Raw genomic sequence first — 51,587 nt, 5'->3', positions numbered from 1 at the left:
GATGCCTAAAACATCATATTAGAAAGACGACAAATGTTGAAAGGGCAAAACTCTAATTTCAGAGGATTTGACACACATCAATTGATATGAGTCAGAGAAATGCCACTGCTCCTCACACTGACGAGCCAGTCCGCCTCAGTGCCTGATGCGTTGGCCTTCCCCTCACTGCTGCCAGATAAAGGCTGGCACTTGAACAAGGTTATTCCTCCCACTCAAGAAATGATTACAAGTATTTTCCAGTCAACTGGAAAGGGAACCAGGACTGCAGACACAGGCCCACGAGTACGCAACAGGAACGTGTGATGGGTTTTTTTTTTTTTCCTGCATGGTAGAAAAGGGGCAAGATTGAACCAGCCCAGCTTGAAAATCTGTCTTCAGGTTCTCAAAGAAAAGTATTCAGGGCAATTAATTCCAGCTGCTCAGGAACAGTGTCAGCTATCAAAATATCAGACACCGAGAACAACCGCACTGTATGAAACTCCTCCACCTGCTATGCGATTCTACAGGAAACGGCTGCATTAAAGCGTGCTTTTCATTTAGATCCAAGTCAAAACATCTTTAGGCATCAATTGCACCTAAATTTCTCATACTTGCAAACCCACCTAATTAAATCAGAAGTCATTCCATAAAGGCATCCTCCCTTCTTGCATTTCCACAACTATCATTTTAAGCTCAGCACCCCAACATTACCCATGAATTGGGATTTTTTTACAGGGAAAGCCACCCGGACAGGTAAGTTTTAATGCAGTTAAACAGACACACTGATTGGTACCTGTATGAGAACCAGCCAGTCACTTTGCAATGTAAAACCACCAGATGGCCTTTTCCTCAATCAATCATTTAGCTTAGTCAAAGGCCCAAAAAAAAAGATTCCTGAAGCTATTCCTAGAAGTCCTAAGTACTCTTCCAGTTACACCCTTTCTTATTTCCACAGCAGCACTAGATAAAGCAGCCTCTACAATTCATTCCCATTCACCACGTCTGCCCCCTCAATTTTGCTGTTGTAATCTCTCTTGCTAGATTTCCCTACGCAGTCCATCACTGGAGGGCAGCAAGATGAACAAGATTAGGACAGAAACAGGAACGACTGGGGCTGTTTAAGCATATTGCTCACAGCTCAGTGTTGTGCGATTATGCCCTGTGAATATGAGCTTTAACTTTACTGTTTGATTCACTGAGGTATTTCCTATGCAGCAGCTGGAAGAGGAGAGTGGTACGCAGCCATCTACCCTGAAGTTTTCTAGTGGTTACGCATACACTGTCAGCAACAAACAGTCTTCAAGAACAATCTTCAGTTTAGCAGGCTGGAAAATCCTTCTTACCTTCTCTACACGATCTGCGGAAGGTCAGAGTGGAGTCCAACTCATTTTTAATCTTGATCAGAGCGTCAAGCACCATAGGCCCACATCTATAACAGAAAACAAAGTCGGTGAACCTGTATAATTCCCCCCCAGCCTCAGTGCTTGATCTCTGGCACCCCAACTAAGCAGCACCTAAAAGGACTTTGATCAACTGCAATTAAGAAAACACTTTTTTTTGCCAATCCCAGGCAACAAGATAGAGATCTCTCAGTGAGCAGCATGACCCATTTGCCTCAGCACACCCCAGGGTCAGGGTGGGAGAGAAGCCCTTTCTTTTGCTGATGCCCAGAAGATCTGGCTCAGCTGGAGAGGGTTCAGACAGCACAGCTGAAAACCGAGTGCCTTGCTACTGGTTCTCTCCTTTTGGGTCAGGTTTTAACAAGTCTGCCTGTCCTCATTAGTCACAAGAGGCAGTGCTGCACACAAAAACAAACAGTCTTGGACAACTTATGTAATTTTATATACAGCAGACAAGGCAACACCCAGAAATTAACTGGTGCAAGTCACACAAAAATTTGAGTTCTCCATCATGTGCTTCTTAAGTTGGGAGCTGCACGGCTATGTATCTGAAGCTTTCAGAAAGGGCTTGAGGTGAATTCCTCTGGCAAGAGCACAGCAGCAACTGGAGCTCAGGGAAATCAAGGCACACATGCCCATGCGAGGGTTTCCGCACCACAGGGAAGACTGCACCCCTTCGCAGAATCACAGAGAAGTAAGAGCTTTCTTGGTGATAGCTACACCAAAGCATGCAGGTGGTTACTACAAGTCTAACATGACCTGCAAATAAGAAGTAACTAAGTGTGAAGAAAGCTATGAGAAGAGTTGATAAAGCTTCCACCTTATCTCCCAGGTCTGGGACTGCGAGCTATACATAAAACAGTTTCCTTTTGGAACGTGCCCCCAAATTTACCATATAAATAAAGCTTATTAAAGCCACAAACACCTTCAAGTCTTCAACACAACTCAGGGACACAGGTAAAACCTCACAGAAGTCACAAAACAAAGTGACCATTTTACTGTTGACAGCTATTGAGACACAGGCATTCAGGGTACCGTTTTATTTGTCACACTTAGCACCAACAGGTGAGGGAGGGGAAAATTATCCCACATAATCATAGTAAGATTTGCTTTATCAGGAAACAACATTGAGCTCACCCGTGCTGAGAACAAGGTGCTCTGTAACACAGCTGAGACACCACCTCCCTGACCACTCCAACAAGGTTTTAACAGTCCCTGAAGCTTAATGAGACTGCTGACACCTTTAGCTGTCAGCTCAAGTGCTCCCCAACCACCCTCCATTATCACTTGTCAGATAACCTCTGTGCACACGCAGCCCCAATGCACCTGCCTGGCAGCAAAGCCTCTCCCTAATGGGGCATACTCACTTATTCAAATCCACTTCATAAGTCTGCATGCGGGGCTTGTCCCCAGGCTTATCAGGATCCCATCTGTAGATGGCAAACTTCTTGATACGGGGCGCCGCCGCAGCTGCCGTCTGCGCTCCCCGACACATCTGTATTCAAACAACAGCAAAACCGCCCTTAGGTCCCTTCGGGTGGCTTTTAGCCAGGCAACAAAATGACCTGAGGCTGCATGCCTCAGGGCAAGAACTGCAGGATCTATCATTGGCATCACGTCTGGGCACTCGCACAGTTTTTGGAAAATCCTCCCAAGGATTTGCTGGAGCAGAATACCTGGGCCCAGGCAACCGCCTCTGTCCTGCCGCTCCCTCCTCCACAAGGCAGGGGAGATAATCCTAAAACTAAGGGGCAACCCACGGGTACTCCTGCAGTGCCTGCAGACAGTCTTTCCTCCACAGCCCTGAAGACTCTCCCTGCCCCATAACTGTCCTCAGAAGCTCCCAGGCACATCTCTACCCCACCCCAGTATTCCCCTCCTCCCAGTATTCCCCCAGGAGCTTCTTCCCCCTCCACACCACCTACTCACCTCTCCCCAAATTACTCCACATCTCTTCCCAACCCCCTTCTAGACCTCCTGCACCCCCCCCCAATTTACTGTTAATCTCCCTCTAAACCCTTCCCAGACCCCTTCCCGCTTCTTTTTGCCCCCTAACCCTCCCCAGCATCCCCCTCACACATCCACTTTCCCCAAGCCCACCCGCCCCTTCTCCTACCCACTCCAAACCCTCTTTCCCATCCTGTGCTGCATCCTGGACCCCCTCCTGTCCCCCAGCTCCCACCCCTCCTGCCCATCCCCAAATCTCACATAGGCCTTCCCGCCCACCAGACACCCCCCCCCCATCTCAGCCCCCCTCACACCCCCCCAACTCCCTTCACACCCCCTCCAGCCCCCCCATCTCCCCCCAAGCCCTCGGCCCCTCACACCACACCTCCCCCGAGGGCCCCGCACCCGGCTGCCCGGGGCAGGGCGGCTCCAGACCCCTCACCGGCCGAGGGGCGGCCCGCAGGAGCCGCGCGGGGACGCCGCGCCTCAAGGAGACTGCCACTACGGTCGCCGCCATTTTGGCGCTGCGCAGTTCCGACCCAGTTCCCGCCCCGGAAGCAGAAGGAACCTCCAGCTCAGCCATAGAGCGCAGCTTTAAGGGGAAGGAGGGGCGGGGCTCTGCGGGCAGCCATCTTGGGTGTGGCGACGGCTGCAGGGGAGGCGCCATGTTGAGTGTGGTGCGCCCTGTGGCACAAGGCGGGATGGCGGGGCCAGGACGCCTGGATCGCCCCTTTTTGGGGAGAGGGGAGACTGGTGCGGCCCCCCATTAATTACCAGCCGAATTCTTTCTGCAGGGGAGGTGCTCAGACCGTCCCACCTGCCCCAACACTGGTCAGGGCAAAAAGGTAGGCGCCGAGGGCCAAAATGGCATCCCCCCTGCCTCACCCTCCCTGAGGGCTTCCCTCCCTTTCTCTCACGATTATCGTCCCTTATTATTTAATTTCCCACCTCATTCTTCACAGCAAATTTATTTATTAACTGAATCGCAAGCAACACACACCGAAAAAGCCGCCGGGGGTGAGGGTGGAGGGAGGAGGAGGCCTCGCTATGGCGTTACGTGCCACCATTTGAAGGCGAAGGGCCGCCGCTGGACGTTGGTGCCACAGCGGACCTCCCCGAGCCTGCCATGGTAGGAGGCCACCTCCTCGAGGAAGCGGCAGCATAGGCCCAGCGGCTCCAGGAGGGAGCGGGTCCGCCGCTCCAGGCAGCATTCGCCCCCCATCACGGGGCCGAAGGGTTTGGGGATGCCCAGGTCCTTGGCCAGGACGATCATGGTGACCTGTGGGGTGACACAAGGGGACCCAGCGGCGTCAGGATTGATGAAGCTGAAGGAAAGACGCTGGCCACCCTCCTCCATCCGCCTCACCCCAGAATGGGGCAGCGACGCCACTTTTTGCAGCCACCCTCCCCCAGGCCTCCAAATCCAGCATCGTTTTCCCCTTTTTAATCCTTAAAATGCACCCTATGCCTTGCAATTTCACCGCTTCGGAAGGTTTTCGCCTCAAAACTTCGCAGGTTAACCCCACTGCAAGCAACACAAGGCCACAAAGTTACGGTGGACCTGGGCTTATCCAAGCCCGGCTGGAGATGTTTCCTTTTTCTAGGCAGCTTTAAATATTGTGCTTTTTTGGGACAACTTTGGGGACTCATCCTGGCTGAATAACTGATTTTCGGAGAGGACCTGAGGAACAGGGACCCCCCTCACCATGTTGGGGAAGTACGGCATGGCTTTGCCCTGCTTGTCAAGCTTGAAGAGGGCCGGCAAGTCGATGATGTCCACCTCTGTCAAGCCTAGCTCCTTCTTGAGGACATCCCTGTTCCAGTCGATGCAGCGCTGGAGGGGATGAAGAGCAGGTCGAGGTGGGGGACACAGGTGGGCACGGTCCCCAAAACCATCTCATGCAGGAGGAGAGCCAAAACGCAACACCTCCCTTAAGGGTTTGCACCACCCTGGGGCAGTTATTGCAAGAAATATCAATTATTACCACAAATATCGGTTATTACCTGGACATACTGGTTCTGCTGCGCCAGGATGTCGTTGGAAAGGACCTTGTTAATGGTGACCCGTTTCGTGTCTGTCCCCAAGTACCCTACAAATGCAAACCCCCGTCAAAATGAAGCGGCGCTAGCAGAAGCCTGGCTTAAGACGGGGTTACAGAGATGGAAAAAGTCCCCAAAATCCTGATTTCCTGAGCTTGCGGTTAATTCCTAGTTTACTGGGAAACTGGGTGAGAAGAAAACCTCCGCCCATTGGAAAGGTCCTGTCATCTATCCTCCTGCCCACAGGAATCATTATCTGCTAAATTTCTCCACTCAGCTCCATAAAACCAGAGGCCACCCCTTGTTTGGGGACAGCCGGGTCCCAGGCAGGTGGCAGCGACCCAGAGGGACCCACAGAGGTATGGAGACCTTCCCCCAACCCCATCGCGGATGGATGATGTTCAAAACCACAATTAAAGGGTGCCCGAAGTGGCAACCAAAACGTCGTTGCTGCAGGGAGGGAAGGGCAAGCGAGAATAAGCGGTGCTAATTTGGGGTGACGTGAGAGCCCCCAGTTGTCCCACTCCGTGCTGGAGCTCTGCTGGCATTTACAGAGATGCTCCATCCCACCAAGCAAGCATCCCCTCCGTGCAGAGGGCTTTATCCCTCCCGTCCCACTCGCTTTCCCAAAATAGGGCTTGAGGAGGCTGGGTATGGTGGGCAGGCATCCCGCTTGCCAGCCGTGAAGGGCAACCGGGTGGGAAAAGGTCCCCACGTCCCCCCAATACCCGCACGTCGGTCAGGCGCTGCCGCCCTCGGGCCGGCTGCTCTGTGGGGCGGCTCCGGCTGTCTCAGCTGACATGAAAGCTTGGCCGAAGGTGCCCGCTGTCCCTTGCCTTTGAACATGGTGGCTTCGCCTTGGCCCTCCTTCTGCTTCTCCCGAAAGAGCTTGTAGCACGCCGCGGGGCTGGCCATCAGCATCCGAAATCGCTGGGGCAAGACGGGAGGGAGAGCGGTCACCAAAAGTGCCTTATCAAAAGCCTTGGGGGACCTCAGGGGCTTATTTTGGCAAGGAACCTGAGCTTAAACTCTTAAAATTAGGCATTTTTGCTGTTATTTAGTGCCTTTTTTTAATGCGGTGCTGAGGGGATGTATCCAGATGAGGTGCGGTGATTTACACTGTTGGCAAATACCCACCAAACTGCCCCCGAGGGGTTAAACTGCTGCTGGGAGAGGGAGAAAAACTGCAGCTTGGCTGCAGCTGGGTCCAATCCTGCCCACCCCAGATGGGGTATATAAACCCCCGGGAGGGGGATTGCTGGAGGTTTGGGTGAGCTGAGATGGTGAGTGAGGTGTGTGGCTGCTGTCTAGGTTGGTTTTTTTTTTGTTTCTGGACTGTGCGTTGCAATGTAGGGAGGAGGATGGAGCAAGTGAATAATTGTGCTCTGACTTTCCTAGGAGAGGCCAAAAATCAGCGTTAAGCTAATCTGATGGAAAACTGGGAATTTGTAGGGGTCTGAGCCCCGTGTGTGTCCTGGCTTGCTTCCCACCAGCAGAAATGGTCTCCTCGGTGGAGTGCAGGAGGCTGCTTGCTGCAGTCTTGATGGTGTCTCTTATGGGGGCTTAGTGCAGCCCTGGGGAGGGCAAAAGCACTGAATGGAGGGTTTGGGGTGGGGTGTGTGTATAAATACTCCTTTTCTGAACAAGTCAAGACATGGTTTCCCTAGGGGGAAAGGTCTTGTGTCAGAAGCCGTAAAAACCAGGCTAGAGGAAAGAGCTAGTTTCTGAAAACATCTGGGAGATGCTGAGCAGCTATGAGCCCTGGCCAGCCCATGTGAATACTGAGGTTTAAATTTCTTGGACAACCTTTTCAGGCATCTTTTTTTTCTTCTATCTGTGTTGATTATTAGCAAAGAAAGTCCCTTTTTGTGTTCAGAGCTCTCATTTTGGGGACAGGGATGAGAACTCAGGCAAATAACTAGCTGGGACTTGTAAGGAAAGGAGCTTTTGGGTTTTCCCTAGAGGTACCCTAATGGGATTAGCTGCTCAGAAGGGAAACCACAGAGCAGCACGGGGTTTTGGGGTACCTTTGTGTCGGAGGTGGGCACAAAAGTGACGAACTCATCGACGTGGCCCACAGACAGCCAGTCAGAGTAGAGCTCCACGGGAGCCTGTACTTGCTGGGCGTAGAGGAAATCCCGTACCACTCTGGTCATTCTCCTCCCTGCGGATCTGGGGGCAGAATACCCCCGAGAGAGGGAATAAGGGGAATAAATATTTATGCAGCAATAGGTACATACACATAAATTGCTATCAAGGTGGAGGAAAGAAAGGAGGGTGCAAATGTGAAGGCAGAGATTGGGTGCACCCACTCCATAGGGTACCAGATTTGCAGCTGGTCAGGGAATGGCTAATTAAGGCCCTTAATATGATTTTTTTTTTATGATATTTAGGGGCAATCATGGTTCCTTTGCTCCCAAACACATGGGTTTCCCATCTTCCCATCTCTTACGTGGGGAAGCTGCTGCCGATGAGGATCCTTCCCAGGGGATACTCTTTCCCTGCCACGGTCACAGGTGGGCTGACCTCCAGGTTGCCGAAGGAGTCGAGACTGGTGATGGCTTCGAAGAGGGGCTCTCTGATCACGTAGCCAAAGTCGGGGCCCTGGGGAAAGAGAAATCGCTGTGGGCTTTGCCCTGAGTCCCTCCTGCCTCTGTGCCTTTGCTTTTATCCCTCCTGCTGGGCTCAGACCTGCTCCAGTGGGTAAAAATATCAAGAGTGAGGCCTGTCCATGGATGGGGAGAGGCTAAAGGAAAGGCAAGAGGATAAAGGTCTCTGGGTCTTCTGAGCTCAGTAATAAATGGCAAATGCCAGGGGCAGAGCTGGGATGTTGAGCTGGGGAGAGATCTCCTCTGCTATCTCGCCGCCAATGTTTAAGTGTCCACATTAAGCTAATTAGGTGCTGGGGTAGCCCTGAAGCTGAGTTTCTGGATGGCTCTTGTCGAGCTAGATGAACTTCAGTCCCTGAGGGTAAATTCACCGCAGGCATAAGAGCCACCCGAAGGGCTGTACTTCACTTAAATCCTATTTAAGCCATGATTTTCAGGACTTAATATATCTGGGATTTAAAGCGTTGTGCATGCAGGGGTCGTTTACCCTTGGTTGTGATATGCCAGGGTCAAATGCCTGAGGGAGAGATTGCAATGCTAAGAACGGGGCAAAAATGGCAGCGCTGGGACAAAAATCCTGCCTTGAACCTGTCCTTGCTCTCCAGTTTAAGTCAACATGGGCTTGGAGCTCACGGCAGCCCCTGGGACAAGATCAGGTATCTGTTGGGTTTGCATTAAATCCCAATCACTTATTAGTGTTGGGTTTCCGTAGGGGTAAACCAAATATACAGGTTGGTAAAAATGAGCGGGGAGACCTGAGGGTGCGTGGTTATGATCTAGAAGTTGGGGTTTTTTTTAATTGAAGATGTTTGGAGAAGCAGGGAGCTGCTGCTGCTGCCTTTCCCCGAGGCTTCCCGTGCATTTTTGGGGTGCATATCTGGAGAACAGCTAGGGGTCAGATCCTTCACCCGGGTGCTGCGGGAAGGACTGAGCATGAAACACCTGCTCTCAGCTTATTTCAGTTTAATAAACCACAGAGCCGGTGTGGTTTCAACTGTCAAGGCACTGGTTCATCCCAGGTTTGCGGGTCGCATCCAAGTCCTATCAGTTCCAGATTGATTTTGAGGGGCTAATTCCCTCTCGTCTCCTTTTTCCCTGGCGTGGGGTCCCAGGGGCTTAGGGCTTGGCCGGGGCGAGAGGAGGACCCGTGCGTGTTGCGTTTGGCTAAATATTCCTAGCTGGAAAATGAGATTGGAAAGATAGGAGTGGGGATTAGGGGAGGCTTCAAAGCAGAAATTGGAGTGTAATGTGTTAGCAGCTCCGAAGGCTGAAATTTCTTCTCTGAATATGAAGCAAAGCAATTCCTAAAGAGGGCAGATAGGAGCGGTTGCCCGGCTTATTTGTGAAGGAGCGGATCAGCGTGCTATTCCCATCCTGCCTGATGAATCTGGGACTGCATGTACTCATTTCAGGCATGAGAAATGATGTATTTCAATGCTTTTGAAAGTGCTTAACCTTCCCCAAAGTGACATGCAGCAAAAAAGTGAGCTGTCCTCTTCTCCCATTACTGTTGGAGAGAAGACCAGGGCTGAGGCTGCTGCCAGGGCCTGGCTGGGTGTGTGGGGCAGAGATTTAGTGGCTACTTGGGGATGTCCTGCCCTTTCTGCATGGTGATATCTCAAAGGGATTGTTCAGTCCATCTTTTTCCCATGCTTGTCTTTGGGCTCTCTCTAAATGCCCTGGCCAGGGTCACTGCTCTCCCAGGCAGCTTTCTTTGCATGCCCTGCCTGCGGCTGGCCCTTTGCCTCGGCAAAGAAGCCCCACAGGGATGTTTTTGGCAGCTGGCTGCATCTTGTTCTCTTCCGAGGAAGCAAATTGACCCCCTTATGCTTTCCTTTCCTCTCCTGCTTGGGAGCTGCTGCATACTCACAGGCATAGAGAAGGAAAGGAAAAACCAGCCCATTGCTGGGATACTCCGGGTGGAGAAATCCACTCCTGTCCCAGAGCTTGTCAGGAGTCTTTTGCTCCCAGAGGCGTGAGCTCCTCCTTTCCCCTCTCATCCAGCACCTTCTGGATGAAAGGTTTTCCAGATGGCTGGGATGTGGCTTAGGTTCTGATCCTTGGTTTGAGGCAGGGTGAGGCTGTTGGTGTCCTCCCAGCTGGAAGTGGATGGGGTAGTAGCTCCATGCAGTTGCATGCAGAGGTGTTAAACTCTTATTTTTCAGGCAATTCATTGTAGGACCTCCAAGGAGCCAAGTGCAAGTGGGATTTTAGGAAAGGTTAAACAGCTTAAGCATAAAAACCTTCAAGCTGCTCCTTGGGTAATACAAGCGACTGTCCTGCTCTTACCAGCAGCTCCTTGACGGGGAATTGCTCCAGCCCTCCATCTCGAGGGGAGTCCAGCACCACTGGGAAGCTTTTGTGGGGAGCATGGGTGTAGCCAAACTCCATCTCCTCCTGAAGAAGGGAGGAAAACCTGCATGGGGCACATCAGCAGGGAGGAAAAGCTTTGCCCCCTCTCAGGTGCCCACCTACCTGCATCCAGCGGTCCCCGCGGTTGATGTAGCCGAAGCAAGCCTTCAGCTCACAGCCGGCCTTGTTCACCAGGTTTTTTATCTCCTTGATGAAGAGGTAGTTGTCCTTCATGCTAGGAAAGTGGATGGGAGGAGGGAAGGGGATGAAGGGCTGCTGGAGGATGGATATCCCCTGCAGGCAGCTGCCTTTCCCTCTGCCCATCACCTCCCTGGCCTGTCTTGGTGACCTCCAGGGAGACTGTGGGGCTGATGCTGATTTGGCTGGGAAGGCATCATCCCTTGGCCTTTACCTGCAGACGAAGACGTTCACCGGTGCCAAAGTGTTGGGGGTCATGATCCACGGTGCTACCCTGAACACTACTGTGTCTGTGAAGACTGGTGTATGGGGGATACCCTGGGGGAGGCAAGCAGAAATCGGGGACTTTCCACACCCTATTTACCACTATTCCCCCCAAAATAACCCTACCCTGAGGTCATTTTTGGAGTAAATTAACGGGGACTGCTCTCCATTCAATCCCCATCCCTTTCTCCATGCCCCTCGGACTGTTGCAGCCTCCCATCTGCACCCCTTCCCTGGAGCCCCCAGACCTCAGCCAGCGTCTCCAGGAGGCTGACATGGATGGAAACCAGCCCAGAGAAGGTGTCGTCAGGAAAGCGGAGCCCCTCGACGAAGAAGTCTAGCTCAGCGGCCCCACCGGTGTACTGCACGGTGTGGTACAGCTTCCTCTGGCCCAGCACGTGGATGTAGCGCTGCCCAAAGAAGGGGTCTACAAGAAGAGAAAGGGGAAGGTGGGCAATTTCCAAAGTTTCAGGGGTGGTTTCAAGCCTATTTTGCTTGTGTGCAAGGAGGTACCACAATCCCTCTGTGCTGGAGCTTTTCTGCTTCTGTGGGTGGATACGACTTCATCTGGCCAGAAGTACCTTAAAACAGGAGTTGAGGGGCTTGCAGTTTTGCAGTTGTGCACAAGAAGGGTGAGGAAAAGATGTCTGAGCCTTTCCTTGGATGGAGCGGTCATTGGGAAGAGGTTTTCATGGGGTTTCTGCCCTTGCAGCCCCCTCTGACCTGCTGTGGGATGACAATGCCAGCAGCCCTCCTGCTGACAAACTGCCTCTGCCTGGAGGGACAAGACCAAGCTGCTTCATGGCATGTTTCTAGGCTGGATGAGGGCTTTTGGTCCCAGGGAATAAACTGCTGTGCCCACAACAAGGAAGAGGGAGGGGAAAATGTGTTGTAGAGCATGTTGCCATCGTGGAGAAAGCATCTGGGTGTCAGGACACATGGCTGCTTTTTGCTACCCCTTTGCTGAATGACCTTGGATAAATGCCTTTATGGCCCTGTGCTTCTGCTTGTTAATCTCCAAAGTTTTCCTATTGATTGAGAAGAGAGAATGTTCAACGCCGGAAAAATTTGGAGAAGGGATGCTGAGGGCATGATTTGCTTCAGAAGTGCCATTTGAAGAGCATGGAGAGGACAAGGTCAGAGATGGAAAGAAAAGAGCTTGCAGGGATCTCAAAAGCACCACAAATGAGGAGGAAGGGGCAGAGGTGAGGAGGGACTTACTCTGCATGTGAAAGACCCCAACTTTGTCTGCATCAGAGACAGGAATATAGAGAACGATTTCATAACCCCGGGGCAGGCGCTGTGGCCCTTCAGTCCTCAAGACCATCTGAGACATGTCCAGCAAATCTGGGGTGCAAACAAAAAAAAAAATTATGGATGATAGGTGATTGCACCGTGCAGCTCTGGCTGGCTTGCATGTTCCCTCCTGGGGTTTGCATCTCCCATGCCAAGAAATCTGCTCTTCCCTTGCTACCAGCCTTTGCAAGCTGGAAAAACAACCTGCGGTCCTTCTAGCAAAGCTTGTGGCTTGTGCTTTGAAACAAATGCCCTTTTTTTTTTTTTTTTTCCAGCCCCCCCCAGCCCTGGCACAGCCGGTCCCTGGCCTCAAAAAGCTGATGGGCACCAGCTCCATGTGGTTTTAGTTTTCCAGGAACAGGTGGGTGTATTCCTGGCTGCTGGCTGCATGCCTTGCCCTGAGCTCCTTTCACCTGCGCGAAGCATCCCTGGGCCAAGCTCTGCTGTCAGTGGCACCTCTGCTATTTTTCTGGCCGTGCTTTGTGCCCCTGCTTGACCGCAATTAGTTTGCATGGCATTAAAAAAAAATTCCCATGTGGGAAGCTTACTCAGCAGCCTGGTGGAGAGCAGCTCACGGGCAGTAAGTTCCCAAGCAAAATTTCATCTCCAGAAAGGTTAAAGACGGGGAATAATGGAGCATTTTTTGCTTTATATGATTTTTTTTTTGAAGCTGCGTTACCTTCTTTGCTGAATACCCTTTCATCGTCGCAGTCTGATGTCGGAGTGAAGGGGCTCTCCTTGTCGCAGCTGACGAGCAGGATGGCCCCGTGTCCCTCGGGACCCCAGGTCCAGCTTGCCTAAAACACCCCACTGGGGCTTAGCAAGCTCAGGCTCTTGCAGGCCCGTGAACTTTCTGTGTAGCAGAGGAGGCTGAATTACCTTGTTGGGGTTGTTCTTTTCCACCACACCATCCCGATCTGCATCAACGTCCAGAGAGATCCCTGGATGGACAGACCCCACCATCATCCCAGGGTACGGCAAGGTTAGGTGGGTGCAGTAAGTCCCCTGGACCCGGCAAACTTGGGTCTGTCTCTGCCCCCACATCACAGCACCCTAATCCAAGGGACCGAGGGGGTGAAGATGGATTGCTGCATTGCAGAAGCCTTCGTACTCACCAATGCCGGTGAGGAAGACCCCGGCTTGGTTGATGGGCTGTCCTCCCTCTGCGTAAAAGCTGACAGTTACCTGCAAACCCCCAAACCCCTGGTTGGGGAAGGATGCTTTCCCTCTGTGGAGGTCCCACACCCCAGCACCCCACTTCTTACCTTGTTATCGTTGACCTCTGTGCTGGCCCGGCTCATGCTGAACCTCAGGACTGTCCCCTCGTCCAGCGGCCACTGCATCCTGCTGCTGGGGGCTGACTCAACCTCCTCTTGGCCCTGGTGTGCCACCTCCACGCTCACCCCCTCCGTGTGCTTCACGCTGAAGGAGACAGCCCCGGCCGGGGCCGCCCTGCCAAAAACACTCCGTATTTTTAGAGATTTGCACCAAAACCACCCGGTTCTCACTGCAATTAATTTGACTGCCCAAACACAGCCAAGACTGGGCACACTGGCGTCTCCACGCTCACCGCTGGCACCTTTCTGCCCTTTCCTCCCTGCCTGGGAATGCTTGAAGTGTCTTTTTTTTTTTTTTTTTAGGGCAGAACATGCTATTTTAGCAAAATGAGTCTATTTTGTAGCCATCGGTGCAGATTACAATCTATAATAATCACAGCCAAAGCACTCAGCACTGCTGGAACTGAACTCGGATTAGCACTTCAATGGAGAAAACCATGTTTATTTTCCAACTGAGGCAAACCTGGTATTTAACAGCTCATTGTAATGGCGTGGCGACCCAGCTGAGAGACTTTACCATGGGAAACTCTAATTTTCGGGGTGATTTTTTCCAACCCCGAAGCAGCTGGTGTTGCACCGCTCCCAGTCCGATGTGCCCTTGCTCTTCCCCAGCTGTTCCATGCATCGCCTTCCCCTCTCCTGGCTCCTTTTCCCTAATTTCCCTGTCTTTCCAGGGTTATTATTTTTGGGCTGCTTGCAGTTCCTGAGGTGCAGGTTCCCTTTGAGCATGCGTGCTGCCGACACCCGAGAGCTCACGCCGTATCACCGTTACAGCATCATTTATTGGGTTTCTGGATGCCGACAGCCCCGCCAAACCTGTGCTCATGAGGAGGGGGGAGAGGAAATCTGAGCGTTTGTTTGCTGCTGCTGCCCGGGTGTTTCTTAAACTGTTAAATTACATTTAATTATGCATGGAAAAACTGGTTTGGTTTCCTTGTTTCTGGGTTTTGGGAATCCCACCGGGAGGAGATTTGACCTGCAGATGAGTTGTAACTGTGCTGCTTGGCTTGAATATCTAGGGTGAGATTTGCAAAAGCAGCAAAGACCAGAATTAAGCATGAAATGAGCTTTTAAACTTTTTCCTTTGGGGGAATAATTAGCTTGAAGTACAGTGTTCAGTTTGTTTTAGGGGAGCAGGGTTGGTGTTGTGGGGGTTTGCATGCTTTCCCAAGACACTGCTTGGTCACTAGATCTCGTTTTCCTCCCCTCTCCCAGCTGCATCCCCTCCTTTGCAGTCCATCCCCGCGGCTCCTGCTCATCCCTCTGCTCTCCAGCGGCTTTCCGAGGTGACGCTGGATCTGTTGACCGCAAACGGATCAAACCCATCGCAGACCTGGGGTAAATACCATAGCATGCAAATGTGGATGCTCGAAGCTTTCCTGGGACTTGTGCAGATTTGCAAAGCCCAGGGAGGGTTTTGCTCATGAATTGCATTAAATCAGTGTCAGGGCTGTGGGTTTTGGGGGAGAAGAAGGAAAAACGAGGAGGGGGGGATTTGCAGAAGGACAAACAGGGGGTAAAGGTGAGGAGAAAGATGGAGGTGCAGAGATGGAGGAGGAGAGGGAGTGTTAGTACGTCCCACTCACCCGTAGACATCAGCGGAGATGTGGGTGCCCAGCACGCACAGGGCCTCGATGCGGTTCCCATGCTGCAGCCGGAGCGTGCGATCCCCTGGCATCTCCCCACGCAGCAGCCCGGATGCCCTGACGATGGGCACACGCACCCTTCCCCACCCGCTCCGGGTGGCACTGAGTCCCCCTGGCAGCACCCAGCTGCTTCTCCTTCTTCCCCAGCACGCCTCCTCCTCCTCCTTGACTGGCCTGGGAGCAAATCAATCGGCTTTTGGAGCTTGCAAAGTTTGGGATGACAAATTTGCAGCCCCCACCCCAGTCCGAAGGGAGGAGGCGGTTGGATTGGACCCTCTAAAGCCCTGTGAAAATGATCTCCGAGGGGAGGGAAGGGATGGAGAGGGAGGGCAGCTGGCCCGAAGCCCGGCCGGCTCCCAGCCCTATGCAAGGAGCTCCCCCAGCTGTCCCAAACTCCGTGTCCCTCCAGCATCTCCCCGACCCCAAACGGAGATGAGCAACCCAACATAGAGGCGATTTTGCAGCACTTTGGGTTTCGGCTGGCATTTGCATCTGTGGGGTATCCGCTCTTTTTTGCTCTCTAGGGAAAAGCTCTGGCTGCTCTGGGGAGGAAGAAATACAATTTCCCAGCCCTTAGGCTAGAGCAGGACTTTTTTTTTTCTTTTTCTTTTCCCCTGCTTATTTTCAAAGGGAAGCTGGGGAGCCAGTTGCTGATGAGGGGAAATCGGAGGTGGTTTTGCACGACGAACCCGTTGCTTGCCACCCCGCACCGCAGCAGAGCACATTGGGAGCAATTGCTGCCTACGCAGGCATTTGCATTATTTATTAACATCAAGCTAAATATTAATTTTAAAAACCAAACTTCTGCCCCAGATTTTGGAAGCCACAAGCAATTAGCAAGGAACAGAAACATTCAGGTTGATGTTCCCTATTTATATCCCTTTCGGGCTTTTCTTTTTTAGTGCTCTCTTCCCTCTGTGGCTGGGGCGTAGGAAATAAGCTCAAATCCAGTTTCCCATCTGAAGTAGATCCTGGTTGGTTTGGTTTTTTTTTTTTTTTTTGCCATGACCTGAGCACATGTGAGCGAGGACTTTGTGTTGCTGAGCAAATACTTGGGAACATACACAAAAAAAAGAGGCAGTTTTGCTGTTTTTCTGTACATGCAAAAATGAGATTTGTGGCAATGGGGAGATTTTGTTAAAAGCCATAGATGTTCTGCCTGCAGAATATAAGAAAATATAAACCACTTTGCTCCCAGACTGTGCCTTTCGTAGAGCATCGTGGTCAGGGTGGCACTGCTGCTGTGCAAAACGTGCCGGGGGCTTGGGTTAAATGACCCCCGGTTTAGATACCCTGACCCAGAGTTGACCTGCTGGCAGCTGGAAAACGTTCTTTCTTCTAAGAAGCATCATGATTTATCTGGTTAACTCTTGTCTGTTTAAATCACCAGTAGCAAGAAACACTGGTGAAAGAGGAACCAGAAAGAGAAATAATTTAAAAAGAGGAAAAAAAAAAACCCCAAAACTGCATCATGTTTGCACAAGTGGGCTCTGTTCTCCAGCACTGTACGAGACTTATTTTCCTTCTTTTTACCCCAAAGCAGAGCCAGCAGCTGGCATCGCATGGGCTGGGGTGGCCTCACCTCCCTGCGCTTTCCTGGGACCTGTGGGCTGGGGAAACAGAGGTGCAAACCTATCAGTTTGGAAGAAAACAAGCAAAAAGCAGCTTCTGTTTCACCTTTTCACTTCCCAATTCCTGCGCCCGAGGATTTAGTATGTCAGTTGTCAGTGAGGAAAACACATGCTATTTAAATCCTTCTTTTCTTCAAAAAGACCCCCAAATCCCTCCCATCTCACAGAAAGACCCCGAGGTCACCACATCACTTGTGATTTTTAAAATCAGCTGGAGCGTTTCTAGCTCGTCACGGGGTTTGTTTTATACATCTATATATATATATATATCTCTCCATCCCCTATGGTCCAGCTGGTGTGATGGTGCTGGCATGGGTAAAAGGCCCTGGCACTTGCCAGGCAGAAGGAAACCTGTGGACCCTTAGGAGCAGATGTTACCTACTAGCAAATATGGGATTGAAAGCCTGGTGGCTCTGGGGATTTTTGGGTGGTCCTGGCATTTTTTAGGTGGCCCTGGCCACCTGAGGGGCTGGCAGACCCAGTTCCCTGCCACTACAGAGGTCCCCTGTCTTTGAGGGATTGGTGTGGAAGGAGGATGGGGTCTTTGCAAGTTTCCTGGCGTATTTGGAAACCAGGTTTGGTCTTTGTAAGCCTTTGGGGGTCTTTCAAAGCTTCTTGGGGTCTTTGCAAGCTTCCCGGAGACTTTGCAAACCTTTGAGGTTCTTTGCCAGCCATCCAGGGTCTTTGTAAGCTTTCTGGGCTCTTTGCAAACCTTGGGGTTTTTTCAAAGCTTCTTGGGGTCTTTGCAAGTCTCTGGAGGTCTTCGTGGAGCCGTGCAGCTATGCCGGCAGCGGGGAAGATACTAAATCCTTCTTTCAGAGGCTTTGGCAAAGCACCCACCCATTGCAGTGTCTCATTTGGGGAGGAAGGAGAGGTGGCTGAGGCATCATCTCCGTATCTGCATCCAGTGCTCTGGGGACAAGTGCGAGGACCTGCCTGTCCCCATCACAGCGAAAGCCTGGGCGACTCCCCCCATGAGTTGCTAAATAAACCTTGGCTTATGCTGCAAGAACGGGATTTTTCAGGAGGCAAAAGTGCTATTTGCGATGCAGGCTCTGCTCTGTACTATCAGGTGGGAGATCAGGCATGGTAAACCATCACAGGACGTATATATAGATAAATATATACACATGTAGATGTCTGAAGGCTCATGGTTTCGTGGCTATAGTCAATCTGGTCAGAGGAGTTCTCTGGCTTTTTTTTAAAAATCAGATGTGCCAGATTAGGAGATGCTCTGAATAAACTTCCCTGCCGCTGATGGATCTCTGCCTGCCCTAATTTCGAGGACCTGGGAACAGATCCCAGCGCTGGAGCTTGCAAACAACCCCGGCGAGCTGATTCCTGAGGGTTTTCATGTGCGCGTCGCCCAGCATCTCCTCCCCAAAGAGGACTGAGCCGGTGGGTGCAAGAGGGTTTTAAGCTCTGTGGGTGCTTGCTGAGGGGTTTTGGGGTTGTTTTGTGGCTCCCTTCCTGCAGGCACGTGCCTTATTGCAAAGAGTAGGAGGGAAATGTTTCCCCCACGGAGTCCTTTCAAGCTGACCTTTCACGTTTAGGAGGTGCAAACAGGTGCCCATCCCAATCGAGCCACGAGGCGCTGCCCGTTCCTGCCCATTCCTGCCCGCGCTGGCTTTATTTTGGAAGAGGCAGGCAGCTTCGAGGAGGCGAAACCAACCCACTGGCGAGGATGAAGGAGCCTGGGTGAAGCTGAGCCCACCCGTGACTTTATTGTTCTCCCTGGGGGAGGCATCCAGCACGCCCCAGCGAGGGAGATATTTATAGGGCGGCAAACTTAAAGCAAAGCTGGGGGAGAGCGTGGGCAGGGCGAGTGCAGGGGTACGTGGATGGCTCCAGCCCTGGGGGAAAAAGCAGTTTTGTGGGGTGCTTTGCTCTTGAATTGCCAGGTATGTAGTCTCCCAGCAGGCAGACGCCTTTATTTTGGGGAGAACAAAAGATGGAGGGGGATTTTTGGTGCTTTCTCACCTTGGGAGAACGCAGTTGCAAAGCCAGCTCTGACGAGTCCTAGCCGTGGATGTTTTACCAGAATGGGGACCAACCTCTTTTGGGTTTTACTGGCTTTAAAAGCATTTTTTGCTGGTCCAAACCAGCCTCCTGCCCTTCTTCCCAGGCTTCCAAGCAGGATGGGGAAGGCAGACCCCAGGAGGGGACTTGATGCCTGCCTGAGATGCTCCTGCCGTGCTGTTACAGCTATGCGCCTAAAGAAAATAAACCCTCATGCAAACCTGAGCGGGACTTGATAACTGGTTCGATGCCTTGCCCTGTTGCAAGTAATTAGGCTGACATGGCTCTTAAAAGTTCCTACCTGCAATTACGCATGCAGAGTAATAAATAAGGTGTAATTATTGGCTTAGGGAGGTTATCAGACTTTCCTTGACAGAGTGACGGTGCAGGATGGGGGAGAAGAAACACCCTGAGGGGGTCTGAGCTATTAGTGGGGTTCCTGGGGGAGCACTGGGGGGGTCAGGTCTTGCTCCATCATGGCTAGAAATTGGGAAAAAGATGAAGTGAGCCCCAAAAAACAAGGCTGACCAAGCTCACTCAATCTGATGGAGAGGCGGGATCCCATCCATCGTGTACCAGGGATCTTAATAGCAATTTCTCAGGACAAGGTGTTATTAGGAAGAAACACTCAGCTCTGAATGGGCCAAATGACTTAAAATTGTCATTCTCCCTGTGCACGGGCATGTCAGTGCTAATAGCAGGTGGAGGAGGAAGAAGAGGTGAGTGTAGGTACCACCCAACGAAGACGAGGTGTTTTGGGCTTGAGCGAGCATCCGCAGTGACCGTGGCGGCTCAAAATGTGCCGTGACTAAACTTGCCGAAAGAAAAACCAAACCCCAAACCCAAAATGAAGATGAGGTTTCGGCACTGTGTCTCCATCCTTTCTGGATGGGTGTGATCCGGGGTGAGTTTGGAGAAGCACATGTTTCCAAACCCTCTGCTGAAGCCCTCGTGCTTGCTGGGAGCCCGAAACCACCATCCTCCGCCTCCCTCCAGATTACAGACCGTACCAGCCTGACCCCGTGGGGATTAAGGTGTGTTCCCTGTCCAGCACAGGGCTCAAACCAGCTGAGCAGGATACGATGCTAAAATCACAGCAGGCGGCAAGCTCAGCACCGAGCCCAGTCCAAACCAGTGCAACCAGCAGCCACGAGTGGGAAATCCAACTTTGGTAGAGATGCTGCTGTGGCCGGACTCTTCCTTGGAAGATGCAGCAGGCTCCTCGCCCACTGTGCTGGCTCTGCTTTGCCCCAGCTCAAAGGGTTTTAGGGGTGCGTGAAGGTTTGTGCTCCCCCAGGAGGGCTCGAGAACCGACAAAATTCACAAGTCTATGAACATCAGGAGTTTGGCTTGTGCTGGGTTTCGAGTAACAGGGTTTTATCTAAAATCTCAAGCAAGGTGAGGTCCTGGAGAGCCTGGAAATGCTGCTAGCATTCTCCACTCGAGCATCCTGGCTGTCCCGGCAGGCTCCCACGATCTTATTAAAGCTGTGCTCGCGTACGAGACACGGTGCTGTTGGTTTTTTTTTTTTCCTGCTGCAATTAAAGTCGGAAGGAACCCTTTAATGTAGACTGACTGGGAGATGTTTAAAGCAGCTGGTTTGATCTTGCAGGGGAAGGTGCGCGCAGGTTGCTGCTCCTCCAGCTGAGGACGTGCCGCTTGATGCAGTGATGGGGACCGGTCCTTCTAGCTCTGCCGAGCCTGCTTTGACCTTTTCAGCTTGCAAGAGGTCCCGCTGCTCACAAAACTGGGTTTCTCCTGGCTCCAGCCCTCTCCTGCCCATTGCATCGCTAACGTGACCACATCGCCCCGTATCCCCCTTGCTATGAGGATGAACCTTGCGGCAACGGGGCTGTCGGCGCGCTCTCCGTCCCCTTGCTGCCTTTTTTCCTCCATCTTAGCTGCTGCCTCCATCCCTGAGTGTGGCGGCGATCTCCTTCCCAGCTTCAGCAAGATTAATCTCGCTCGGTTTCCCTCCTTGCAGGCAGACGAAGCCTCCTGGGATGGCCCAGAGAGATGGCTATCTCCGGTAGATGACATCTTCCAGCGATGGGGATGTTTCCCGTGGGAGCTTTGCTGCCTGCCCAAAAAACCCCAATTCCCCTGAAACGCAAGGTCCAAGCAAAACACTGAGAACTTTTAATTTCCACTGAAAGCCTCTTGTTGTTTTGTTGTTGTTTGTTTTTTCTTTCTTTCCCCTTCCCTCCCTGCAAAATAACCAGTTTTCCCTGCACCCGTTTCTGCCTGTCGCGCTCCTCGGGAGTTGTTATGATGGGAAGGACCGACCTGAACAAATATTTCTTTTTGTTAGGCTTTATTCGGGCATTGCCTTAATGGGGTAGCTGAGGCCGTGAGTCACCTGCGGAGAGGCTAGATGGAAAATTTGGGTCGTTTTAAAGAAAATGCTTTATTTTAATGATACCGTGTATTGTAATAACCCTAAACAACCACGTTGCGCAACAGGAGGAGTTGAAATGTTTAATGCATTAAGCTTTGGAGTCCTTATATGGAGCTATAAGGGAAGAAAAAGGTGAGAATAAGCCCCGAAAGGGCTCGCTGCTGAGCATCCCAGGGCAGGGCTGGGTGTCATCCACCCCGTCCTGCCCCTTTGCCTCGTGTCCCCTCCCCGGAGCCGCCTGTCCCCCCGGGGGCTGCCTTATCGCCTCCATCTCCCCGAGCGGGGCGGCAGCTTGCTGGGTGGCGGAGGTGGAGACGGCAGGGTCCCCTAGCTAAACCCCGTCATCGAGGGAAGGAGGAGTTAAATTCCCCTGCCTTTTAATCCAGTCGTGCTGGTTTACCTACAAAGCCAGGCAGCAGCTTCTTTCACACACGGCCGCTGTCCCCGGCACATCATGCCTCAACGTCACATCGTGCAGATGTCCACCAGCCGCGCCAGCTATGGCGTCTGCGTGTTGGGTACCGAGGTCTTCCTCGATATGCGCCGGTAAGGCTTGGGATCGGGGTATCCCCGTCATTTTCCATAGGGCGGATGGATTTTGGGGGAGCCCAACGGTGGTTTTGCTCTTTGTTTGGAGGAGAAATGGGTGCTGGGGGGAAAATCAGAGCTCATTGTGAGCCCGCATCATGAGTTCATCCAAGGATTTCTCAAGCTTATTTGGTGCACGGGGGACGCATCCCGCTGGGTTTGGTTTAGGGGACGATGTTCCACAGGGATCCGCACCCAAAGGAGGGATGTCGGCTCTGGCAAATGCGAGGCGTCGAAGCGTAGCCGAGCCATGACGATTTGCAGGCAAAGCCCATGCACACCCCAGCTAAGCGGGATCTATTTCTGGCTGTGAAAACATTAGGCAAGAGCAATTCAAGACGAGCAACTTGGCTGGAGCTAAAATGAGGTAAAGAATAAAATGTATGGCTCAGGCAGAAAAAATCCACCAGCGGGTTTGCACGGGTGATTTCACAAAAAGAGATTTTTCCAGCATTAAATATGAGGGTTGCTTTATTGGCCAGATATGAGGCTGTATTTACCCTGCTGTTACATTGTCATTATTTAATAAATCACATTTATAATGATATAGACTGCAGGACAAGCCAGTCGGCATCGCATCCGGGGCAATTATTGGGGTTATGTGTTGGAGCCAGGCCAGGACGTGCCGTCGTCCCCCCGAAGGGCTTCGGATTGAGCTTTAGCTGCCCTAAAAAAGTATTATTTTTCCTCTCGGCCAGATGGGAATATAGAAAACCTATTATTTGCAATTTTTTTTTTTTCCCCCTGGATTTGGACTCAAAGCAAGCTCAGTCCCATTTAGACACGGAGCCCGATCCGCAAGAATGGGCTGACTTGGCTCCTCGGTAGCAAATTTGAGCTTTTGTCCAAAAAAGCAGACAGCGGATGCTCTTTCAACTGAAAAAATGGGATCATTTTGTTCCTGGAGAGCACTGGCTGGGGGGAACTTGGTGATGGATGTGTCAAGATTTGACTGTGGTTTGGGCTGTTTTGGGGGCAGAAAATGGAGCACGGTGGGAATCCGGTGGCGATGCTGAGGTGTGAGGGCTGTAAAATCAGGGCAAATAGACCCAAATTTGAGAAGTCATGGCGTGCAACAGTGTGCAAGTGGATTTACGATGTTGCACGATGTTAAACACGAGGGGTGACAAGCGAAATGATGCTTTAATCTCCCCTTACAAGCTGCTGCAGGCACCAGGGATGCAATGCCAAGAGCAACACCAGGAATAAATCTCTTCTGTGTTTGGGGTTTTTTTTTTTTGGTCTCACTGTTAAAATTTACCACCCTAGCTCTTTTCACGTGCGGCCGGGGAGATTGGCTCCTGATGGCAGACAGGTTGGAGCACTCGTGCTCCTGGGATGGAGGTGCTGGGGCTGTAATGAGCAGTTAGGCAGCACTTCAAAGGCGAGGGATGTCATACAGGTGGGGTGCGGGTTCTCCATGCTCGGATTCAGGCTCCACTCCAGTTCGGGCATCTCTCGGGTCAGGGTATGGTCCCGTGATAACCATCTCCCCGGATGGTTGACGTCAAAAATTGTCCTGGCTCTTTGTTGGGGTTTTGTTCTGGGATGCTGAAATTTTGGGGGTTTTCTTGCTGTTGTGGAGGGAGGTTGGATGCCCAAACTTCAGCGATTCACAGTCTAGGCTTAACCACGGACGGACGTGCTGAAGCTCCAGTGGGAGCTCTGCTTGCTCAACACCGCCACAGAGATAATACATATAAAATTCAGACGACGCGTTTCGTCACCCGAAGATGGTTTCAGAGTCCTTTCCACCCAGTTAAGGCTGGATTTTAATTCCAGGTTCAAGTATTTGGCTCCACAGAGGAGAACAGGAGGGACAACTTGGTCTATAACTCAATGCTGCTCTCTGTTTCAGATCTACCCCCAAAGGTGCCACGTCATTTGATGTCCATGCCACCTCCGCGGTTACGGTCCACGTCATCCACAGCCCGATGACAAAACCCATGATTAACTCCAGATGGCCCCTGGATCCTGATATAGAGGTTATAGTGACCATTGATGTCACCAGCAGGACTGTCAATGACAATAAGGTTAGTTGCTTTTTATGCACCGAAACTGGAAAAATAAGTCAAACTTCTTAGGAAAGAAGGGAGGATTATGGGCAGGCTTGAGAATTTCTAAGTAGTGCTGACGTCAGACTTCTTTTCATGGAGAAAACTCAAACTTAAACAGAATTGTGTAATTACTGCGTACGAAAAATGAAACTAAGAAAGAGAAGGAGATCGTATTTTGTGCCCTAAAGATGAGATAGCAACGGTTGCAATAGCTGGTGTCAGAAATTGCATGCGAGGCAGCAAAAATACTCCAACCTTGGCTTTTTCCATGCCTGTTTTTGTGCTGAGGCAGGCAGAAATGCTTCGGCTGAACTATGATTAATGGAGAATGGCTTGGATGAACCCTCCAAGAGCTTGTTGTATAGCATTCGTTGGTCAACCCAATGAGTGGAAAGACCTACTCAGCATGACGGGACACAGGACTTGTGTCATGATCTGGTGATGTCTTCACAGGTTAAGATTTCGTACTACGGACAGGAAGGCAATGAGCTTTCGGTGGCTTGGTTGTACCTCACCTGCGTAGGTAGGTATTACAGCAATGCTCGTTCAAACCCGGCCAACCCTTTCTGATGCCAAGATCTAGTTGGGTTCATGGGATGGGAGTTAAGTGGGGGGCGCGGGCTGCCCATCTGTGACGTGCAATGAAGGTTTGGGTGTTGACTGATGCTGACAAGCAAGAGGGAAATAATTAAAATGTTATTATGCTGCCTTATATGGTGCAAAAAAGACACAGGTTGGGCCGTGTCCCCACCCAACGCACACACCAAGCATCCTCCTCTGCTTGCCAAGACCATTGCGTTGGCGGAAGAGGATCCAAAGGAGACCATCTCACCCAACTTTGGCCGGCGTCCCCCTCCTCGACCTCCGTTGCAGCTAGTGGAGAGGAATAGGCACCAAAATGTAGTTGTCTGACCTATTTTAGAAGTTTAGGATGAGATGAATCATTCCCTTGAAATGCCTATTTTCCTCTGCTGACTACAAAGGGAGTCTAGACAACCAGTCTGCATGCAGACCTTCCCCTTGGATGGATTAATTACCCTAAATTTGGGATTTTCTAAAGCGTTCGCATGACAGTCAGACCTATGTCCTTAAGTCATGCATATGCCTCCCAAAATTGCACCCGAAGAGGCTGACGCTTTTCCACGTCCCATGACTGATGGGCTCTGCTGGAGCCATCTGGGGCACCGCTGTCTGCAGGGCTTTTGCCTTACAAATGCTCTTTGCTTGCTTAGATTTAAAGCTTCATTTCCAGCTTCTCCATGTCCTCCTCTCTGCATCAAGGAGAAGGACAATCTCTACTTCAGTGCCTGTGTTTTCCACATGCCATATATCCCATTTGGAGGAGTTTCTGTATTAAGATAGGCTTAATACAGATTTAGGTAGGGTTTAGATGAGGTTGCTGGTAAATCTCTGCCTCAGTGCCTGTGTTTTCCACGCGCCATATATCCCATTTGGAGGAGTTTCTGTATTAAGATAGGCTTAATACAGATTTAGGTAGGGTTTAGATGAGGTCGTGGGTAAACCTCCGCTTTATTGCAGCAGAGGCAGAGATTTGGGCCAAGAAGAGCTCTGTGAGGGAAAGTCCTTCTCAAATGTTACATCAAGCCTAGTAATTATTTAAGTGTCCACTCACCCATGGTGAAAACACTTTCATGCCTCCACTGTGTTTCGGCTTCATGAAAAACGCTACAATCGATATGAAATTGGTGAAAACACAAAATATGCCATGAATTGAGTACGTCCCTGCTGGGGGAACCAAGACGGGAGAAGATAGCTGGAGTCCGAAGGGGGAAAGCCATGAAAAAGCCATCGGGTTGGCTTTTCCATTGGCATTTTGTTGGAGACGTTGGGTCTGGAGCAGCTTTGGGGCATGAAGGTGGGGTTGGTGTTGGGTTGACTCATGCTGAGGACAAGCCCAAAATGCCACCGGGAGCTCGTTCCCCTGCCAGGTGGCATCCTTTTCTCTCTTGATGTTTCAGATGTATCCCTGGACGTGGACTTGAACCGTAATGGCAGAGTGAAGAGCAAAGGGAAGGACAAGGTAATGAGAAGGCAAGGTACGGACGGTCAACGCAGGGTGCAGCTGTTTGCAGTCTCTTCCCTGAAAATCTCCAGGCGGGAGAGGGACTTGGGTGGTGTCGCTGGTGTCTGAATTAGAGAAAATAACATGGCAAATTCTCAACCTACTAATTGAGGAAGAAAAGACTTTGTTTTCTTATTCCGTGCCAAAAATCTCCTGCCTCTCCAGTGCAGCCCCAAGGATCATAGAGGAGAAAATACTCCGCTTTCTTTTCTTTTCTTTCTTTTCTCCCTTTTTGGACTTGAAACATGCCACTAAATGAGTCAGCTGCAAGTTTTCCAAACAGCAAGAGATTTACCCCTTTGGCAACAAATCTGCATATGCCCAAGCACTTACACACGGGTAATTAGCTGCAGTCTGATCAGCAGCACAAATTGTACATCAAGATGAGATGCATTTCTAGAAACGGCGTAGTGTTGTCCAGATGAGGCCTGGCAGATACTTTCTGGCTTGTTAGAAGATAAGATCTGTTTGAAATAGTCTTTGCTGGCCCTGCTTAGAAGCTGAGGTTAGGAAATTTAGTGGCTTGAAAGCATCGCTGCCGTCTCCCTACCAGCCTTGACTGCATGTTGTGGGTTGTCCTCCAAGCGTGGCCGTGGTGGTGGGGTTTTCCCCGGTCTGGGAGGAGGCTGGGATGGGGGAAATCTTGCTCCCAGCCCGTTTCGGTGCTTCTCCTCCAGGCCAAGTGGACGTGGGGTCCGGATGGGCAAGGCGCTGTGCTGCTAGTCAACTGCGACCGGGACAGCCCTGGCGCAGGGGGGATGGACAGTGGTCAAGTGGACATACGGACCACTGCAGGTAAGGTGTCATCTGCAGCGCGAGGAGACCCAAAAGGTCTCACTGAGGTGTTTCCCACTTGCAACACCTCCATCCCCTCTCTCCATGTCCCCTCTCTCCATCTTCCCCCCCCCGGCCCCCCATAGACCTTCAGGACATGTCCGTCATGCTGCTGCGAACTCAAGGTCCCAGCGCTATCTTTGCCGAGTACCAGGTGGTCCTGCACGTCCCCGAGTCGGATGCGGATAAAGTGCGGGTTTTCCATGCTATCTGTGAGTATTTCTTCCTTCCATGCGTGACCCCGAGGTGGGTGAATCCTAATTTTTTTGTTCACCGTGGCTAAGGGCTGGGCACCTCCAGTTGCTGGAAATGCTCATTTATCCCCAAAGCTCCTCTGCTGTTGTCGAAGACGGGTTATATGGGAAAAATCAAGGGAAAAAGGATTAAAAAAAGGCTTTTCTCAGCGGGGTTGCTGAAATTTTGACATTCCCACGGGGCGGATAACCCCCACGTGGCTCCCGGCACCTTTTCGGCGCGGGTGATGACCCAGCCGCCAAAGCAGCCCATCTCGTCGGGCAGCGCGTTTTGCCTTTGAACACCCCAGCAGCTGGATCCCCAGCAGCTCCCCGCCGAAAATCAGGTCAGGGAACCCAAGTATATCATTAGATCCTTAACTCGAGCCATGCACCTTGAAAGGGTTGGACCTGAGGGTATAGAGTCCTCTTTGTACGAGGAAGATCAAGTGCGTTCCCTAGAGAAGAGGAGGCACACCTGCTCCTCTGCAAACCACGCTGGCATCAGCCACCTCCTCGCTGGTGCCTCCTTCCAGCCTGGTGGACAGGTTGGTCACCCCGTCTTGGGTTGGGTATTTCGGTGTTTCTCCAGGGAGTGACTCACACCCCCACTACAAACCCGTGTTGGGGCCGGACAAGCTCTCCTACGTGCTGGACCATGTCGGTGGTGGAGAAAACACCTTCTATGTTGAAGGGTTGGCTTTCCCCGACGTGGGTTTCTCCGGGTTGGTTTCCTTCAGCGCCAGCTTGCTGGAGGTCCCCCATAAGGTACGTGGGGTTTGCCCCATCCCCTGCAAAGTCCCTCAACGTTGAGGTTTTCAACCGCCGCTCCCCGGTGTTTTCACCCCTCGCAGAATTCGCCGGGTACCCCGATTTTCACGGACACAGTGGTTTTCCGCGTGGCGCCCTGGATAATGACGCCCAACACCCAGCAGCCTATGGAGGTTTTTGTCTGCAGGTAGGAGGGACGTCAACCCATCGCTCTCCTGCCTTGGAGGACTCTCCAAGGAGTTTTCAACCCTTCTTTGCTCTGTAGCAGCTATAGGGCGAGCCAGGCTTTATGCATGCTATATTGGAGGCAATATTTGGGTGGGGAGCCCGCTGGCACTGCTGCAGTCATTGCAACCCCAAGGAGAAAGGCTGGAGGACCCTCTCCAGCGTCTAACCTCATGCAGGACTATTACCCAGCAGATTTAGGAATGAGGAATGGGCTGCACAGTCGGGGTTGGGGGGAGCTTCTCGTGATCCCCCCCCTTGCAGCATTCGCTCCTTCCTCTCCCTCCAGCATCCAGCGAGGCTCCGACTCCAACGAAGTCTTTCTGGAAGGGCTCCAGGTCCTGCTGAAGAAAGCCAACTGCAAGCTGACCATCTGCTCAGAGGTGGAAACCCGCAGTGACCGCTGGATCCAGGTCATCAGTCGACGCTTGTAATATGCGGCTCTCCTGGTCCCTTACAGGTTCCTGGGGCGCGTAGGGTGTCACCCCCGTTGCTGGCACCCCTGGGAGGGATCAGCTGCATTGCTCAGGGAAGCACCTAGATAAGAGGTGAACCAGGCAACTGTGAACTAAAGCACGGGGAGATGCTGCTGGTGATGGCAACCAGCACAGACAGGGATGTTGTCCAGGGACCCAGTGGGCGCGTTGCAAGTGGGACCCCATGGGACATCGCAAGAGGGATCCCACTGCAAGAGGGACCTAATGGGGGCATTGCAAGAGGGATCCTGTTGCAAAAGGGGACCCCATTGTAAGAGAGACCCCATTGCAAGAGGGTCTCCACTGCAAGAGGGACCCCGTTGCAAAAGGGGCCCCGTGGGACATTGCAAGAGGGACCTCATGGGGGCATTGCAAGAGGATCCCAGTTGCAAGAGGGACCCTACAGTGCATTGCCAGGAGGACTGGGTGTGTGCCAGCTGGACGTGCCACGTGCTTCCTGCAGCGTGCCCAAGCCCTGCCATCCCTGCCCCGCTTCCCTGCCTGTTGTGGCCACGTGTTGCTTCCCCAGGGGTGACTCGTGCCGGGCGCCACGGTGCCGGGTGGAGTGTCACCCCTCGGGAGAGCAAGGCAGCTGCCTCCCTTGGGGTTAAGGACAACAGCTGGGCTTTGCCACGTTTGCCCCGTTTCCTGCTCCACCCTCACCACATGCCTCGCCAAGATAGCTATCACCCTGCCAGGAGCCTTCTTCCTCCTCCTCCTCCTCCTCTTCTTCCTCCCCCTCCTCCTCCTCCTCTTCTTTTTCTCCCCGCAACAGGACGAGCTGGAGTTCGGCTACGTGGAAGCACCGCACAAGACCTTCCCCGTCGTCTTCGACTCGCCCAGAAACAGAGGCTTGAAAGATTTTGCTTTTAAAAAGATCCTGGTGCGTCATTGCGTTGTCAATCTCCCTTTCTTCCCCCCAAATCCCCTGTCTGGGGGGTCCCCGTCACCGCTCCCCTCTTCCCCAGGGCCCCGATTTCGGCTACGTGACCCGTGAGCCCCCCGGGAAAGCCATCTCCAGCCTCGACTCCTTCGGCAACCTGGATGTCAGCCCGCCGGTGACGGTGCGAGGGAAGGAGTATCCTCTGGGCCGGATCCTGATCGGCAGCCCCCTGCCTTGGTGAGATGCGGGGGCCAGGGGGGACTCGAGCCTTCCCTCCGGGATGCGAGGCAGCGCATGAAAACCCTTGCATGAGAAAGGGTTGCACCCTTCGGAGCAGAATTTTGGGGCTGGTTCCCATCAAAATGGGAATTTGGGGCCAGTTCCCATCAAATCCCAGATTTGATGTGCAAACCGCATCGTTATTCCTTCGTCCCTTACAAAAGCCTGCCACCGCTCCGATTTTTACTCCCTCCCAAACTGCTGGTGCTTTTGCTCCGACCCTACAATGCCGTAAGCATCCAGGCTATTTCCCCCCCCCCACCCTATTAAAAGGAAAAGCAGGGGAATCCAGGAAAGGGTAAAATCCTGAATAACTGGAAATTGTTTTGCTCTGGGCAGGCAGTGCTAGGCAGCCCTGCGGGAACAACAGCGCCCTGCAAAATCCTCCACAAAGGAGGTTATTTTCCTGGAGAAATAACAACGGGGACGAAGCCAAATGGGGTTTGATCTGGGATAACAAGCGGGATGCTCTGACCCCAGCCCCGCTGCAAGCCGGGGGGGCTTGCTTCGGTTTACGGCGGTGGGTAAATGGCATTTTCCCAGCCTTGCCGGGACCGTAATTATCCCTTATTACCAGAAGTTTAATTAATGTTTTCCCAGCCTGCTGCTGTCTGTCTAAGAAAACTTCACCCCCGTGCAAAGCGCCGCGTAAGGAGTGATTTAAGATTCACAAGGACGGGGGAAATTAAACCCAAAGGTGCCCAAGCAGAACGGGGGATGTAATGCACAGTTGTCTATAGATATATATGGCCTAGGTATATATTAATATATAATATAGGTATATATTAATATATAATAGAGATATTAAGGTATAATATATCTATATTAACATCTCAGATATATTAATATATAATATCTAGATATAGTAATATGTAAAATATAGATACATATTGCTCGGACTATTTCCGGCCTCTTCCCGGTGTTTCCATAAAAATGGGATGTGCAGATGCGTCTTCTCCCCTTGGCACGATGTTCGGGGGAAGGATGGGGTAAATCTTGGGGAGGGGTGCGATGGCCACCCGCTTTTTTTCTCCTCCCTCTGCTCCCCAGGGCCTCCGGCCGGCGGATGTCCAAGGTGGTCAGGGATTTTCTTTACGCCCAGAAAGTGCAGGCGCCGGTGGAGATTTACTCGGAGTGGCTGAGCGTGGGCCACGTGGATGAATTCCTCACCTTCGTCCCCGCTTATGATAGGAAGGTACCGGTCCCCGGAGCCATCCCTGCTCCTGCACGGGGCGTCTTCTGCAAATGCAAAGAAAAAAAAAAAAAGAAAAAGGCCTTTTTGCAATTGCTCGTCCTCCCCATGGGGGCTGGCTAAGGCACCTTCTTTTGGGGTGGCTTCCTGGAAAACGGCGAGTCCCTGGGTGGCATCCCATGCACCCTGCGATGCCTGGGGCTCGTATTGGGATCAGCGTGGTGTCTCTCAGTAGGACGGTGGGATAAAATATCCCACCAACAGCAAAGCGTGACCCCCAGGCTCTCTCCCGCAGGGTTTCCGGCTCCTCTTGGCCAGCCCCAACGCTTGCTACAAGCTCTTCAAGGAGAAGCAGAGGCAGGGCCACGGCGAAGCCACGCAGCTTGTCGGTAAGGGAGTGGGTGAGGGCATCCCTACGGCGTGGCGGGGACCACTGGCATCCCTTACCGGTGTCCCTTATCGCTCTGCTCCTGTCCCCACGCAGGGCTGAAGGGCACCGAGAGGAGAAGCATCGACAAGATCCTGGCGGACGAGTCATTGAAGAACGACAACAAGCACGTGCAGGTAGGTCTTTGCAGCCGTGGATTTGCTCTCCTCGCTTGCACGGTGCTGCTGGGTGATTTCTGGGCGCGGGGAACATTTTTAGACATCCTGGGGAAAAGCAAGAAACCGTGGCATGAATTGCACGGCGCAGTGTGAAGGCAGGCAGGCAAGAGCACCCATGAAGGAGCCAGACACCCTTGGGTGCTGGGTCACCCCAGCCCGTTGTCCCGCTGGGAGATGACTGCAGAGGTGTCAAAACTGAAGGAAAGAGGTTGCTTGGGTTGGGGAGATGGTTTCAGGAGGTTGCTCAGAGGGTAGGGTGGGACGGGATGGGATGGGATGCAGGAGAGCGGGTGAGGATCCAGGGAGGATGCAATGGGGCACACAGGGGTCTGTGCATGGGATTTGGGGGGGCAGGGATGGCCAGGGGTGGCAATTCCAGGTCCCCCCTCTGCGCAGCGCTGCATCGACTGGAACCGTGACCTCCTGAAGCAAGAGCTGGGCCTGAGCGAGCAGGACATCATCGACATCCCCCAGCTCTTCATCCTGAAGGGCTCCCGCGCGGATGCCCTCTTCCCGGACATGGTGAGACCTCCAGCACCTCCTCCCCTCCGACCCCTCTTTTTCCATCCACGCCTGATGCAAACACATCTTTTGGGGTGGAAAACACTGATTTTTTCAATCCGGCTGCAGGTGAACATGTTGGTGCTGGGCAGGCACCTGGGCATCCCCAAACCCTTCGGACCACGGGTGGGTGGGCAGTGCTGCCTGGAGGAGCGGGTGCGGGCGCTGCTGGAGCCCCTGGGCCTCACCTGCACCTTCATCGATGACTACTACTCCTACCACGTCCTCTCCGGCGACGTCCACTGCGGCACCAACGTCCGCCGTAAGCCCTTCGCCTTCAAATGGTGGCACGTGGTGCCCTGAAGCATCCGGGGACGGGCTCGGCTCCTGCAACCGGAGGGTGAAGGTGCATTGGGTGCATCAGAAGATGCATCAAAATAAAGGGTTTCGCCAATAAAGCTGCATTAACACTGAGGGCGCAGCTCTTCCCCATCTTTTGGGTTGAAAAATACCATTTGAAACCTTTTTTTTTTTTTTTAAGCCCATGGTTTGTTACGGGAACGGTGGTTTTATGGGATGGGGACAACACGGGGTGTCTTCGAGAGCGTGGTGCATGCGAGTCAGCTGGCAAAGAGGCTGCTTTGGGGCTTTGAGACCCCGTCCCACTGCTAAAGGGTCTTACAGTCCCTTATCCCAGGTTTGCAGCTAATAATCCCCCCCCTAAATTCCCTATATCCACCAAAAAACCACCTCCCGCTGGGGAGACCGGCTCTTCGCCCCGGCACGGCGTGGAGGCAGAGCCCCCATCCTCATGCAAATCATTTTACACCTTTCCCAACAAAAAAATTTCCTTTTCCCTTTGCAGCCGGCCCCGGCCTCTCTTTCTCTCCCTCTCTCACCCAGCAGGAACCGGCACCAGGAACTGAAACCAGTCCCCTGCCCCGGGCATCGCTTAGCCCTGTGCAACCCCACGGGGAGCTATTATGGGGCTAAAACCACTTTTTTGGGGGCAAGTTGCTTTTCTAGCAATACTTTTTCAGGTGTAAAAACGTAGCTACGCCTCCAGCGCAAACTGCTGCGACACCGGGTTTGCAAGCGGTGCTGGAAAATCAGGGGGGGCATGCTCCCAAAAAGGGTCACGCATCCTGCTTGGCACCCCTTTTATTTTTTTATTTTTTTATTTTTTAACCAAAAAGATGATTTCTAACCCCAGAAACCTCTTTTTCCCTGTGGTTACAGCTCTGCTGAGTTTCCCCGGCCCCGAAGAGCGATATTAAATTCCAGCAGCGCATGACCCCGCAGGGAGTTGGTGGGGGGACAGCTGCATTGGCAAAGGGCTCTCCCACGCCGAGACGAGGATTTAATTAAAACAAAGACGATTAAAACCGCGACGGGGTCTGCTGTCGGGGTGACATACCGACCCCCCGACCCATGTAGCACCCAGGGGATGGGGCAAGCACCCAGCTTTGCGCCTTCAACCCCCTCTAAAATAAGAATTAAAGCCAATTTTTCCAGCTGGGCAAATAAAACCCTTTGGGAGAAATAAAACCCCTCCGAGGCCGGCGCTGGCATGTCCCCAGCTCGGCTCCGGTGTCACGCTGAATATTTTACAGCGTGGGTTTAAGGGTGGCCAGTCACATCAGCGTCTCTTTGTGCTAAGAGGGTGAAAAAAAAAACCAACCAACCCACCCCCAAGCTTCTTAGGAAAAAAAAAAACCCTCGTGGGTGTCTTGGGGTGCTTTTCCCCCCGCACTGATTCATGCTCATTCGCCGGAAAGCATGGCCGGGCACCACGCACACCCAGCCCGGAGGTGGGATTAAGCTGGGCTTTGGTTAATCCCCTCCCAGCAGCCAGGCTTTATAAATCCCCTCGTGCCACCCATCGCAGCACCCAAGGGTGCCCCAGGGGCCCGCCGGCATGGCCCAGCAGCGCCGCGTCCAGCTCTCTACTCAGCGTCCCACCAGCACCGTCTGCGTGCTGGGCACCGAGCTCTCCCTGGATGTCTGTGGGTAAGCGGCCGCGACGCTGGGGGGAAAAAATAAAATCAGGTTGTTTTGGTTTTTGTTTTTTCCCCTTGCTTTTATCCCATTAATCAAGCTGATAAAAATAGCTCGGGGTGGGGTGGGGGGCGATGCTGCTGCTTGAGGTGGTTTTCCCAGGGGAGGCCGAGCCCCGGGAGGAAGGGGATGCTCCGAATCGCGATGCAGCGGCCTGGCGGTGACCCCTCCAAGGGGGATTTTGCAGGTTTTGGGGTGCAAACCCCCCCCCCACCACCCCCCCCGGGAGCTTTAAGCGATGCCCTAGGCTGAGTTTCACATCCCGGCCCGGGGGGGGCTGCTGCGTCCTCCTGCAAAATGGGAAACATTGCCCTGTTTCGGGGGAACGCGGAGAGCGAAACCACTGCGGTGTTGCTGGCCGGGGCGTTGCCTCCCGGCACCGGGTGGTTTAGTTGCTTCGCTGGCCCCAGCCCAAGTTCAAGTGCTTTTTCAGCAGCAGGTTTTGCTTTTTGCTTCCTTAAAGCCCAGCTCAAGCAGCAGCTTGGGGTTTTATTTTCCTTAATGCATCCAAACCCACTAGCACCGTGGCTGCCGACACCATCCCATCCTCTCCCGCTGGCCCCGGGGTGGGTTTTTCCCCTCCACCCTAAGGACGGAGCCGTCCTTCCCTCCTCGCGGGTCAGGATTTGTGCTCCTTGGCCCATCGCCCCGGGCGGAGCGATGCGAGCTGCAGCCTGCCCGACTGTTGCAGCTTTGCTTCGCTCTTAAGGGGATGCAACCGGTCAGGGCTCGCCGCTGGCGCTGCTGTGGGGTGAAATGCAAATATTTGGGAGGCTCCGTACCACCCCGCTACCTGCCAAACAGCTCCAGGGTTTTGCTGCAATGGAATATTGCAGGTTTTGTTGCAATTGTGTTTTGCAGGGTTTGTTGTATTTTGCAGGATTTGCGGTAATTGCATTTTGCAGGGTTTATTGCAATTAACGTTGCGAGGTTTGTTGCCGTTTCACGTTGCAGGACTTGTCGCGTTTGGCGCCATTTGATGCAATTGAATATTGCAAGATTTTGTGCGTATCGCGGGGTTTGTTGCAATTAATATTGCGGGATTTGTTGCCTCTGGCAGGATTTGTTGTAATCGCCTTTTGCAGGATTTGTTGTGATTGCCTTTTGCAGGATTTGTTGTAATCACGTTTTGTAGGACTCGTATATTGCAGGACTTGATGCAATTGCATATTGCAGGATGTGTTGTATATTGAAGGACTTGTTGCGATTGCAGGATTCGTTGTATTTTGCAGGACCTGTTGCAATTGCAAATTGCAGGATGTGTTGCGTATTGAAGGATTTATTCCAATTGCACGTTGCAGGATTTATTGCAATTGCATTTTGCAGGATTCGTTGCACTTTGCGTGACTTGTTGCAATGGCACGCTTCAGGGTTCCTTGCGTATTGCAAGATTTCTTGCACGTGGCAGGATTTGCGTCACCTGCGGATGGCCGCACGCTCGATTATTCCAGCAACGCTCCCTACCTGGAGCTCTCACCGGGCCTTCCCCCCCCCCTCCCCAGGTCTGCACCCAAAGACGCCGTCGCCTTCCACGTGCAGGGGACGCCGGGCGTGAAGCTCTACGTGGTGCACGAGACGCAGAGCGTCAAGTTGCCCTCCAGCGTGTGCCGCTGGCCCCTGGCCGCCGGCGCCGAGGTGCTGCTGGCCATGGATGCTCTCAGCAAGGACGTGGGCGACGAAAAGGTGGGTGCTGGGGTGCCAGCAGGATCCGGCCCTTCTTTGCACGGTAGCGAGCACCCGCTCCTTGTTGCAGGTCAGGATTTCTTATTTCAGGGAGGCCGGCGGGGTGCCTGTGGGCAGAGCCATGCTGTACCTCACTTGCGTGGGTAAGTGGAGGGGGGGGACCCCCAAACCGTGGCGCTGGTGGGGATACCCCCCCCACCACCACCCCCAGCATCCCTCTCCCCGCAGAGGTCTCGCTGGACGCCGACACCAGCCGCAGCGGGGCGGTGAGCAGGACGCTGCTGGATAAGGTATAAAGGGGGGGTGGGAGCCCCCCCGGGACCACCGTGGGATGCCGGGGGGGAGAGGGGGGACGATGGCTGACACCCCCAGCCCTGCTTCGTTTCTTCCCCCCTCCCCAAGGCGACGTGGACGTGGGGTCCCGACGGACACGGGGCCATCCTGCTGGTGAACTGCGACCGCGACGATCCCAAAGGCGAGATGCCGGATAACCGCGATACTGCTATCCGCTCCTACGCCGGTACCGGCACATCCCATACAAGAAACTCTCATTTTCCTATTTCTTTTTCCTCCCTAAATTTTCCTTTCTTACACCCCTTTTCCCCTCTCCCCAGACCTGAAGGACATGTCACAGATGGTGCTGCGGACCCGAGGTCCCCGCACCATCTTCGCCGGCCACCGTCTCCTCCTCCACGTGGACTTCAGCGATGCCGATAAAGTCGGCGTTTTCTACGGCGGCAGTGAGTGCCCGACGCCAGGGTTTTGGGGGGAGAGACGCCCCAAATTATCGGGGGTCAAGCCAAATGTTTGCAGCAGAGCGGTTGGATGCTGCAGAAGGGGTACCCTACATCCCACGGTGGGGTTTTATCTGATGCACCGGGTGATTTTGCTCCCCCCCGTGCATGCTCCACGGGATCAAATATGCCTTTTTCGCAAGGTTTTAGCAAAATAAAAAAAAAGAAAAATAGAGCTGAAACACTGCAGAAAAGGGGTCGGCTGTTTAAGGGGGTCGCACGGTGCTTGCACCCGCAGACAGCGTCGCGCTGGAGGAGTACAAGCACGTGCTGGGAGGCTCGAAGCTTGCCTACACCGTCAAACCCAGCCGGCATCAGGAGGAGAGCATCTTCTACGTGGAGGGGCTCGCCTTCCCCGACCTCGGCTTTTCAGGGCTTGTGGCTTTCCACGTCACGCTGCTGGAGAGCCCCGAGAAGGTACCGGGCGCAGGGGGCTGGTCGGGGTGAGCCGTAACTGGGGGGAGCAGAGCCCCAACACTGTCCCCCCCACCATCCCAGGGTTTGCTGGAAACTCCGATTTTCACCGACACGGTGGTTTTCCGCGTGGCTCCGTGGATCATGACCCCCAACACGGCAGCGCCGCTGGAGGTCTTCGTCTGCAGGTGGGTGCTGGGTGGGTGGCCGCATCCTGCCCGGTGCTGGATCAGCTCCCATATCTCATTTTTCTTCCCAGCGTGGACAACAACGAGGATTTCGTGGCGGCCGTGGGCGCTGTGGCCGAGAAAGCCAAGTGCCCGCTCACCGTCTGCCCGCTGCTGGAGAACCGCCAGGACCGCTGGATCCAGGTGGGTGCAGGATGATACCCAGCCCCATCCTCGCTGCAGCAGCTCCAGGGGGGCTTCCCCCCATCTTTTTCCATCCTTTCTCCAGGACGAGGTCGAATTCGGCTACGTACAAGCCCCCCACAAGACCTTCCCCGTCGTCTTCGACTCGCCCCGCGACAGGGGGCTGAAGGATTTCCCCGTCAAGAGCATCCTGGTACCCGACCCCTTCTTCCTCCCTCCCCCAGCAAGGCATAAAGCTTTGCAAACCCATAAAAAAAATAGAATGAATCTATTTTTTGGTTTTTTCCTTGCATTTTTGGGAAGGGAAGAGCCAGCACGGAGGATGATTTGGGAGCGCTGCACTTTGGGTGCTTACGGCTTTTTTTTAACTGTTATCGCCTTTTTTTTTCCTCCATCTAGGGCCCCGATTTTGGTTACGTGGCCCGGCAAGCGCCGGAGGGTGCTTCCAGCCTCGATTCCTTCGGTAATTTGGAGGTGAGCCCCCCCGTGACGGTGCGGGGCAAGGAGTACCCCTTGGGCCGCATCCTGATTGGCAGCAGCTTCCCCAGGTGAGATGCAGGATGGAGGGGTCAGAGCACTGGTCAAAAAAAAACCCCAAAAAAACCCCCCAAAAAAGGATTTTTATGCACCATTTGAGGCTGGTTGCAAGCAGAGCATCACCTTGGGCACCCCAAAATGGCAGCCCCCCCTCTCGTGCTCTTCCCCCCCCCTCAGATTCGGCGGCCGGAGGATGGCGAAAGCCGTCAAGGATTTTCTCGTCGCCCAACAAGTGCAGGCGCCGGTGGAGCTGTTTTCAGACTGGCTCTACGTCGGCCACGTAGATGAGTTTCTCAGCTTCGTCCCCGCGCCCGATCGGAAGGTAACGAGTCCCAGGGGGAGAAAAAAGTGGGGTTCAACCTTTATACCCCCCCCCCCAAATCATCCCTTTCTTCCTCCCCAGGGTTTTCGACTGCTCCTGGCCAGCCCCAGCGCTTGCTACCAGCTCCTCAAGGAGAAGCAAGAGGAGGGGTTCGGCGAGGCGGCGATGTTCGAGGGTAGGGGGGAGGATGAAAAATGGGGCTCGATGGGTTCATTTTCCCTTTTTCCTGCAAAACGCAATGGGGCAGGTGAACGCGTGACACCCCGAAACCCAGCTAATGGCTGGAAAGTGCTGCCAGCAGCGAGGATGGGGGGCAGAATTAAGCAGAATTAATTAAAAAGCCGCACAGATTTGATTTCCCGGGTTGGGATGGAGCTCCGCTGCCGGTGACCCCTGAAATGAGGGAGCTCCTGGTTCAGACCCGGGAGTCTCATCCCAAAATGTGTTGGGGGAAGAATTCCTGCCCGGTTATCTGTGCTGCAGGACTGGAGGAGGTGCCCAAGCCGACGATAAACGAGATTCTGGCTAACGAAGGCCTCCGGAAATTCAATAATTACGTCCAGGTGAGGAAGGGGGAGCAAGGGGCTCCTTTCCGTCCCTCCCTCCGTGTCCTTCCGTCCCGCCATCCCTCTGTCCATCCCTCCAATCTTCCCTCCCTCCCTCTCTCTGTCCATCCTCCTCTGTCCCTCCACCCATCCCTCCCTCCGTCCATCCACCCCTCCATCCCTCCATATAGCCCTCTGTCCATCCTTCCCTCCTTCCACCCATCCCTCCTTTCATCTGCTTGCCCATCCCTCTGTCCATCCCTTTGTCCCTCCATCTGTCCCTGCCTCCCTCTGTCCACCCATCCCTCCCTCTGTCCACCCATCCCTCCCTCTGTCCACCCATCCTCCCTCTGTCCACCCATCCCTCCCTCCGTCCACCCATCCCTCCCTCCGTCCCCCATCCCTCCCTCCATCTCTCCATCCCTCCGCTCCTCTACCCATCCACCCACCCACTTCTCTCTCCCTCCATCTATCCCTCTCTCTGTCCGTCATCCCTCCCTCTCTCTGTCCGTCCATCCCTCCATCCCTCCCCTTCCTCCCCCTTCCGCCACCACCGCTGACGCCTCTCCCCTCCCTCCCATCAGAGCTGCATCAGCTGGAACAGGGACACCCTGAAGCGGACGCTGGGGCTGGCCGAGCCGGACATCCTCGACATCCCTCAGCTCTTCCGAGGCGACGTGGCCACCGGCGCCGAAGCCTTCTTCCCCGACATGGTAACACCCACCATCCTCTCCCTGCCCCGACACCCCGGGGAAGTGGGGGGGGGGGGGGGGGGTTTAAATTTGGGCTGGGATTTGCACTCTCGAACGCCATCCCCGTGCCGCAGGTGAACATGTTGGTGCTGGGCAGGCACCTGGGCATCCCCAAACCCTTCGGACCACGGGTGGGTGGGCAGTGCTGCCTGGAGGAGCGGGTGCGGGCGCTGCTGGAGCCCCTGGGTCTCACCTGCACCTTCATCGATGACTACTACTCCTACCACCTCCTCTCCGGAGAGGTCCACTGCGGCACCAACGTCCGCCGTAAACCCTTCGCCTTCAAATGGTGGCACGTGGTGCCCTGAAGCGGCTTCAGCACCAACGTTCCTCCTCTTCCTCCGCCCCAAATCCCTCTCCCCATCCCTGCAAGTGCCTTCAGCGGTGGTGGCCGTCGGCCTGAGTTTGAAATAAAAAAGGGCTGCAGCTTTCTCCTGGCCTCCCTCTTGCTGGGTGCGAGGTTTGAAGCTTCGTTTTAAAACGGGAAGATGGTTTGGTTTTTTTTTTTTTTTCATTCTCTGGGTGACGTTTCATGGTGGTACGGCACGTGGGCATTGCGCTCCCGGCACAGCAATTAGAATTAAAATGCTTAAACGGGGGGGGGGGGGAAAGTGGTGAGTGGGGTTATACAGTCCTCTGTCTTGCTGCAGCGATGCACGTGCAAAAATGCATGTGCAAACACATGTGCATGGCCCAAACTACACGCACGCAAAGCTATGTCTGCATGCACACAAATACATATGCATGCATAAACCCACGTGCATGCACAGACACGTGCATGCACTAAATTGCACATGCACGTGTGCACAAAAATGCACGCACAAAAATGCACATGCAAGTGTGCACAAAAACGCACGCACAAAAACGCACATGCAGGTGTGCACAGAAATACAGGCATGCAAAAAATCACACGTGCATGCAAAGCCACCACACATGCACGCAGAAAAGCAAGCACGCATGCCCCTAAAGACAGGTGCGCGCACAAAATCATGCATGCACATGCAAAAATGCATGCGCCAAAAAAAGCACACACACACGCACAAAAATCCACGTGCACGCCCCAAACCCTGCACGCACGTGCCAAAAAGCACACGCGTGCATGCACAAACCCACACGTGCACGCATTAAAACGCTGAGCTATGCGTGCACCGCCCTGTGTTTGCACCCTGCCTGCGAAATATTAAAGGGAAATATTGGGGGGGGGACACGACATATTCTGGGATGGCGGACGTTGGCGGCGGCAGCGGGGTGGTGCCCTCTAACGGCTGTGGATTCGCTTTTGGGGACGCCGGGCGTGCATCGCGGGGAGGGCAAAAGCATCCCCTGCGCACGTCCCTTTGGTTTAATTACTCAAATTTCAATTAAAAACTGCAAAAAATCGGGGTGGATAAAGCGAGCGGAGCAAGGGGCGTACACAATGACGTCGTTTATTTAAACATTTACTCCCAGAAATATAAAAAAAACCCAACCCCTCCCAAAAAAACCCATGAAGACGACAATTACAGCACTAACCCAGGACCCGCTCTGCTAAAGGACAAGTTGTTCCAAGATCCTCGTCGTTTAAGGATTCTTTTCTTCCTCCAGCCGCCTCCTTCGCTCGCCCGCGGCCGGGCCGGGGCGGCCGAGGGGGGAGAAGTTTAATCAGGCTACAAATATTTTGCTGGCGGGCACGCTGATCCAAAACGATGCTTTTTTTTGAGGGGGTAAAAGTGGGGTTTTGGTAATTTCTCCACCCCCTGTTTTATTGGGGCTGCGGCATCCGCTCGTGCCACAACCCCCAAACCCCCAATAGTGCTAAAAAAAGCCGAATATTGGACTTTTCCGCCCAGCTGCTCTCCCTGTCCTGGATATTTTCTCTCTAACACATCCCTCAAAAAAAAAAACCAACCCCAAAATAATCCCCTAAAGCAAATGAAAAAAAGAAACCGACCCAACCCAACCCCCCCTTTTTTTTTTTTTTGTTTTTAATTTATTTACTGCAAAACTTCTCCGAACGGGCGCGAACGCGGCGAACGCCGCCCCCGAGCACCCAGCGCGACCCGTCGGGGAGAGCGGAAAGGACTTTAAAAAAAAAAAAAATAAAATTAAAAGAAAAAAAAAAATTTAATACTTCCAAATAAACCCTACCAATTCAAAAATAAAAAATAAAAATAAAAAAAAAAAAATCACCCTTGGGTTGCGGGGAGGCAGAGCCAAGCTCCGCTCGAAAAGGCACCTCGTTTCTCCAGCACAGTGCACAGCGTCGTAGGAGGGACTTTGGGCTGATACCAGGCGGAAATAATTAATAATAATTAAAACAAATTAAAGAATAATTCCCAGAAAAAGCTTACGCGATGCTTTTAGGGCTCCCCTCTTCATACCTGAGATCTCCCTGGGGTGGGCGAGGGCTGCGATAGCGGGGAGGGGAACCCCGAAATGATGCTTGGGGAGGGGGGGAGGATGTGGGATGACATCCGTATCTTGAATCCCTCCGGGAAAAGGGATGCTGGAGGGGGGAAGCCCCAAAATTATAGCACCCAAAGTGGGGGGGGGGGGTATTGGGGAAAAAAAAAAAAGCCAAAAAATTGGAATACTGGGGGGAAAAAAAAAGAGGCATTTCGCAGCTGCTCTTCAGGTCCCCGATTTTATCCCCCGAGCCCGTGGCCGGGAATGGTTGTGGGTGGGAAAAGGGGAAATAATAAAAAGCGATGCAGAAAAAGACAAATAAAATTAAAATAATTCAAAAAAATAACCCCCAAAAATAAGCCTGGATGTGCCAAAAGATCCTGCTACGGTCATGGAACTCAAAAAACCATGGGGGGGGGGGTGGAAATAAAAAACTCCCCCCGAGGCTTTGGAAATGGGAGAGCAGGGAGTTAAAACCGCGGCTGGCTTGGAAAAGCGGGGTTTGGGGGGGATCCCGGGGGCGGGGGGGGGTGGGGGGGGGGGCCCTCAGATGGTGCGGGGGTTGTATTCGGGCAGCTTGCGGAGCTTCTCTTTTTCGGCGTCGGTCTCGTCGCGGGCGATCACCAGCGAGTGGGCATAGCCCATGGCCACCTGGGATGTGGGCAGAGTGGGGAAACTGAGGCATGGAGCCAGGCGCCTCGTTCCCCGCTGCTTCCCCCGCCCCCACTTTCATCCAGGACCAGGTCTGAGCATCCCACGGGCGTGGTGAGTTGTGTACGGCCTCAGCCGCCATATTTATTTAAGGGGGGGGAGCCATGCACCCTCCCTCCACCATCCCACGGGCGTGATGAGTTGTGTACAGCCTCAGCACCATATTTATTTAAGGGGGGATTCATACACCCTCCCTCCACCATCCCACGGGCATAATGAGTTGTGTACGGCCTCAGCTGCCGTATTTATTTAAGGGGGGGAGCCATACACCCTCCCTCCAGCATCCGATGGGCGTGATGAGTTGTGTACGGCCTCAGCCGCCGTATTTATTTAAGGGGGGGAGCCATACACCCTCCCTCCAGCATCCATGGGCGTGATGAGTTGTGTACAGCCTCAGCCACCATATTTATTTAAAGGGGGGGGTCCACACGCCCTCCCTCCAGCATCCCATGGGTGTGATGAGCTATGTACAGCCTCAGCCGCCGTATTTATTTAAAGGGGGGTGGGGGGGGTCCACGTGCCCTCCCTCCAGCATCCTCCAGCGGGGTCCCCCACTCACCTGCTCCGTGTAGATCCCATCCAGGGTCTTCACCTCTTGGGCGGCCGTCGAGGATTTGGGCTTGTGGTCCCCGTAGCCCTGCCAAGTACATCCCATGGAGAGGGGGAAAAATCAACGTGGGAGGGGTGGGAAGCAGCCGGTCCCTCCCGCCAGTGGCTGGGGGCGGTTTTGGGGTGTCAAGGGTTGGGGGGGGTCCCCGGTAAATCCTTCTTACCAGCTCCCCGAAGGTGGGTGAGGGACCCCAGCTGATGGTGCTCTCATCCGCCGCCACGATGATGCTGCTCTTTCTGCAGCGGGGTGCGAGGCAGGGTGACCCCCGTGCCCCCCACCAACCGCCCCGCAGGCGGCTGCACCCCAAAAAATCAGGAAATCGGGGTGGGTTTTGGGGGGGGGGGGGGGGCGGGGGGCTGGGACTTACCCACAGGCCAGGCTGCGGATTTTCCAGCCGCAGAGGTCCTGCACGGCTTTGGGGTACATGGTGGACTCCCGGGAGGTGTTGGTGGCACCCCAAAAAAACAAGCCGCCTGCAAACCCCGACACTGCCCGTCAAGCTACGCCCCCCCCCCCCCCCCCGCCGCGAGCAGCCCCAACCCACCCCAAAATAACGCCGGATTTGCTTTAAAACGCCCAAATCCCGACCTGTCTCGCTGACGGCGAAGGAGCACGTGTAGCCGGCGTAGATCTGCGCCGCCCCGCGCCCCGGGAAGTCGAAGAGCTTGACCAGCCGAGGCACCATCTCGTCCTTCTGCTCGGCGTGACCCAGCCGCCCGTAGCCCCCAAATCCCCAGGAGAAAACGCGCTTCTGCGAGTCCAGGACGAGCTGGGGATGGAGAAATGTCCCCCCCGCCCCGCCACCATGAGCAGCTGAGACCCGACCAGCTCGGTGCAGGGAAAGCCGCAGCGGCCGCAATAAACGGCGTCGATTCCAGCGCGTATTGCAAATGCTAAATGCACCCTGCAAGGATTCATCCTTAAATGCACCCTGCAAATCTCTGTCCTTAAAGGCACCCTGCAAATCTTGAGCCTTAAATGCACCCTGCAAATATTTATCCTTAAACGCGCGCTGCAAATCTCTGTCCTTAAAATGCCTGCTGCAAATTTCTGTCCTTAAAATGCCTGCTGCAAATTTCTGTCCTTAAATGCAGGCTGCAAACCTCAATCCTTACATGCAGGCTGCAAATCTCTAGCCTTAAATGCACACTGCAAGTATTTATCCTTAAATGCACACTGCAAGTATTTATCCTTAAACACACACTGCAAGTATTTATCCTTAAACACACACTGCAAACATTTATCCTGATATGCACACTGCAAATCGCTATCTTGAAATGCATGCTGCACACCTCAATCCTTAAATGCATGCTGCAAGTATCTATCCTTGTACGCACACTGCAAATCTCTATCCATAAATGCACACTGCAAACCTCTATATTTACATGCATGCTGCAAAACTTTATCCTTAAATGCTTGCTGCAAATCTCGACCCTTAAATGCACGCTGCAAATGTTTATCCTTACACGCACGCTGCAAATTTCAATCCTTAAATGCATGCCACAAATCTTCATCCTTAACGTGCATGCTGCACAACTTTATCCTTAAAAAGCATGCTGCAAATCTCCATCCTTAAATTCGTACGGCACATATTTATCCTCATGCGCACGCCGCAAATCTTGATCCTTAAATGCACCCTGCAGATCTTTATCCTTACGTGCACGCTGCAAACCTCTATCCTTAAATGCATGCTGAGAGTATTTATCCTTACACACACTCTGCAAATCTCGATTCTCACATGCATGCTGCCAGTATTCATCCTACAATGCATGCTACAACTCTCTAGCCTTAAACGCACCCTGCAAACATTTACCCTTACATGCACCCTGCAAACATTTATCCTTACATGCACCCTGCAAACGTTTAGCCTTAAACGCATGCTGCAAATCTTTATCCTTAAATGCTGCAACATATGCATGCTGCAAATCTTTATCTATTAATGCACACTGCGAGTATTTACAGGTTAAATGCACGCTGCGAATATTCACGCGTACCGTGTGGTTGGCCCCGCAGGCCACGTCCCGCACCACCACGTTGGGGACGGGCAGGATCTGCCCATCTTTGGTCTTCTCGATGAAGATGGCCACGCGGCGCGGCACCAGCTCGCAGTCGTACTCTATCCGCTGCGCCCGGGCGATGAATTTCCCATCCGAATTATGCCCTGCGGACGAGCACCGGGATGAAACCGGGGTGTCCCGTCCCCCTTATTCCCGAGCCAGCTGCAGAAATCCCCTCTCCTCTTGCAAATCCCTTTTTATTTGCAGCTCCCACCCCACGATTTTTGCTGGAGGTAAAGGCGAGGGATGCTTTGGTTGCCCAGATGGGGAAACTGAGGCAAGGAACTTCCTCCCCCCCCTCCCTCAACTCCGTAATAGCTCAAAATTTTAGCAAAGCACCCCAAAAAGAGCACCGTACCCAGCTGCCCGTACTCGGGGCACCCAAAGGAGTAGAGGTTTCCTTTGCAATCCATGATCATGCTGAATTCGGCCCCGCAGGCCAGCTTGGTGATGGGCTGCCCGTTGTACATGATCTGCGGGAGAAGCAGAAAAAAGGGTCAAAAAAACCCCCAAAAAACAACAAAAAAAAAAGGCAAAAAGCTGAATTTCCCAGGGGAAACCCCCAAATCCTCAAATCTGGGGTTTTCAGTTTAAACCCCTGCATTTTATTTTCCCACCGCAGCTGCAAATGAATCCTGCCCCGAGAGGGATGCTCTCGCGCCCTAAAGGGGTTTGGGCTCTGCCAGGGCTATTTTTTTTCCAATGAGAAACTCCCAAATCTGTGGGTTTTTAACCCAAAAACCAGGAGGGGAAGCACAGAAAGGAGCGGCGATACCTGCGTAGGGCTGGGCACGGCGTCCGTCTGGTTCCCCAGCCCCAGCTGCCCCATTTTATTCTCCCCGAAGGCGAACACCGAGCCGCTCTCTGCAACGCAAAAAAAAAAAACCCCAACCAAACAACCCCCCCAAACCCAAAAAGTGGCGTTTTGGGGCAAAATAGGCCGATTTCAGACAATTTGCCCAAAACGTGAGGTTTTTTTTCCCCCCCCCTTCAATACCTGTAAGCGCCAGGGTGTGATTACGACCGCAGGCTGCCAGCACGATGGCTTCGCCCCCCAGCACCTCGATGAGCTTCGGGGCTTCCACCCGCTTCGTGTCCCCGTGTCCCAATTGCCCTTTTTCATTGCGACCTAACCAAAAATCGCTCTTTTTTTGCAGCGAAACGGGAGGACGAAGCTTCCCGGCATTACGCTATGATTTTTTTTTTCTTTTTTTTTTTTTTTTTCTTTATTTTGGGGAGGGGGGTTCTCCCCCACCGCTCACCCCAGCTCCAGAGCTTGCCCTCGGCGGTGATGAGCAGGCTGTGAGCAGCGCAGGGTCCCGAAACCACGCTCCGCACCTGAATACCTGAGAGACACCCGTACCTGTGCGGCCCCCACAAGTTCTGGCCCAGATTACGATATGCAACTGTATTTAAAAAAAAAAAAAAAAAAAAAAAAAAAAAGAGGGGGAAAAAAAACCCCAACCCCCCCCAAATGGATGAATGAATTAATTAAGTATATAACGAATAAAAAAAAAAAAACAATTAAACGCGCAAAAAAACCAAGCAGAAAAAAATGAATGGCATATAAACGCGTACGAAGCAAGCAGCGCGTTTATTTTGCTCGGCGGGAGATCCAGCGCGCCCCAAATTCTGGCCCCAGATTACGATATGCAACGGTAACGCCCCCCCCCAAATTAAGGAATAAAAAAAATATGAATATAAATGCATAAAAAATAAGCAGAAAAATGAATGAAATATAAACGCGTAAAAAAAAAAAAGGAGAAAAATGGATGAAATAGAAATGCGTAAAAAAACAAGCGGCGCGTTTATTTTGCTTCGCAAGAGATCCAGCGCAGCCCAAGTTCGGGCCCAGATTATGCTATGCGACTGTAAAAAAATCCCTCCAAAAAGATTCATTAATAAAAATAATAATTAAATATAAATGCATAAAAAAAAGCAGAAAAACGAATGAAATATAAACGCATGAAAAATAAGCGGCGCGTTGCTTTGCAGGAGATCCAGCGCACCCCAATTCTGGCCCAGATTACAATACGCAACTGTAAAAAAACACCCTCCGAAAAGGTTAATTAATTAAAAACTAATGAAATATTTCTGCGGAAAAAATAAGCAGAAAAAATGAATTCAATATAAAGGCATAAAAAATAAGCAACGCGTTTATTTTGCTTTGCAGGAGACCCAGCGCACCCCACATCCCAGATTACAACATGCAACCGGTTTAAAAAAAACCCCAAAGATATTAATTTTAAAAAATTAAATATATATGCATAAAAATAAGCCGGAAAAAAGTAATTAAAATATAAATGGATAAAAAAGCAGCTTATTTTGCTGTGCGGGAGGCCCGGCGCCCCTCACCTTGCTGCTTAGGCACTTCTTTGCGGCCGATCAAGTCCCAGTTGGTGGCCCCGAAGATGAGGAGCTGCCCCCGGCACTTGGAGCCCTCGAGTTTCTGCAAGGAGCCGGGAAACCGTCAGCGACCGGGGGACACGGGGGACATCGGGGACGTGGGAGATGCGGGGGACACGGGGGACGCTGGGGATGTGGGGGACATTGGGAGCGTCGGGACATGGGGGACGTGAGGGATGTGGGGGACGGGGTGGATGTGGGGGACATCGGGGACGTGAGGGACGTGGGAGATGTGGGGGACATTGGGGACATGAGGGACATCGGGGACGTGAGGGACATCGGGGACGTGAGGGATGCTGGGGATGTGGGGGATGCTGGGGACATTGGGGATGGGACATGGGGGACATGAGGGATGTGGGGGACATGGTGGATGTGGGGGACATCAGGGACATGAGGGGCGTGGGGGACACTGGGGACATGGGGGATGGGGGACACTGGGGACATGGGGGACATTGAGGAGTACGGGATATTTGGGATGTGGGGGACATGGGGATATTTGGGACGTGGGGGACACAGGGGACATCGGGATGTGGGGGACATCCGAGGACATGCGGGATATTCGGGATGTGGGGGACATTCGGGATGTGGGGGACGTGGGGGACACAGGGACATCGGGGATGTGGGGGACATCGAGGACATGCGGGATATTCGGGATGTGGGGGACATCCGGGATGTGGGGGACGTGGGGACATTTGGGACGTGGGGGACACAGGGGACATCGGGAACATGGGGACATGAGGGACATGGGGGATGTGGGGGACACTGGGGACGTGAGGGACACTGGGGACATGGGGGATGTGGGGGACATCGAGGACGTGGGGGATACTTGGGATGTGGGTGACGTGGGGGACATGGGGAATATTGGGGACATGGGGGACACGGGGGACATCAGGAACACAGGGAACATGGGGGACATGAGCGATGTGGGCGACATGGTGGATGTGGGGGACATTGGGAACGTGAGGGACATCGGGGACGTGAGGGACATGGGGGGTGCAGGGGACACTGGGGACATGGGGGACGTGGGGGACATCTGGGACATGGGGGACACAGGGGACACTGGGGACGTGGGGGACATTTTGCAGCGTCACCCCATTAAAGCACCCGATGCCCGCTGCACCGTGCCCCCCCCTGCAGGGTGGGATGGGGGGGGTCCCCACTTGTGCACCCCAATATTGTAGCTGGGTATTTCTCGCCGCTGTATGGGGTTAAAAATCCCCCCCAAAAGCCCCAAAATGGGTCAATTCCGAAAAAACAACCCAAAAAGTGGTTTTGGATTTCCCCTTGGCAGGAATTCGGACAAAAGGGGGGGGCTTGTGGCTGGAAAAGGGGGGGCCTGCTCCTCCCCCCCCCCCCAATTTGGGTGTATATATTACGGGGATGGAGTTAGGGGAACAATGCAGGGGGTGCAAATGGGGTGAAACTTTTGGGGGGGGCAATAAAGGGGGTGCGACTTTGGGGGTACAATTTGGGGGTACATCTGGGGGGGCTGGGGACATGCAATGAAGGAGTGCATTAAGGGGGTGCATTAGGGGGTGTAATGGGGTGCATTAGGGGAGTGCGACGAAGCGCTGCGTTATCGGGGTGCATTGGGGTGTAACAAAGGGGTGCAAGGAAGAGGAGCATTAGGGGGTGCATTAAGGGGGTGCATTAAAGGGGTGCAATGATGGGGTGTATTGGGGGGCATTAATGGGGTGCATTAAGGGGTACAATAAGGGGGTGCATTAAAGGGGTGCAATGAGAGGGTACATTAAGGGGTGCAATGGGGAGGTGGTGGGGGGTCACTAAGGGGTGCAATAAGGAGGTGCTTTAAGGGGTGCAACGGGGGGTGTGCATTAGGGGGTGCAATACGGGGTGTAATAGGGGGGTGTGATGTGGGGGTTCAATGAGGGATGCAATTGGGGGGGCACACTGGGGGTTGCAATGTGGGGGTGTAATAGGTGGTGCGTTAGTGGGTGCAGTGCGGGGGGTACATCGGGGGTGCAATGGGGGTGCATTAGGGGAGTGCAGTAAGGGGGTGCAAGGGGGGGATAGAACGGGGGGTGCAATGGGGGGGGTGCAAAGGGGGGGTGCAACGGGGGGTGAAATAGGGGAGTGCAAGGGAGGGGTGCAAAGGGGGGGGGGGTTCCCTCCCGCCGCCCCGCTCACGATGCGCTCCTTGCTGTGCTCGGGCTCGCAGATAACGACGCTCTGTCCCCTCGCCGCGCCGCCGCCGCCACCACCTCCTCCTCCTCCTCCTCCTCCTCCACCACCACCACCACCACCGGCCCCACCGCTCCCGGCGGCTCCTCCGGGCCTGCCGGGCCTCCTCCCTCCGGGGCTGCCGTCCCGCGGCCGCCGCTCTCGGGGCGCTTCTTCTTCGCTGCTTCCTCCGCTGCTGCCTCCTCCTCCTCCTCCTCCTCCTCCTCCGCTGCGCTCCGGTCGCGGCCTCCTCCTCCTCCTCCCTCCCGTTGCCGCTGCCGCCGCTGCCGGGCCGGGCCTCCTCCTTCCCGCCGCCGCCGCCGCCGCCGCCGCCGCCCCGTTGCCCGGGCCCGTTTCCCAGGGCGGCCCCGCCGCTTTCCTCCGGGGCATGGCGCCTGGGCACAGGGACGTGTCGCCGTCACCCGCCCGGCGCCGCCGGCCCGGCCCGACCCCCCCCCCCCCAATCCCCCCCCCCTCCTCCTCCGCGACCCGGGGCGGGGGGACACAAAAGCCTGAGGGGGGGGGTGGGGGGTGAGGAGCGCGGGGTGACCCCCCCCCCCCCGAGTGCACTTGGAGAAAGTTTAAGGGGGGGTTACAAAGAGGGGGGGTCTTGGAAAAGGGGGGGGGGTGTTTTGCATGGGGGGGTTTACAAAGGGGGGGGTCTTGGAAAAGGGGGGGGTGTTTTGCATGGGGGGTTTACAAAGGGGGGGGTCTTGGAAAAGGGGGGGGTTTGCATGTGGGGTTACAAAGGGGGGGTCTTGGAAAAGGGGGGGGTGTTTTTGCATGGGGGGTTGGAAAAAGGGGGGGGTGTTTTGCATGGGGGGGTTGCAAAGGGACGATTTGCAAAAGAGGGGGGGTTTGCAAAAGTGGGGTTGCAAAGGGGAGGGGGTGTTGCGAAAGGAGAGGGGGTGCACGGGGGGGGTGTTTGCAAAAGCGGGGTTGTAAGGGGGGTGCAAAGGGGTTTGCGAAAGGGGGGGTGTTGCGGGGGAGGGGGTTGGAAAGGGGGGGGGTTGCACGGGGGGGGGGTTGCAAAGGGGCGATTTGGAAAGGGGGGGGTTGCACGGAGGGGGTGCAAAGAGCGGTATTTGCAAAGGGGGGGGTTGGATGGGGGGTTGCAAAGGGGCGATTTGTGGAGGGGGGGTTGCAAAGGGGGGGGTGCAAACGGGGGGGGTGTAAAGGCGGATGTAAAGGGGGTTTCGGGGGGGGGGTGTTTGCGGCAGGGGAATTCACAAACCGGGGGGGGTTGCACGGCGAGCAAACGGCCCGGAGACAAAAAGCCCGCCCGGCCCCCCCAGGGGAAGTGGAGGGGAGCTGTGCACCGGGGGGGGGGGGGTGTACGGGATCCCCCCCTCCCTTCTCACCCCCCCACCCCCCCCGTACCCCCACACCTGCTCTCGGGGGGCCCCGCTTGTGCTCCTCCTGCCTCTGGCCTTTTTTATTTGCTTTTGGTTTTTTGGGGGGGGGGGGGGCTTTTTTTTTTTTTCTGCTTGGGGGGGCGAGATAATATTGGGGGGGGGTTTGCAAAAATATCCCAGCCCCCTGCGCGGCTGGGGCCGCCCCCCCCACCGGCTCCATCCCTCTCTCTCTCCATCTGCCCCCCCCCCTTTTTTTTTTTTAATTTCCCTTTTATTATTGCTGGTGAACAATGGGATCTCTGTCTGGCCCCATTAAACCACGTGGATCCGCCTGCCTTCTCCTTTTTTTTTTTTTAAGGCTTTTTAAGCCCCCCCATCCCCTTTCCCCTCCTCCTCCTCCCCCCCCCCCCCATTCCCTACCTCCCCCCCCCCCCCCCCCCCCAATTGCAAACCTGATTTTAGGGCGAAGGGTGCAGCATAAAGAAAGCAACAACTCGGGGCCTTTGCAATATTTTTGGTGGTGTTTCCTGTTGCAGAAAAAAGGAGGTAATTTTTTTTTTTT

General features: G+C 53.7%; 4 protein-coding genes across 6 annotated transcripts in view; 2 read left to right on the top strand and 2 right to left on the bottom strand.

The window, feature by feature from the left end:
* Window positions 1–3,846, bottom strand: part of SDHB (succinate dehydrogenase complex iron sulfur subunit B) — a 10,158-nt gene extending 6,312 nt beyond the window's left edge. Inside the window, exons 1-3 of one of the 3 annotated variants that reach the window (XM_050909297.1) lie at window positions 3,712–3,846; window positions 2,747–2,874; window positions 1,323–1,408 (exon numbers count right to left, since the gene is read on the bottom strand). In XM_050909297.1, coding sequence (XP_050765254.1) covers window positions 1,323–1,408; window positions 2,747–2,874; window positions 3,712–3,843 — 346 coding nt within the window. In that variant the 5' untranslated portion in view covers window positions 3,844–3,846. The remainder of the gene's footprint in view (window positions 1–1,322; window positions 1,409–2,746; window positions 2,875–3,711) is intronic. The other 2 variants (XM_050909298.1, XM_050909299.1) reach the window with 2 other exon arrangements.
* Window positions 3,847–7,781: 3,935 nt separating this feature from the next.
* On the top strand, window positions 7,782–32,328 carry LOC127024680 (protein-arginine deiminase type-1-like). Its single transcript, XM_050909295.1, has 17 exons — window positions 7,782–7,882; window positions 14,638–14,760; window positions 23,563–23,737; window positions 24,215–24,284; window positions 25,741–25,802; window positions 26,522–26,639; window positions 26,765–26,890; window positions 27,504–27,679; window positions 27,766–27,869; window positions 28,197–28,320; window positions 29,159–29,266; window positions 29,352–29,503; window positions 30,596–30,740; window positions 31,033–31,126; window positions 31,222–31,301; window positions 31,740–31,865; window positions 31,974–32,328. The coding sequence occupies exons 1-17, from the start codon at window positions 7,791–7,793 to the stop codon at window positions 32,205–32,207; spliced, it is 2,109 nt and encodes a 702-aa protein (XP_050765252.1). The 5' UTR covers window positions 7,782–7,790; the 3' UTR covers window positions 32,208–32,328.
* A 1,434-nt stretch (window positions 32,329–33,762) lies between these two features.
* Window positions 33,763–39,733, top strand: LOC127024681 (protein-arginine deiminase type-1-like). Its single transcript, XM_050909296.1, has 16 exons — window positions 33,763–33,854; window positions 35,405–35,585; window positions 35,656–35,728; window positions 35,814–35,875; window positions 35,988–36,105; window positions 36,200–36,325; window positions 36,618–36,796; window positions 36,878–36,981; window positions 37,053–37,164; window positions 37,250–37,357; window positions 37,564–37,712; window positions 37,879–38,023; window positions 38,105–38,198; window positions 38,507–38,586; window positions 39,153–39,281; window positions 39,395–39,733. The coding sequence occupies exons 1-16, from the start codon at window positions 33,763–33,765 to the stop codon at window positions 39,626–39,628; spliced, it is 1,986 nt and encodes a 661-aa protein (XP_050765253.1). The 3' UTR covers window positions 39,629–39,733.
* Window positions 39,734–42,251: 2,518 nt separating this feature from the next.
* On the bottom strand, window positions 42,252–50,060 carry RCC2 (regulator of chromosome condensation 2). The gene is made up of 14 exons (XM_050909668.1): window positions 49,977–50,060; window positions 49,754–49,904; window positions 49,638–49,714; window positions 47,439–47,532; window positions 46,346–46,489; window positions 46,081–46,212; window positions 45,859–45,947; window positions 45,442–45,556; window positions 45,021–45,187; window positions 43,615–43,795; window positions 43,394–43,499; window positions 43,190–43,262; window positions 42,976–43,053; window positions 42,252–42,356 (listed from the first exon to the last, which is right to left on the bottom strand). Exons 1-14 carry the CDS (start codon window positions 50,058–50,060, stop codon window positions 42,252–42,254), a joined length of 1,596 nt encoding a protein of 531 aa, XP_050765625.1.
* Window positions 50,061–51,587: the final 1,527 nt, after the last annotated feature.

The sequence above is a fragment of the Gymnogyps californianus genome, chromosome 21 (assembly GCF_018139145.2).
Source record: "Gymnogyps californianus isolate 813 chromosome 21, ASM1813914v2, whole genome shotgun sequence".
Lineage (NCBI taxonomy): Eukaryota > Metazoa > Chordata > Aves > Accipitriformes > Cathartidae > Gymnogyps > Gymnogyps californianus.
This window is presented reverse-complemented; position numbering and strand designations above follow the sequence as displayed.

Coding starts and splice junctions, on each gene's coding strand:
- LOC127024681 (XM_050909296.1), top strand. CDS start 33,763: ATGGCCCAGCAGCGCCGCGTCCAGCTCTCTACTCAGCGTCCCACCAGC. Junction 35,876..35,987: donor GCAGGACGCTGCTGGATAAG/GTATAAAGGGGG, acceptor CCCCTCCCCAAG/GCGACGTGGACGTGGGGTCC. Junction 37,165..37,249: donor GCCAGGACCGCTGGATCCAG/GTGGGTGCAGGA, acceptor TCCTTTCTCCAG/GACGAGGTCGAATTCGGCTA.
- LOC127024680 (XM_050909295.1), top strand. CDS start 7,791: ATGGGTTTCCCATCTTCCCATCTCTTACGTGGGGAAGCTGCTGCCGAT. Junction 28,321..29,158: donor GCAGTGACCGCTGGATCCAG/GTCATCAGTCGA, acceptor TCCCCGCAACAG/GACGAGCTGGAGTTCGGCTA. Junction 31,866..31,973: donor ATGCCCTCTTCCCGGACATG/GTGAGACCTCCA, acceptor ATCCGGCTGCAG/GTGAACATGTTGGTGCTGGG.
- RCC2 (XM_050909668.1), bottom strand. CDS start 50,060: ATGCCCCGGAGGAAAGCGGCGGGGCCGCCCTGGGAAACGGGCCCGGGC. Junction 46,213..46,345: donor GGGCAAGCTCTGGAGCTGGG/GTGAGCGGTGGG, acceptor ATTTTTGGTTAG/GTCGCAATGAAAAAGGGCAA. Junction 43,500..43,614: donor CTTCGCCGTCAGCGAGACAG/GTCGGGATTTGG, acceptor CGGGGTTTGCAG/GCGGCTTGTTTTTTTGGGGT.